The sequence below is a fragment of the Ctenocephalides felis genome, unplaced genomic scaffold (genome assembly GCF_003426905.1).
Source record: "Ctenocephalides felis isolate EL2017-DRISC unplaced genomic scaffold, ASM342690v1 CF-g0.4_SCAFFOLD_00939, whole genome shotgun sequence".
NCBI lineage: Eukaryota > Metazoa > Arthropoda > Insecta > Siphonaptera > Pulicidae > Ctenocephalides > Ctenocephalides felis.
The window spans coordinates 82810-154898 of NW_020537093.1; the positions used below are offsets into that span (position 1 = coordinate 82810).

General features: G+C 29.9%; 1 pseudogene; it reads right to left on the bottom strand.

Moving 5' to 3' along the window:
• Positions 1-27666: 27666 nt before the first annotated feature.
• LOC113365366 lies at positions 27667-29416 on the bottom strand (annotated as a pseudogene).
• Between the last annotated feature and the right edge of the window lie 42673 nt (positions 29417-72089).

Below are 72089 nucleotides of genomic sequence, written 5' to 3' on the forward strand. Positions count from 1 at the left end.
CTACCAACAGAATATCATCAGGTCTCAAAAAAGTTCTGATGCCATGCGCATCTTTTAATATAATTTTCATTATTGTGGCATCATTTTGTGTTGCCAGGTATGGACCTAAAAAGTCAACTATGAAACCATTTGTTGTACAAATTGTAAATGGTTTGCAGAGTGGTACCCGTTTTTGGCCAGAAAAAGACTTTCTTTGATATTCATTATTAACTTCCCGTAGGGCAAGTTATAGTAATCGCAAAAAAATCGAAAATGAAAATTTTTATATATCTTTACGTTTCAGAGGTTTCTGAACATTTTGGCATACCTTAGAAAAAATGGATGTATGTGTGTGTGTGTGTGTGTGTGTATGTGTGTGTGTGTGTGTGTGTGTATGTATGTATGTATGTGTGTGTATGTATGTGCGGAACAAATTTCGTCGACGATTTCAGGAACACGGATCAACCGATTTGAATAATTCAAAACACATTCGATCCGTATTGATAGGAGACGTGCTGATTAGTTTTTGGCAAAGGCAGGTCAAGCCGTTCCGAAGATACGGGGCAAAAAGTTCCGAAAACGGTAACTCAGTTTTTAAGAGAACGGAGCGTCCGATTTTAATAATTCAAAAAACATTTTATTTGTATTGACAAGATGAAGAATCGATACAACTTTCATGAAGGTAGGTCCAGCGGTTTCGGAGATATAGAGGAAAAAGTAAAAAAATGAGCCATTTGGCGGTCAAAAATGATCATTAAACATATGCACATCAAATTATCAGATATTTTATAGAGATTTTAATAATAAGTATACATTTTGTTAACATTCCTATGGGTTCCGTACCAATGCTTATGCGTTAGACAGCGACGCGGCGCTTACGCGCTTTATATTTTGTCCCTATGTAGTTAAAGCAGTACGATTGCTTTGAAAAAAAAGTTCAGATCTTCCACAATATGTCAAAATAAAGAAAAAAAAAAATTAAAAAAAAAATTTTTTTTAAAAAAATTTTTTTTCAAAAAAAACTAATTTTTTGTCCAATTTATAGTTTCTCAAAAATCTTATTTTTTCAAAGTAATTTTTTTTCAAAAATGTTAAAAAAAAAAAATAATTTTTGGTACGGGAAGTTCCAGCAATTTGCCTTAAGGCACGATGCCCTAATTGCCTTAAGACAGAATTCCACTTACAGCTAGTTTATGCTTTTTTCGTGTCGTATATATGTACCATCACATATTAATGCCAGTTGCTCATTAGTTAATCCCAGAATTTTTTGTGCGTTATATGATGTCTCCGATATTAATTGCTCTCTAGTAAAAGACTCTAATCCAAAATTTTGATCTAATATGTCTTTTTCGAATCCAATTAAAATTTGATTATAATAATGAGAGACTTGTCTCTTTGAAATATTAAAAATGCCGGCGATGATTTGATTAGAATTTCCCGTTTTCAATTTGAATAAAAAAATGACTAATGCTTGGAAAACGTTTCGATTATTAGTGTCTTTCTTTGATCTAAGCATTCTACTTATTTCTGCGATTACTTCTAGACTAAATCCTGTTAATATTTTTAATTGTTCAGACGATATAGATAAATTATCTATCTGCTTAAATAATGAAACATTTGTATCTGCCAAAGCATTTAAAAATATTGATATTTCCTTCTGAGGGACGAAGCTAGTGTTTGAATAAATACGTAACTGTCGTATATCTTCTTCATAAAAATTTTTTCCGAAAAAATGCTTATTGCGTGCACGATTTCCAAGCGGAATATAAATTCTGACTTTTACAAATGCGTGAATCCTGGCTTCTAGAGGCATTGTAATTAGGTTGGATCTATTACTGCAAATAGAACAATGTCTATGCGTCGATGCAACTCGATTGAGCCAAAGCTCTACGAATAAATCAGTTTTCGGAGGTATATTACATTCATATTCACTGCAAGAATTACTAACACATCTGTTTTCAGTACTACTATGCGATAAATCATTTATATTGTCTGTGCTTGCTTTTCCTCTATAAGGAATAAGTCTACAAGCGGAACACAAAATATCACCAATTTTAATTATTTTTCCTATTGAACTACTATACAACTGTTCATCATCCTCGGTTAGAATGATTTTCGTTCTATCACGCATTCTGAATAAATATTTATCACAGTTTTTGCAAGTTTTAGACATTATTAGTTCTACTATGTTAACTAAATCTTAACTAACTAAATCACTAAATCAACTAAATCACTAAAATATATTTTATATATATACACTGAAATTAAATTAAATTAAATTGTCACTATACTGTAATTGAGTAATTAAGTAATTAGATAAAACAAAATTAGTTTAAAAAAATCACAAATTTTTACAGAAGCCACATAAAAAATACAAACATAAAAATAATTTTCGAAATAAATTAACTGAGAAGTTTTATGTTATGAAAATTATTATTAGAATACATTCAGTAATAAGTTTTGTAAATTCCTGAAGTACTATATAGAAATTTTCCACATCAAATGACGAATATTTTTGTAAGAATTTTAAATAACAAAAAGCAAAGAATTTCAGATTACCATTTGTCATATTCCTTTTTGTATTGTAGTATTGAGTAGTACTGATAAAGATTTACACAATGTTACAATTATCATTCAAAAAAAGAAAGGTTTCTTGGGTTTGTTGAAAGCACAATGTTTCATTATATCATTATTTTATATGTATACATATAAGTATAAGTAAATAATAAATATTGTCACATTCAAAATTTCTTAGGAATCGTATCGGGCGCATCGAGCGTTGCTTCCGAACGTAATCATTGCACTTTGTAGGGCACTATTAGCGTTACACGCGGGTGTACTTACTTGGGTTTTTTAAATTCTTCAATGTGTTCCACAAAATTAATTTAAACACTATTTTCAGTACTAAAAGAAAAAATAATAAGCTTTCGAATAACGCTAATTAGAAAGTGGTCCAACTAAGCGCACAACCGGAAAACATCAATTGAAAAATTAATTTATATTTTTCAGCTAATAATAATTGATTATTTGACATTGATTGTTCTACATAATGTAGTCTAGGCCAGTGTGAGTAGAATCACGTAAAGAGTTTTTCGATATCTTTTACGGTTACGCCAAAAAGTGAGTTTGAAAGAAGGGGCCACTTTCACACATTTTCAATGATATCTCGGCCATAAGGTGAGGTACAAAGTTGAAAATTTGTATATATTTGTAAAAACTATAAAATGGCATATAAATTATTTAAATACCAGGGTGGGGCCGATTCTATATGCTAATGCGCCCATACCCTTTGGATGCTATACATATTTTTGCATTATGTTCTCCGGAACATTTCATACATCTCTCTTTTCATCTACATTGGTCCTTAACGTGATTGAACCGACAGCATTTGTAGCATTGGACCACTTTCTGTACAAACGGTCGAACCTCACATTTTACCGAATGTATAGCTACCTTATTCGGTAAACTTGTGCCCCTAAACGTTAATTTGACACATTGTGATGAGTAATTTATTGTATTATTATTTTTCGGTCTTAAACTTTAAAATAATTTCTTGTTCTGAGAGATTGGCATCCACATCAAATATTATGCCATGCCTTGCAAGTAGGTATTTCGGGATGTATGCCTTCAGATTAGTTTTTTCTAAAATTTTGTCATCTAGAATTTTGTTCGCCACCCTGGCGCTTTTAAATTCCATCTTCACTTTATTTTTTCCTATAACCAAAACTTCTGTCAAACCAAATTTGAAATATGCCCCTGCATTATGTATGATATTTCCCAAGGCCATCGGGTGTAGTCGGCCTATATTTTTGTCCTTGGATTCAACAAATATAGTGTAAGGGCCCATATCGCAACCTTCAAAACGTATCAAATTATTTAATGGATTAACTCTTTCATCTGATTTATTTTGATCGTTTATATTGTTGTCGTCACTTGTTAGATCTTTTGTTATTTTCATTGTTGTATCACTATTATTTGACGCTAAATTACTGTTTTCCTTTTGTTCTAACGTTTCCCTTTTATTATTATCTGCACTTACATCGTTGATATTATACTTATAATTAACATTAACACTATTCTTAATATTCAAATCACAACTACTAACTGATTCATTTTCTACACTAATTACACTTTCAGTATCACAAAAATCCATGTCACACGATCTATTTAAACAAGTGTTCTTTGCATCTGCTGTTGATTCTCCAATCGCAGAGCGGCAGGTAAAAAGGTTTGGGTCAGGTGGTCGGCCGCACTGACCATCCGACTCGGAAGACATTATGTAATTATTTACGATTATTTATTCGATGTGAATCGCTCGGCTGCTACAATCGAACTGCTGGGGATAGTTAATGGAAATAGTTTTTGCAAAATCTGGTACCAAAACTAGAATTGTTTTATTTTGAGCAGTATTTGCCAATATTGGTAGAAAGGGCATACTCAACAGATTGGTAATTATTTATGATTTTGTATTACTTAAATGTAATTATTAATTAATAATTTGACCTCCCTTCACAAAAAAACCTTAGCATTAAGTGGTTAAGTTTTTCTAATTTCAGATCAAATTAGCGTTGTCCATAAAATAAGCGTTCAAAGTCACTCAGAAGTTGAGTGGTAATGTTCATGATTATATAACGGACATTAATTTGTTTAGGGGAAAATTCTTCAAAAACTTTCACTAAAAGCATTCACTAAACTATAAACTATTCCAACTAAACTATTCCAAAGAAAAACTAAAAGAGTTATGGTTCGTTTATATGTATTTAATGAATGTATAGCATGTTTAAGCCCTTACAAATTTATTACATATAAAATTAAAAATCCAATATAAACTTTCAAAGACAAGCAACTTTAAGCCAAGAATTATGACACTTTTACATTTTACATGAATATAAAGCGACATTTTCAATTCACATATTCCCTAATTATAATTTATAATAAAATAAATTAAAAACCTAATATAAACTTTTATTTATCACCCTCCTCTTTGAAAATGGGAGTTTGTAAATTTACTAAAATGGCACATACATACATAATGTTATCGGCTAAAAATCTAAGATCCTTCGGCATATGATGCAGAATTTTAAAAATGTTCAATCTTTATATAACCCGTTCAACTTTCATGCGCACGCTACCTATAGAAAATGTTTCGATATCTTCTGGCTGAAGTAATCCGTTTTGGGCAAACAGGGGATGAACAAGTACAGCCATATTCCTTAATTTAGCTAATTCTGTTCGAACTGATGAAAATCCTGAATACGAAGCACAATTAGAAACTATATATGTCTTTCTTTACTCATGAATTTACCTTACCCACATCACCTACAAAGGAAATAAAGCCATCCGGAGTGCAACCACTCAGCACCCATGAATAAATAAGATTAATTTACTACTTATGTACTTTCAAAACATTAGTTATAAAGTTGCTGCAACAAAAATTTACACACCTTTAATTAATACATTCTTTTATAATTTGAGTATGTATGGGCTGCATTGTCAATACTAGATGGAGTGTCAGTCTCAATCTCAAAACAATCAAGAATAATTCTGCATTTTGGATACAATTTCTAAAATTGTTTTGGCATATTCCTGTCAATATGCTCTTGGTAGGCCAATGGATAACATATCCACATCCTCTTTGAATCACACTCAACATGTTTTCAAATATCCTGGAAACCGTCCGAGGATTAATCTGAAAAATAGCACTTAGGGCAGCATAACTAATTCCTAACTTTTGTGGGTATCTTCCACATATATTTCCACTTGAATAACTCAAATACTATAATATAATATTATTTATTATATTAGATATATTTACATTGAAATTATAAATTATTATTTTCTTCTTCTGGCTGGCTACTGTCCGTGGTCCCAGGTCAGTAGTTGTTGACTCCTCGAACGGTTGAGGTAAAAGAGGATTTGTCTGTGTTGCGCTATGTCTTAAATACCTTCAGCAACATTGAGTGGGGATGTCTAAAGGTATATCGTGGTGCCATCTGGTGCAATGCAGACAGGTCCCACAAGCAGTGACACAATTGAAGTAGAGGCATAAACTTGTGACGCCAACAGTTGTCAAACCTCTTATTTAGATGGTTCCCACACTTTAATTTCGTTAAACATATTAACAATCTATTTTTTATGTTAATTTTATTATTAGATATTGGACATAACCTGAACAATTAAATAAAAAACTGACAGATCAACACCACAAAGTGATTTACACTCAGCGTCGGTCTTAATGCTGTGAAATCCATTAAAACTCTCTTGTGAATTCCACAAAAATGATGTAGCCTCAGGGCCAACAGACCTATCAGAGCACTTTATCTCAATTCCCCAACCTTTGTGGACCATATTGCGAGTCTCCTTAGCAACATCATTTCCTGTAAACGTGTGACACAAAACTAATTTTGAAGAATACCCACAATGTTGCTCCTTCATCCATCCTTGTATACCAAATATCAGCATGAGATTTATGTTCAACAGCTTCTTCGGTACCTTCCATAGCATCGTCAGACATTTCCTTCAAGCTAGACAATATCTTGTCTTTTATAAGACTCAAACCTACAAACGGATTATTAATAGCAATTTATACATAAAAATGTAATTATTCAAGCAAACATTGATTTACCTTAGTAGAGTCTCCTCTTCAAATTTTGAATTTTCAGTACAAAATTCAATTGATGGTGCATAAGCTGGATGTAAAATCAGGGATGAAGTTTGTCTACCCACTAAATGTAATTCGCAAACAGAATGAGTACATACTTCACTGAATCTATCCAACGAAGCCACTTGTCTCTTCGTGAATTTTCTTTCCGGATTCTAAAAAAATTCACTTTGTTATCAACTTGCTTTCTCCCCTTATTGTACGCGCATGATTTTACGATACAGATACGCACCATTATTATTAGAAATAAAAATAAACTTCGATTATTTGACAATACCTTCTAATCTAACCTTCTTTGACTAGCACAAAGGAATTTGCATAGAAGATATTTTATATAGAAAGGGTTAGTAAAATTTATTAAATAATAAAATTTAGGGAAAAGATGACATAAATGAGAGGCAGATGATTATTAAATTATCATTGGTTATGTATTTTTTAATATCAAAATTAAAAAATTCTGAAATATCATAGAAATATTGAGAATTTTACCATAGTATTGTGGAATTTATTATTATTTAATTTTTGTATGTGAAGTGGCAGTAAGTTAAAAAGTTGAATTCCAAACCTGTCAATTGAGTTAAAAGACGTTGCAAGTTTAAATACTGGTGCTTTAATTGTTAAGTTTTTTGTCTTGTAATGAGAATTCGACATTGAAGACAAATTTAAACGTTCGGGATTATTTTTTATAAACGATAAAGTATTGAGCAAAAATATACTTGAAACGGCAAGGATACTAAGTTGACGAAAAATGTTTTTACAAGAAGATAAAGAACTAATAGGAAAAATTATTCTCAAAGCTCTTCTTTGAAGTTTGAAAATGCGGTTAAGAGATGGAGAGAACCCCCAAAACTGGATCCCATATGCGATGTGCGAGTAAAAATTGGAGTAGTAGTTTGAGAGAAGACAATTTAAACTCACCTTAGATTTAAGGACTTTCAACATAAAGCACATTTTCGTTAAATTAGGTGTCAGTATAGAATCAATGTGATAGTCCCAATTTAAGTTTTTATTCAATTTTATGACTAAAAACCTCGAGAGAGAGAGAGAAGAAAATTTGAAAAGAGTATCGTTTACGTTCAGCGAGTTTATCTCATTATTAATTTTATTATTAGTACGAAATGACATTATTTGGGTTTTATCATTACTGAGTAAAGGATTATTGGATTTAAACCAATTGGAAATTGAAGCCATTACTAAATTTAATTTACTACTTATTTCTTAATAAGTTTGGAAGATCATTTATATATATAAGAAATAATAAAGATCCAAGTATTGAACCTTGAGAGACACCGAGTTTGATATTTAATTTGTCTGATATTATTACCGAACCATCATCATCGCTCAAGTAAACAGACTGAGTCCTGTTTGATAAATAAGATGAAAATAAGTCAAGAGCTAAACTACGCACGCCGTATTTTTCAAGCTTATAGCAAAAGATATCATGGAGATACTATCAAAGGCTATAGACAAGTCATAAAAAATTGTAATGCAAAAGCTACCATCTTCAAAAGAATAGACAATATCATATAATAAAGTGTATATAGAATGGGATGTTGAGCATTTTTGTCGAAATCCAAACTGATTTTTAAATAGAATACCGTTTTTTGTTAAAATATTATTAAGCCGACTATGTAAGATTTTTTCAAAAGTATTTAATAATGAAATTGGTCTTAACTTAAGAGGCTTAACTTTTGATATATTTAAGATGCTTTGGATAGGTGCCTTTATTGATAGCGTTATTAAAGCATATGAGAAAATTATCAATAAATAATGGAAAAAATTGTTTTAAAATGTCAGATGAAATTTTATCTGGTCCTGAAGAATAAGAATGATTAAGAGAAAAAATTGCATGCGACAATTCATCGGATGATTTAGGATATAGATAAAAGTAATTTGAATTATTTTTTATTTTAGAAAAGAATGCATTTGAAATGACCGGATCAATAGTTATATATGAAGTCAAATTAAAAGCTTCATTGACGAAAAAATTATTAAATGCTTTGGCAATTGAAAGCTGATCATAAATTTTCATATTATTAATATTAAGGCATTCCATATTGGTAGAATTTGCTTCAAAGTTAACTTCCGATTTTTTATGAGTGACCACATCGCTTTTTGTTTATTATGAGAAGTGAAAATATATATTTTATGGGCGTGTGTTTTGATGTATTGTATAGTAAAATTCACAATACAAATAGGTCTATTTTTTCCTAGATGAATATATCCTTTACAAAATATATTCCAAAATATTTCCGAACCTATTAAAATATCGATTTTATTGCTTTTATTAAATGTGGGATCCGCTAATTTTACATAATTTGGGATATTTAAAATATTTTTATTGAATGACACCGTCGGCAAATTATTTGTTATATTATTTAAGATAAAGCAGGATAGATGTAATGAAAAATTATTAATGCACGATTTTAAAGTAATTGTTGTTTTTGACTTAATTTCCGTTGAATTTTGATTTATTCCCCGGACTGACATATTTATTGATTGTTTATGTAAACCGAGCTCATTAGCAAATTTCTCCGTTGGAGAAATTGGATTGTGATCCCGAATCTAATAATACTCTACATGCTCTATATCTATTATTGCTATCTAATACGTTAATTACTGCGGTAGATAAGATGATTTGACTTGAATCATTTTCGGTATGACACGAAACATTTTGTGGTGCATTATTAACAGCTGGTAATTGGCTTGAGTCTATATGCAAAAGACTATGATGATTTGAATTACAAAAGGAACAACGATTTAATGAAGTACATTGATTGCTGTTATGATTGTAACGTAAGCAATTCGTGCATAGTTTTAGTTGATTTACTTTGATTACTCTATCTTCTGGAGATAGTGTCCGAAAACCTTGACATTTGAACGGTGAATGAAATGTCTCTTTGCAAATTGGGCAAATATTTTTGTGATTAGTGGAGGTAGCGTAAGACTTTGTATGTTTTGTGTAATTAGGTTTTATATCTTTAAATTTACTGGAGTTTCCGATTCTTGTTTCAGTCGGATTAATTGCTTCTAATATTGTGCAGCGTTGATTTAAAAAATTGCTAAGTTCGGAAAATGTAACTAGTTCAGAGCCTTTATTCATTAACATCTACCACTCTTGATGAGTTTTCTTATCAATTTTAGAAATTACAAGATAATTTAATAACGCGTCCCATTGATCGACGGGTTGTTGTAACATTTTTAGGCATCTTAAATGTTTATTAAACGCGTCTATTAGATTACGAAGGTCTTTTCCTGATTCATTATGCATGGGCGAGTGATCGAATAATTTTTTAATGTGATTGTTTACGATTATTTTCTTATTTTCGAAACGCGTTTTCAGTAAATCCCACGCAATTATATAATTATCGGCAGTTGCCGGTGGAGACTCTATAAGGCTTGCCGCATCTCCTTTTACGCATGATTTTAAATAATAAAATTTTTGAGAATTACCGATGTTACGAACGAATCATAAAATTGTAGCCAATTTAAGTAAGAGCCGTCAAACTGAGGTAAATTGATTTGAGGTAGTTTTATGTTGTTCGAATTATTTGTTATAGTGGTATCATTAGAATTACTATTCGAACTAGTATCTGACTTACTTGATGCTGCCTGACTAAGTTTAAGTAAAGTTGATAAACAATTATTATGTTTTTCAAAACATTCATCTAATTCTATTTCTATTAAATTATTAATTTGACTTTCGTCTTCTAGTAATGCTGTTATACTAATTACGGTATTTTCAAAGATTTCAAACAAAGGCTTCACATCATCGATAAGGCGTTTTATGACTGCAATATTTAAGTCGCAAGCAGGTAGTTCCGACATTTGCCTGCACACTTTTTCGTATTTTGTTAAACGTGTTTCAGTAACTCGCTGTTTCATTTTGAGTTTATTTAATGATTCCATTTTGACACAGATTGAATTAAAAACTCTAAATATTAAATAAGGAAAGATTGATAGGAAGGAATGCTTGACTAACCTGATATACTCGCTGTTTGCTGTGCTCGCTCGTAGGTGTAGCGCCAAAGTTAGAACTTCCTGTCTTGTTTAGAACTTCCACTTTATTTAATTTTTGATTTTAGAATTAATGCTGTAGTTATTTCCTTCGCACTGGTAATCAAATTCGGATCGTTTGGACCAATGTTTTTTGTTGAAGTTGTAAGCTCAAGGACCAGATAGAATTAGTGGCTCTATCGACCGTTTAAAATGTAAATATTGATTAATAACAAATAGATTTACACTTATTTATTTGTAGAATATAATTTACACTGTTTGTATGATAAAGTTTTAGTATTGATATAATATTGGAATATTTGAATGTGGATAGCTTGGCGACCGGGTTAAGACTATTGTGTGCCGCCTTCAGGTACCTAGCAAGGATCCTTCGTAGTTGAATCTTGAGTTGAGAACTGTCCAAACGTCGTTGCAAATGTAAAATTTTCTTAGAAAAATGAGTGCAGCGTTGTCACGTCTAATTTGGCGTGAACAGTGATGATAGTGATCATTGTTTTAAAGAACCTACTAAAATATTGCGGCCCCACGACAAATTGTTTAATTATAAAATTTCACAGTTCGAAATTTGTGAAAAGTCGCTTTGGTGATGTGATGAGTCAAAGTTTAACATTCATCCAAGTTTTGTAAAAAATGGCTGAACCGATTACAAAAATTTAAAAACTATTTGATGACACTCGATAAAGGAGAGATTTGATTAGGTTCGCCTCATCGACCAAGCCGCTTCTCTGGAATAAGGAGAAACATGCAAAAGGTTTCGTCCACGTTTTCGCAAAAGATCCAACTGATTTTGAAAATTGAAAAGCCGCCCAAAAGATTTCTTTTGGTAATCGTGCTGATTAGTTTATTAGTTTTTTTTTGTGATCAAATTAAAAAAAAAAAAGAAATTAAAGACAATTTGAAGTATTATGAATAGTTGTAAAATTGTTATGTTTAGCAAAAAGAAAAATTATAAGTCAATAAATTTGTTATATTATCAAGATTCAATGCTTATTAGAAAAAATTGTTTTGCAAACAAAGCTGAAATAATGTAAAATATATATTTATATATTGTATATTGATTATGTATAACTATTATCTATATATTACATTTTATTATATAATAATTGTAATTTTATGATTAAAAAAATAAAAGTTATCACATAGCCCTAAAATGTTTATTTTGCAAACAGTTATTAATTAAACTGTTTGCACAATGATAAAATAATGCAAAATATATATTTGTAGTGCTGATGGATCACCGTGAGTTCCCAAACCCTATGATCGCATTTACAGTGCACATTTCATTGGAGGAAAAAAATCGGACGAGGTATTGAGTCTTAGCTTCGTTCCGGCAATCTTCCCTGCAATTTATAAAACTCAAAAAGTTAATGAATCTACGATTATGAACAGGTAAAATTTATTTGCCTGTTTAACTACAATAATTGATAATTTAACTACAATAATTGAATATTTTTAGATACAAGCGTTTAATTACCCGTAAAATAAAAAAAGAACACCTCCACCATTAACTTCTGAACTCACTATACAAGAACCAATGGAAGTGATAAATGAATGTGATCCTCCTCCGATTGTATCTCTAAATGTTGACCAAGAGTGTCAAGTTGATTTTTACTCAAGCTCTGATGTCAACTCACAAACATTTATTTGCAACCATTATATAACAAATAATTTGTGTCATGCTGAAACTCAAACAGAAATAGTTGTAGTGTTGTAGATACTAGGCCGATAAAAATGCATGTTAGTAATAAAAAATTTGCGATAATGATAAAAAAACCTTTGCTGATAAGGAAAGTCAAGCAGATAATAAAATCTTCAGGGAATTTTCATCAGCGACAAAAGATCAATAACTCATTGATCTGGCTGGTGTCCCATTCCCAAATGTTGACTTCCTGTTGAACAGATTATATACACCTATGTGTTTATTATCTTAAGTACCTTATTATAAACACAATTACAGTTGACATTTGTCACACAACGTTCAGAGTTTATCTAAAATTAAAATAAAACAATATATTAATTATATAATAATTAGAAATAATTATAATATTATAATTAAATAATTATATAATATAAAAAATTAATTATCTAAAGGTGCATTACGTCTACGGATGTAGCATATGGTTTAGTATGGACTGATGTTTGTCAAATAATTCGAAATTTTATTAAAAAACTTTCAAAGTTTCGTCGATGTTCCTCGACATCAAAAAGTTTTTTACCTTTGGCCATTGTTTCTAGCTGGAACTTTATTTGATGGGTAATGGACTCAAATCCTGTCTTTATAATAATGTCCATGTTTTAAGTTTGACCAAAAATAATAAAAAAAAACTAGTAAACAAAAATAATATTTAATTATTCTATTGAGAAAATATTTTTATCATTATTATAATTTATTTATTAGGGCTATTCCGAGATTTTGACATAATTTTTAAGCAACTTAATCTTATAAATGTTTACTACATTACTTTATTTATTTTATCATACTTACCTGTGTTTTAAGTACGTTCAAGTAAATTTAAAAATTACATTACCTATTCAACTTTCTCTTTCTTGTTGTAACTTATTAATAATATTTCTACATTAACTTTTTTCTTTAAAAACATCTAAAAACACATCCCAACTAGTTCAAACGTGGTACACATTTAGTCTGGCGCTGCAGTCACGCTCGGAGAAAATACGCTTCTTTTATCTATACGATTGTCGTACGTCGCTTTATGGTAGTGTGCCGACACCCTTACATTTGTTCTCCGAGTTACTTCGTTGCTCTTCGTTTAACGTAATTTATGTCGCTCGGCGCTTCGGATGTGTTTCAACATGTCTGTTTTGGGTATTATATTGCTAAGGGTTTTGGATATTAATTCTATTTTGTTTATGTTCAGTGCTTTAATGGACGATGAATGACCTTAATTGGCGATATAATTATTTACAGGCTTATGGTTAGTATTTTAATGAATTAATCATTAAGCTTATTAGATTAATTTCGTTAATAAAGCACATAACTTTGACAGCATTTTATTCTGCATTTGCTTGTGAATTTCATATTCGTTTATGCTCCACATTATTAATTTAATTTTAAACTTATTATTTGTCATATTTATGATTGTTAAGTGAGTACGTACTTCGTTGTTCTACGATATTGTTTCAATTTCAAGGTGAGGTTATGACAAAGCACATGCTAAATATATTTTAACAATTTCTTTTATGTGCATTTCATCTTTTCTTTTTAATTCCATTTAAAATGGAAATCGTTTTTAATACTATTTAAAATCGGAATCCAAACAATAGTTGTTTGGAAAGTAGCTTCGTTGTTTTACCACCTATTTAATTGTATTTTTTTTTTAAACTAACATCATACCTGAGCCCTATAATTATTATATGATTTGAAACTTGTTAAGGTTGTATTAAGGTATGTAAAAAATGCTGATCAATTATGCACAGTTGTTGTTGGATGCTGTCTCTGTAAATATGGAAACAAGCTGCATTGTCCACATATTTTACTGTTTAACTGTAAAAAACATTACAAATGATAAAAATTATCAAATTCAATTGTTCATGACCACTCGAAAGGTCTAGGATTTTATCAAAGCTCAATGAGTATGAGTTTCCCAGGTTCTCATAGAGAGAAACCTGTGTCGTCGCATTAATGTCTGCGATTCACTTCTGAAACGTCCTGAAAATGATTGGTTTTTGAAAAAAATTACCACTAGGAATGAAAAATGGGATGAATACAATATATCTCATGCAATTGCTCATGAAACATTGAAAAAGAACTTTCTCAAACCACATTTACTAAAAACAGTTGATACTTATGTTTGGTGAGATTTTAAGTCATGTCTGTTTTCAGTTATTTCAAGATAGCATAACGGTTAATTCAGATGCCTGCTGTGATCAGCTGAATAAACTATAGGATATACTTCACGAAAAATGAACTATATGATATGACTTCAACTTCTATATCGTGAATGGGACACAATGCCACACCCATCGTATTCTCCAGACATGTCATAATCGGACTATTTGTTTCTGTTACTAAAATAATTATTAGACTGTAAAACCTTTGCTTCAAATGAAGGGGTCCAGAAGCACCTTTATCAGTTCTTTGTTAATAACAACCAAAAAATTTGATCCTGGAATTACACTACTTCTAGAAATTTGAATGAAGATGTCTGAGTTACATGGCCAATACATAATTTAATACAGTATTTCTTTATTACACAAAAATGACTTGTTATAAAATCTATAAAAACTGAAACTACTTTTGGAACAACCTAATATCTTTATTTTTTATGTGAAATATTATAATAATTTTTATTTTTAGGTGTCGGTGAAGAAATACTATTCAACATGAGGAATTTTTTACATAACATAATCATCCTATATTTAAGAGCATTTTGAGGTAACTTGAATAAGGGATCGAATTCAGTAAGTTCTGGCATGTTTTTTATTACAATAATTAAATATGTTGTAATCTATAAAACATTTTAAGACACATTTTGTCAGTAGTTGGCAAAAAATATTGATAAAACTTGGTGATCTGATATCATTTTATTATTTATATAGTTTCTATCTTAAATGGTTTTGTTTACTTATGCTGGCTTGTTCAATTTTCAAATTTCATCACTGCATTTATCACTCATTTTAATATCCCTTTTTTTTAATACCAGTCAAAGTGACTGGTCTTTAACAGAACATGTTTATTGTGGCTTAAGTTGAAAAAAACTAATTACATTTGTTAAATAAATTTATAGATATTATCATATAATAAAACACATGATTTCTCATAGTTTTTATAGTTGTTTAGTGGTGCAATACTAAACAAGTTTTCAGTATCTTACTCTTGTTTGTGCATAAAGTTCCTTCTAACAAAGTATTTTTAGATTTAAATTTGAATGCTAGAGGAGCACTTATACGAGAATGATTGCTTTGTAAAAGTCGTACATATATTTTGTATCTACATCAGATGCCAGCCAACCAAGCTATTCATAATTGGAACATTTAAAATTATATGATTTGTTGATAATTTTTTGTCACTAGTATAGTATGTACAGAGTTATTATCGTCTTAATTATGTTTATAAAATTTTTGTGAAAGTATAAAAAAGACTGGTAAACAATGTTTTTGGTAAAATAATAAAATACTCACTTCATTCAAATTTGATGGCATTTTGAAAAATGGTCAAGGATTATTATATAGTAAGGTTGACCATATTTTTTTAAATTGTTAAAAGGTGTGTGAAAGCGGGGGCGTGTGGGGGGGGGGTCTGTTAATGAACTAAAAACTTACATGCACATTTTTGCGGTTCAAATTTTCGAGTTAAAATATATTTAAAGAAATATTGGCAATCAACACAGTTTTAAAAATTTAGTTCAAACACCTAAAACCGGGACAAATGTTACTTTTAGGAAAAACCGGAACGCCAGGCGGAAAACCGGGACTGCAAAGCGAATTGTTGTCGGTTCTTTTATTTATTGCTGCCTCATTGTGTAATGATATTAGGCATCTTTTTTAAATCTTCTTTTAAATAAGTTACTTTCGAAATGTAGGATCGTGGGATTGAAAAAATTTATGTTATGTTTGAGGTCATTAATGTAATTGTCAGCATTTTATATTGGTTTTTGCTTTTGGAATTGTTTTTATGTTGTGATATTCTTTTGTGTAAGTGGGAAAAGTTCTTTTATATATGCTAGATAAACGTTACCGATAAAATTATTGTTGTTTAGAAATTTTAATAGGGAAAGAAGAATTCATACTATTCAGAACTTTGAGTCTATTGGTAGTGATGGAGTTAATGACATGAGGAGGATATGAATTGTTTATGAAAGTCGTGCGAATTCGGGATAAATTGGAAGGCCAAAATTGATTATTTGAGAGATAGATGGGGTGTTTGATTAAATTGATAATAGTACCTATCTTCATACTAGAGGGGTGGTAAGAATGAAAGCTTAAATACCTGCCTGACCAAGGAGGTTTTTGGTACCAATTAGTAATAATCCGATTGTCTGTAGTTTTTATAATTTTCACGTCCAGGAAGCTAATAGAATTGTCTTGTTTCTTTTCGGAGGTGAAGGAAAGGTGCTCGTTAAACCGAGTTAAAACTGTGAAGTAAAAGTTCAATATTTTCAGTGGAAACGTAAGTTGGAATGTCATCAACGTATCTGTAATAAAACTGAAGATCTAAATTGTAGGAAAAAGTCCGCGAGTGCTGGAAATATGGAAGAGCCTGTAGGTGTGCCAAAGGTTTGAAGGTAAAACTGGTCGTTGAATTCGAAATAAGTATTAGAAACTATAAATTTAATTGAATCGAGAAACCAATGCAGTGATAACGTTGTATGACATGAGATTTTGTCCCATTTAGTAGTGATAGCACCTAAAATTAATTGTAAGGGAACGTTGGTGAATAAGGAAACTACGTCAAGACTAACTAAGGAATTATTAGGTATTGTGGAATCGCGGAGATTATTGACCAATTCGAAGAAGTATTTTTACGAAAAAGCGAGACTTGACAGTGACTAACAAAAGTATATTGTTGATATTTAGCGAATTTTGAATGAGGAGAGTTCAGGTCAGCAACGACATGTCTAAAAGGAATGTTATGTTCATGTATTCAGGGAAGGCAGTAGAGTTTGTAGTAGAGGACCTAGGGGTGAAGGTTTTTAATTGTAAGTGAAATTTGCTGTTTAATTTGTTTGTTTGAAACTAAGTTGTTCACATATTTGTGAAAGACACTGTTAATGCAATCGGTGAAATCAGAATTAATGTTTTTTTTTGGCCTGAAATTAACTACGGGACTAGGTACTTAGTTTAATCTAACATAACTGAAATCTTCTCCTTCTCGGCCTTTGTTATTGAAATGTTAGTATTTTCTTGCGTCTCTGAAAATCTTCATGTCTCTGAGAATGTCTGTATCATCGAATTTCTTTTGCGTTAAAGGATTTGATAAACGAGAGAATTTTTTTAAGAGAAAAGTGGGACAGGTATTAGTTTTGATTTCAAGCTTTTTAATATTATGTAGACTTGATTCTAATCTGCTAAGTACTATACTATAAAAGATAAAGACGTGGTAATAAATAAAATAAATAATAACATTAACCAAAACACAATTTAAGATATAAGATGATTTATTTGCTGGATGTGGTCTCCTTGAAGTACAAAATGGAACAGGACGTACATAAACAAAATAAGCCTAATCGCATAGTCATACATACTTCACTCGGTATTACAAAGATAAGACCCGCGCGAAATTTGAATACACAAATACTTTTGTCCATATTCCCGGGCGATGCAAAGCATCCAAAATTTTACATTATTAACATTAATTAGGAATATTACATTAACATTTATCAAAATTGTAACTTAACCTAAAATACATAACATAAATGAATAATTTGATCGTAATCTCAATTTGATACACATATTTTCGAAGAGTGGACTGTATAAAAATAATAATAGTAATTCAATAATAATCATTTTAAAGTATATATCATAATTGAGTAAAATCTATTCTAACATTCTAAAAAATACTTTATTTAAATTCAATTTTATAAGATGAATTTCATATATTATTCTATCGGAAGAGGTACAATTTTAGTTAAATATTTTTATTCTAAATATTGATTTAACCATGTTTCCAAAATTGATCACGCATGATCGTAATCTGTTTATAAAATTTTAATTTATTTGCACTCCAATTTGGATTGTATAGTTCTGGTACAGGAGTCATTTATATCACCTATTAAAAATGACTGGGGGATAAATATGACGCATCTGTGCTGTCATCCGACATACTTAATAAAGGACGTGAATTCAATACTGCCTCGACCTGTGCAAGTAATGTAACATATTCCTCGTAAGTTTAACAACCCAATCACTCTATGCAAATATGATTTCATTATTTTTATCGACCCCTCCCATAAACCGCCAAAGTGTAGAGCATAGGTAGGTGTAAATTGCCAAATAAAAACTAATTGTGTAATGGCTGAACTTAAAGGTTTTAATTTAGAATATAAGTTCTGATCAGTTCCGAAGTCATCCATAATACTTCCGAAACTCTCTTGTTGTTGTACGCGCAAAATAATGTTTTTTAAAGAATTATGAATTTCATTCATAGTTAAATATTTTAAATATTCTCTATTAGACTTGGACTTTGGCAACCATCTTAAAATACAAGCAGCTACTCTAACTAGCGTGGAAATTTGGAAAAACGCGTGTAAAATAAACTAGAATCATTTTTGTTAGAAATAGCAAAAACTTTAATATCTGGTATGTTTTCAGTATTTTCTATTAATTTATTTGAACAACAATTAGAATTCAGCGATAACCAACTTGGTCCGTTCCACCACAAACAATTTTGCAACTCACTTGCTGATATACCTCGTGAGACAATATCAGCCGGGTTGTCTTCGCTAGATACATGTCTCCAAATACATTTTGGAGAGTTTTCAATAACTTCGGCTACATGGTTACTTACAAACATTTTTTAATTGACTTGGGTCAATTTTGATCCAAGCCAACGCGATAGTATAATCGCTCCATAAAAACGAATTATTAAATTTGATATCGACATTAGTATATACATATTTATATAATTTAGATAATAAAGGCGCAGCGAACAGTTCAAGACGCGGTAATGTAATATTCTTAACTGGTGCTACCCTAGATTTAGCGCATAATAAATTGATAGAAGTAGTTTTATTAGAGTAAAAAATTTTAATATATATACATACGCCATATGCAGATAGAGATGCGTTTGCAAACCTGTGGCATTCTATCTCAGAAATAGGTAAATGTTTCAAAATGCATCGCAGTATAGAAATATTTTTTAAACTTGGTAACAATTCCTGCACTAACATTTTCCCACAATTGTAATAGGAGCTATTAACCCTAATGGATCAAATATTTGTGCAATTGTGGCCAACATTACTCTTTCGTAATATTGGTTTCTGATAAGTTGGACAGAGAAGAAATTTTAAAATTATCATTCATAAGATCTAAAATCAAGCCTAAAGTTTTAATTAAATTTTTGTCATCCATAAAAAATGAATTTAAGGTTTTCCGTTTGAAGCTGGTATCTTATTTTAAAATAAACTTATTATTGCTATTAAAGTTAACCGTCTTCATAGGCACTTTGTCACAAACATTTTCTAACACATTTGTTCGTTGTTCATAAATTTAAAAATTTCAGATATTGTAGGTAATGTTTTTGTAGATTTAGCTAAATGCCATGCTACTTTAATATTATAATCTAACCTTTTGTTTAACAACAATAAAAGAATTAAATCCCAATGCTTTGCTTCCTCGAACATAGCAATGAGTGATTGGTAATGAAATCTATTAATATTTAAAAATTGTTTCAATGAATCGTGTGTACTTTTATTTATATGAGGAATAGAATCTATAGCACCTGAGTGATTATTAATAATCAAAAATTTTATTATTATAAGTTTCAAAAGGTAAATCATAAGCGACCTTATGGTTATCGTTAGTCAAACTTAATGAAGAAATGAAATTAGAAGCTGGTGGAGTTAACGCTCCTTTCAAATAATGTAGTTTCTGAACCGGGCTTAATTTATCATTATTATGTATTGGTGATTCATAAATATCTTTTAAAGGAATGCCATTGACTAGTGTCACCGTTAAATCTAGGTAGAGAGATTACTGGCAATTTTACATCTAACGTTGCTTCACTCTTTAGCCCTGTTCAACTTTTACAACAAACTTACTTATATGTTGTTCCAACGAAGCTAATAGTGATAAGCTGAGATCATAAAATTTGTCATATTCTATTGTGAATTCTCCTGGACTATGCCTTTCCAATACACCATATAATAGGTCAAGTTTCTCCATGCATTCATTAACTTTGTTTTCCTTACACTAAATTCAGAAAATTAGTTACATTACTTGCACCAGTCATAAATTTTGAATGCGTTCAATATGCTTTTTAACAATGGCAAATTGTAATAAAACTCTATTGATATCAGTCATTTTAAATAATGGGTAATATAATGACTTTACAAAGTGGAACTGTACACTTTGATAAAATGTATACGATATATCCTTACGATAACAAAATTTTAAGTAATGGGTAATATAATGACTTTAAAAGTGGAATTGTACACTTCAAAGCAATTTATACAATATATCTTCACGATAACAAAATTTTAAGTAATGGGTAATATAATGACTTTAAAAGTGGAATTGTACACTTCAAAGCAATTTATACAATATATCTTTACGATAACAAAATTTTAAGTAATGGTTAATATAATGACTTTAAAAGTGGAATTGTACACTTCAAAGCAATTTATACAATATATCTTTACGATAACAAAATTTTAAAGGTAATAATTTGAACAATAGTAATGTACAAAATATGAAAGAACATATAAAAATGAGTATAAATATATAAAGTTTAGACTCAGCAACAGGTTGTTACTTGAATACCTCGCTCTACCTCGTGTGCTGTCCAGAGAATTCCTGTGTATTGTCCAAAAAAAATTCCTGTGTATGGTCCAAAATTCCAGTAAAACTTATCGTTCCTGAATTAATTTGTCCTCAGCAATGTATCCCGAGATATACAGCGTAGTAGTAACTCCAGATAGAGGTTATGTGTCAAATGGCTTGGCGGCGTGGTATAGCTTGTATAGTAAAGGAATAACTTGCCAAATCCAACTCCAATTACACGAAAATGCTGTTCCCGATCATGAATTAAGCAGTGTTTTTAATATTCACCTAACTTGAATCCAAGAATGTATATTTCCAGTTGTTGACCCACGTGTACAGCATAAACAAAACTTGTATGTGTATTTTTGGTTATGGTACTACTAAATATGCACTGATTTTAAATATCCGTGAGATGGACCAATTTTATGGTAATAAATAAAATAAATAATAACATTAACCAAAACACAATTTAAAATATAATAAGATTTATTTGCTGGATGTGGTCTCCTTGAAGTACAAAATGGAACAGGACGTACATAAACAAAATAAGCCTAATCGCATAGTCATAGCATACTTCACTCGGTATTACAAAGATAAGACCCGCGCGAAATTTGAATACACAAATACTTTTGTCCAAGACGATAAAATTAAAGTTATGACAATTGTTTGGAATGGCAAAATTTGGGCCTAGCACAAAAATATAGAGTAGTCTCTCTGAAATATGAATTTTAGATTTTTTAACCATTTATTGATACGTGTTTCGTTTAAGGTGATTTTTGACGAGTTAATTTTAGATTCGTAAAGTTTGTTGAATTCTTTAATATATGGAAGAGTTAAATAATTAAGTTTTCAAATGTTAAACATGCATTTCATAAAATCGTCTTTATATCAGCTTCCCAAATACTATCACAATGTGGTGGTTTGCAGAAATAAAATGCTAATTGATCATGTAGTGGATCATAATTTTGATATGATAGTTTTCATCGTTAAGTGATATATAGTCCAAGAGCCCGTGGGCGGATGACAGTATGTATTTTACGACACCTGAGATTTTTTGCATCGATTCCTCTATACCTATCCTACATGAGATGGGGACTGACTAAGCCCAAAGTGGCGGACACAGCTACTGCGCAACTGGTAATGGTACCTTTTTTTCGCCCATATCCGAACCATTTTACGACGGTTGCCGTTTCGAAAATTTGAAAATTAAATATTATTACTATCGTAAAATACCAATGCCAGACGATTATCTCGCGGTTAACATGGTGGCAGACGACTTTGAAAATGCAAAAAAAATTTTTTAACTTCCCGAAGGAGAAGTTTATGTTTTCATCAAAAAATCCGATTCGCTAATTTTATGTTTTCTCGACGTTTCAAGCCATTCTGAATCGAATGAGACCAAATTTGGAAAAAGTATGTGTGTGTGTGTGTGTGTGTGTGTGTGTGTGTGTATGTGTGGTGTGTGGTGTGTGTGAACAGATTTTTTGCCGTAAATCGACGTTTTCTCCAAAACGGTTGGACCGATTTCAAAAATTTAAAAGCCATTTGATGTATCTCGATGAGGACTATCGTCTCTGAGTTTTGTGCGGCGATCGGCCCGGCCGTTTCTTTGTAAATTGCAGAAAAGTGGAAAATTTTTCGTCCACGTTTTAGCCCGCAATTCTGAATCGATTCTGAAAATTCAAAAACCGTTCGATAGATATTGGTTGGGAATCGTGCTGATTAGTTTTTGGTAAAGATCGGCCGGGCCGTTTTCTTGTAATAAAGTTTTTAAAAAAAAAAATTTGACGATTTTTATGATTATTTTTTTGACGATAGATACCATAGTTTTCTAGGTCATACTAAAATATTACGGCCCTACGACAACTGGTTCAGCTTTAAAAATTCGTCAAAGTTTGCAAAAATCAGTATGGTCTTTTTGGCATTTGTCAAAATTAGACTTTTGATCGACGTTTTCTCAAAAACGCCTGAACCGATTTTGGAAATTTAAAAGCCATTTGATGTATTTCGGTGAGAACTATCGTTTGTCAGTTTTGTGCAACGATCTGCCAAGCCGTTTCTTTGTAATTTGAAAAAAAGTGTTGAACTTTTCGTCCACATTTAAGCTCATTCTACCGAACCGATTTTAAAAAATCAAAAACTGTTCGAAAGATATTAGTTGGGAATGATGCTGATTAATTTTAGGTGAAAATCTACCGAGCCGTTTTCTTGTAATTAACTGTTGAAAAAAAGTGTTAAATTTTCGTCCACATTTAAGCTCATCCTACCGAACCGATTTTGAAAAATCAAAAACTGTTCGAAAGATATCATTTGAGAATGATGCTGATTAATTTTATGTGAAAATCTACCGAGCCGTTTTCTTGTAATTAAATGTTGAAAAAAAGTGTTAAACTTTCGTCCACATTTAAGCTCATCCTACCGAACCGATTTTGAAAAATCAAAAACTGTTCGAAAGATATCATTTGGGAATGGTACTGATTAATTTTAGGTGAAAATCTACCGAGCCGTTTTCTTGTTATTAAATGTTGAAAAAAAGTGTTAAATTTTCGTCCACATTTGAGCTCATCTACCGAACCGATTTTGAAAAATCAAAAACTGTTCGAAAGATATCATTTGGGAATGGTACTGATTAATTTTAGGTGAAAATCTACCGAGCCGTTTTCTTGTAATTAAATGTTGAAAAAAAGTGTTAAATTTTCGTCCACATTTGAGCTCATCCTACCGAACCGACTTTGAAAAATCAAAAACTGTTCGAAAGATATCATTTGGGAATGATGCTGATTAATTTTATGTGAAAATCTACCGAGCCGTTTTCTTGTAATTAACTGTTGAAAAAAGTGTTAAATTTTCGTCCACATTTAAGCTCATCCTACCGAACCGATTTTGAAAAATCAAAAACTGTTCGAAAGATATCATTTGGGAATGATGCTGATTAATTTTATGTGAAAATCTACCGAGCCATTTTCTTGTAATTAACTGTTGAAAAAAAGTGTTAAATTTTCGTCCACATTTAAGCTCATCCTACCGAACCGATTTTGAAAAATCAAAAACTGTTCGAAAGATATCATTTGGGAATGATGCTGATTAATTTTATGTGAAAATCTACCGAGCCGTTTTCTTGTAATTAAATGTTGAAAAAAAGTGTTAAACTTTCGTCCACATTTAAGCTCATCCTACCGAACCGATTTTGAAAAATCAAAAACTGTTCGAAAGATATCATTTGGGAATGGTACTGATTAATTTTAGGTGAAAATCTACCGAGCCGTTTTCTTGTAATTAACTGTTGAAAAAAAAATTTAAGCCGTTTTTCATGGAACTTTTTTTGGCGATATACATCATGGTCTTATAGAACTTACTGTAATATTACGGCCTTACAACAAGTAGTTTAATTTTAAAAATTCGTCAAACTTTGCTAAAATTATTATCGTTTTTTTTTAAAGTAGGATTGATGAAGTATATTATTTACACATTTTTTTGATCAAGTCGATTATTTACACATATCGGGAAGTTCATGTAATTTGCCTCAAGGCTAAATACCAAACCAACTAGTTTTTGAATGTATTTTATGATGTCTGCCATTTACATATTTTATTCCTTATAGTATCAAAACCTTGTATTTATCACGTCAAACGTGTACCTGGTGTACCAACATCAACAGAGTTAAAAAACTCTGTTACCATCTGGCCTAATAGTATGCATAAATCTTCATCTTTTATACCGATATAAGCAATTTTCTCATAATGATAATAGAAATTAATATTTGTTAGTTTATATGTGGCATTTAATAATGTTGATGAGCGGAAAAAAGATTTTTTACGCTAAATTCGTACAGATTAAAGTATACAAACGATAGCAACAATTATTGTAATATTTATTCCATTTTTTTATTTTACAATCGTCTTTATCAAACATCTTCAGTTGAATTTTCAAATAATTTTTATTTTACAATTGACTTATTATTTTATAGAATCTGATTCAGCGGATGATGAGGAATCATCAAAAGCGAGATATGGCTCCGAGATTATAATAAAGAATGTATACATATATATATATATATATATATATATATATATATATATATTTAATATTGTATAACTTTATTTTTATACAACATTTTGAAATTAGATTAAAATAAATAAAAAAAATAGAATAAATATTACAATAATTGTTGTTTTCGTTTGTATACTTTAATCTTTACGAATTTAGCGTAAAAAATCTTGTTTCCGCTCATCAACATTATTAAATGTCACATATAAACTAACAAATATTAATTTCTATTATCATTATGAAAGAATTGCTTATATCGGTATAAAACATGGAGATTTATGCATACTATCAAGCCAGATGGTAGCTGAGTTTTTTAACTCTGCTGATGTTGGTACACCAGGTACACGTCTGCCGTGATAAATATAAGATTTTGATACTATAAGGAATAAAATGTGTAAATGGCAGACATCACAAAATACATAAAAAAAAAATTCTGCATTTTCAAAATCGTCTGCCACCATGTTAACCGCGCGATAATCGTCTGCCATTGGTATTTTACGATAGTAATAATATTATATTTTCAAATTTTCGAAACGGCAACCGTCGTAAAATGGTTCGGATATGGGCGAAAAAAAGGTACCTTTACCAGCTGCGCAGTAGCTGTGTCCGCCACTTTGGGCTTAGTCAGTCCCCATCTCATGTAGGATAGGTATAGAGGAATCGATGCACAAAATCTCAGGTGTCGTAAAATACATACTGTCATCCGCCCACGGGCTCTTGGTCTAATAGGTTTTTAATTTCGGACGGCGCTCCCACAAAGTTAATGCCGTTGTCTGAATAAATATTCGTAGGTTTTCCACGACCGTCTCAATGTAGCTAAAAAGCATTTACAAGTCAAATCAGACACAAGCTCCAAATGAACAGCTCGCATACTAAAGCATGCAAATTGGCATATATATCCATTGATTTTTTATAGCCTTCAGTGGGACGATGTCCGAGAAATCGGACCTTCAAAGTCTACCTCACAATTAGTGAATAGCAATTGCAGAGTTCTACGGTTTTTTGTAAATAAGACCAATACACTGATTGGCCAATATGTATCCCTGAGCGCATTCAATAAATGCTGAGCTCCACAATGAAGAGATTTAATATGTTTATATCGAAAGGTTGATCGAACTTTTTAAATTATTTTTACTATTTATCTTACTTTTACTATTTATCAGTTGACTCGCAAATCGCTGGGAAATTAATTAATATTTGATTAACATTAATAATGACAGGCTTTTGTTTTGTTGACATAATTAGACAATCTATATTCGCACATATTTGACTTATTCTAAACTTATCCTAGACTCACAGTGCCACCAGTGTCCAAACCTGTCACATCACACTCTAATTACATAATAAGTAATAATCTACTTTCGGTTTGGGGACAGCTTCCAATGCGCTGCCGCCCATAACATCTTTTAGCTTACATTATTACTTATTTAGTCTATAAAACATTTAGCGCACCAGACCGCGCTCATCCCTTCGACATATTATTTAAGAAATACTTGGCTAGATTTTCAAAATTCCAAACAAACCTCTTATCTCTGTAAATTAAAATTTTGGCAAAAATTATCTACAGGATCATCAAGATGAATATCATCTGGCAATTCAAAGCTATGAAACCTTCGGCATTCATTATCAATCATTTGAATTTGACTTGATAATCGCGACTGTTTACTCATTTAATGGTAGCAAACTTGCTGTAGTCATTACCGTTTTACCATTCAATGTTTCAGCAGGATCAATTACTGATAAATTTTTAAATATCGTATCATTAAAATCAAATCGTTTTCTTATTTCTTCACATCCTCGAATTATAAAATGCAATTTTTTTTGTAAAAGAGAATGTTTCGAAAAGTCTGCTTTGTTGAAATGTTTGAAAACTTTTACTCCAACATAGTAATCATGTCGATGGATCAATATAATATATAGGTGTTCTATTTATGTACTTATTATCCATATATGTTTTTAATAGATCTAAATATGTCAAACTAATTTTCTTACGAACTGACAAAATAATTGGCTTTTCAGATTGGAACAACCTATTTAAATTGGTAAAGTTTGTTAAAATCCACAATAAAAAATTATAGTATAGTAAAAATTATTATTGGATTTCGGAAGTATTGAAGTATTCTTGCAACTTCAGATTCCGTCACTATAATCCTTCTTTTTTTCATTAATTTTCCTGCAGCCCTCTTCATAGTTTAATTGATTGAAATATCACTGCTCGAAGTGATAAAACTAGCGGGTCTGAGCAGGTTATAAAATTTTGTTGTTTTAAATCCAAAATGGATTGAGTTCCTTTATATCATAGGTTCCCAAACTCATTTGTATCGTGGACCCCTTGCAATGCTTTTGGATGTGGTATGGACCCCCTACTTACCTATTGCTTGTTTTATATAAATTTGTTAATGTATTGATAAGTTTTTTTAAGTGCATTTTTTAAGTAAAAATGCATTCTACGTTTATACATTTATTAATTAAAATCTAAATAACATAATAAAATATCAAAATAAAGAAACCAATAAATTAATGTTCTAATGAGAAGAATGTACTTCATGTTTTAATAATAAATTGTCAACATTTGGCGACAATGTGGAAAGATGTAATCTTAAATCTCCCCGCTTAATAATATCTAGTCTATTTCTCTTTTTTGTTAGTAGATTAGTGACAGCGCTAAACCACTTTTCTACTAAATATGATGACGGAAATGAAATTAAAAAGTTTCTTGCGATATTCCATAGTATGGGATAAGCGACGGGTATGCTTTTTTGCAGCCAGAATTTGTGATATCCTTTTTGAAATTCAATCTTAAGCTCCTCATTGGTACTTAATTCGGCCAATTCTCTTGCATCATAACATTTGTTTCTTCTATCTCACCATGTGGATTAGTTATCCACGGTGGTATTACTAATGTCAAAATGTCTTCAAATCTGGTTTTATAATCAGAATAAAGGGCATTTAAATGTTCAACATAGGTTGAAACGTCCTCTTCCTGATACTTTGTCTGTGATAAATTAGGAAACTGTGAAAATTCTCCTCGTCCAATGTTTTGCTTCATTAGCTTCATTTTTGATAGGAATGGTGCTAAAATCGATTTAGTTTTAATCAAAGTTAAACTGTCGCCTTGCAATTGCAATTAACCGCATTAAATTTAGCAAATAAATCTGTCAAGTACGCGATGTCTGGTTTACATTTTATCAGACTGTCTTTTAAAAATTTATGTTTAGAATCCAGAAATTCTAAGACAGTCTCAAAAAGCGCAAAAAATCTTGTCAGACATAAACCTTTCGATAGCCAGCGTACTTCTTTATGAAGAAGTAATTGATGAAAGTGTTGATCATTTTCATCACATAACTTGGCAAATAAACGCGAATTCAAGGCGCTGCTTCGGATTCGGTTGACTGCATCAATAACTACTTGCAGAGATTTATGCAGTCTAAGAAACAAATTTTTAGCGACTAAATGCTGGCGATGAATTATGCAATGTACTGCTAATACTCCTGACACATTTTGTTTTAAATGTGCGATAAAACCACGATGTCGTCCAACCATGGTGCACCATCTGTAGCAACCGATATTATATTTGTTAAGGGAATTTCTTTTTCAATAAAATAGTTCTTCATAACATGAAATATGGTTTCGCCTTTAATGTCAGTTGTTAAAGCTATTGCGAAAAGCAATTCGTCGTAAATTTTTTCATTCATTATAAAACGAACATATACTAATAGTAATGCCTCATTACCAGGTAAAGTTGACTCGTCCAGTTGAATGGAGAAATGTGTCCTTTGCAAATAATTACACAAGAAGTTTTCAATATCAGAACCCATTTCTTCAATACGTTTTTCAACAGTATTGTTGCTTAAGGGAATTCTTTTAATGATGTCAGAAGCAGGTTTGTGTAAAACGGTTTTCAAAACCTTTTCAACGGCTGGTAAAATTCACTTCTCTGCGATAGTATGCGGTTTTCCAGATTTCGCTATCATTGTATGATGCTCGCAAACCATCGTCATTTCTTTGTGACGTTGAAGCAAACATTCTGTCTAATGTAGACCTCTTTTGAAAATTATCTTTGAGTGTTTGAAAATATTGCAAACTTTCATCTGATTTTTCAGGATGACATTTTTTCAACTGAAATTGCAACTTAGATGGTTTCATAGAGTCATAGCCCAAAACTTTGTTACACAATAAACACATAGGCAACTGGCTGTTAGAAGGTGATGAAATAAAACCAAACTTCATATAATCAACGCTGTACTGTCTACATTTCTTTTTAGGATCGGACATGGCGTCAGTCAGCTGTGGGCAAAATTTATTTATTTGAGTAAGTTATAAAGTCTAGCTGTTTCTTAATAAAGCAAAGTCAAATTTAAATCGCATTAAATTAAAATCTTGTGGCAGACATAAACAAACCGCCAACATACATAAATGTGATCGAGTAAAGTATTTTATTCAAATTTGAATTTTAACTTTAAAAATGCTGTAACGAAATATTCTTTTATAATATGTTAAATTATATAATTTCTATATGAATTGAGAATTATGTACTAGGCAAAGTCGTATTATCCAAAATTCCTTAAAACGAACACTCCGCATCAAAGTTTCCCAAAGAAGAGGTTTATTGTTTTCTCAATACATCATGTTTTCTCACATACATATATTTTCCAATTTGCTGTCAAACGATTCTGAATGACTTGAAACATGTCTAATACTATTTATCATGATATATATAATATATGCATATATATAAATATGCATTATATATTTTAGTATATTTATTTAAACCACGTACTTCATCGCCTTACCAAATATCATTAAACACATGTAGATGTTTTTTTGAACAATCAATTGCGAAGAAACGGCTAATATGTCTCGAATAGTATACGAACTTTCTAAAGCAGATAAGAATTTATGGCTAAAACGCTGCCAAAAATTTTTCTACTTTTTTGTTGATTTCAGTGAAATGGCTCAGCTGATCGTATTAAAAACTAACCATCAATAGTGCTTACCAAGTTTCATCGAATGGTTTTTGATTTTTTGAAATCCGTCCAGTCGTTTTTGAGAAACGTCAATGAAAGGTTTAATATTAATATCAAAAAACGCTACACATATTTTCAAACTTTGATGCAATTTAAAAATTAAGCGATTTTTTCTAGAGCCGTAATATTCTGGTATATTTTATAAGACTATGATATCTATTGTCAGAAAATGTTTCATTGAACTCGTGAAAAAAATTTTGTTCGACAATTACGAGAAAATGGTCCAGTCTATCTTTGCAAAATCGATTTTTTAAAATGTTGACAAAAGGTCATGAATTGACTCACACACACAGCAATACATACACACATATACTTTTCCCAAATTTCGGTTCAAAATGACTTGAAACGTCGAGAAAACATATCATAAGCAAATCAGATTTTGTTGCGAAGACAAACTTCTGCTTCGGGAAGTCAATAAGTGAGAGTGCGCTTTGGAAATATTTGAAAATAACACGTTTCTTAACTATTGAGCATTTGTTCTGATTTTGTCGGAAAAAAATTATAATCCAAATAATTTTATAATCTAATCTAATGTATTAATTCGCTTGATTTTAATGTTAAAATACGAATAAAATCTTACAATTGGCATAATTTATACATCTTTGCAAACTATCAGTACAAAACTAAAATTAATAAAAAATAGTAAAATAATACTTACTTTTCTCTGGTACTCGAACAAAATAACACAAATTCACTAAACTTTCTATCAAGAACCAACAGTATATATTTATATGTAATTATTTTAAGGTATAAGTTGTGTCTGTTAAACAAAAGTTGCTAGACTGATTTTCAGATTTAAACTTGAAAAATTCTAAACATAAAAAAGTAAAAACTATAAATATTAAACTCCGCCCTTCCGCATTATTGCAAATACGTTGCCAAAATTTCGGAATTTCCTGCCATTACAAGGGATTACCATGCTTATGGCGGTAATAAAAATAAGTATTATGATTATCTGCAAATGAAAATATTATTATTATACACTTAGCAACTTCCCATAGGATTAAGACGGATGAACAAAATTATCTAAACTATTGTAAAATGAGATATGTAACTTCATATTGTAAGCATTTGTTTACATCGAATTTTTACTGCACGCGTATGTGCAGCAATATCGTCTTGTCAGTGGCGTCGGAACCGTGTGGGCTGTGTGGGCTTGAGCCCACCCATGAATTTTGATGGGGGGGCTCAGCCCACCCATCAATTTGGGCTAATTTCTCTAAAAAAAAAACGAGCCCACTGCCTGTCTATCAAAAAAAAAAAAAAAAAAAACGAGCCCACCCATCAAAAATTTGGTTCCGACGCCACTGCGTCTTGTATATTGTTGTGTTCAAAGTATTTACAAGTTGATTTTTTTTTCACAACTTATTCATATTTATATGCATATTTCAATATTTTTTTTTACTTTTTAAGTTTCTTGAAATTATTTCATATGCCTTTATATTATAAGATTATATAACATAAGTGAAATAATTTTAACAAGGTGTATTGAGATCCATTGTCGTGGACCACTATTTTTGTGTCGTGGACCCCCATTTTCATGTCGTGGACCCCCAAATTTTATTTTCGTTACCGTGGACCCCCTGAAAGTTGCCATGGACCCCTGGGGGTCCATGTGGACCACTTTGGGAATCACTGTTCTATATATATAAAGTCTCAAGGCCAATCGCTTAGTGTTTGCGGGATTAATTTCAAACATATTATTTAGAAAATCATTGTTTTTCATTGGGCAGTTATACGTTGCCTGTTCACGAGTTGGAAAACCATCCGCTTTGTTTTTGTTAACGTCATACCAAAAAACAAAAAATGTGGTTTACCAAAGAGCACTTCAATGAAACGGATAATTTGCGGATTCACTTTCATTTACTTAGAGAAGTTCAACTAAAAACACTTCATTGTTGTAATCGAGATAAATTCATTATTGTTGTGTAACAAAATCAAATTTTTCCTTTTCAAATATAAAACAAACAAAAAATTTCTTCATCTATCTCACGAAACCATCTGGTGGCGAAACGGAGTTCGTCGGGTTTGCTAGTTTATATATAAAAACGTTAGTAAACGGGCCGCTAGTGTTACTAGAAACTTAAAATATCAACTCTTTTGAAATGTATGATTTCCATTGTCATCAGTTATTTCGTCAGGAAGGAAAACCCGACTTATTTTTATATGTATAGGAGATAAAACTACAAACAAGCTACTTACTACAATGTAATCATAATTAAATAATATTCACTCTAAATTATAAATTATAGTGAATTATATATATATATATATATATATATATATATTTTGAAATATGTGAGTTTGGTGTTGATATATATTTTGATGAGTTATTTAGAATCGGGCAGTAACACCAAGTAAAGAAAAAAAACTAAAGTAGTTTTTAAATACTTTATTTATCCATACGTTTCGGTCTTCATCGAGACCGTCATTCAGTGGAAAACTAAAAGATTTTATATGATGTAGGAGGTAATAATATAAAGTTATAACTTATATATAAGTACTTACAGAATTAATTATACAAAAATACACTACACTATTACACTGTGATAAACCAGGCTATTAATAATTGGAACATTTAAACTAATTAATTTTTTAGACAATGTTTGCTTACATTCTAGTGTGTACCAATTGACTAACGTCTAAAAACTGAATGAATTGTGTTTACAATTTTTTTGAGAAAGTGTAAGAAAGACCGGCAGACATATGTTTTTTGTAAAATAATAAAATAAGAAAAATACACGCTTCATTCAGATATGGTGGTGTTTTTGAAAATAGTCGAGAGTTATTTTATAGTCATTGCAAAGCGAATTGTTGTCAGTTCTAAATTTATGGCTGTATCCTTGTGTAAAGATATTAAGCAACCTTCGCTAAATCGTCTTTTAAATAAATTATTTTCGAAATGTAGGATCGTGGGATTGGAAAAATCAATGCTATGTTTGAGTTCATTGATATGATCTGTTAATTGTGTTTTATACTGATTTTTATTTTTTGAATTGTTTTTGTGTTGAGATGTTCTTTTGTGTAGGTTCTGACTAGTTTCACCTATGTAGACGCAATTACAATCTAGACAATTAAGCTTGTAAACTAGATTACTTAAGATTCTTGGGTTAAATTTTGATTTTAATTTTGTAAAAAGAGTTGAAAAAGTATTTTCGGAAGTACAAACTACTCTAATATTATTTTTATTGAAAAGTTTTCTCCACGGGTAATATAATTCTTTGATGAAAGGTAAACTTATAGTTCCGACATAGTTTTCAAGGTTTGGGTTATTAATTAAATTATTGTGACGGTTTTGGAGATATAAGATTCTATTTTTTGTTATGGATTAGATGAGGTGTTGTGGGTAGGAGTTTTTGGTTAGGATTTGTGAAATGAGAGAGAGATTCTTTCTTAAAAATTTACTGTGTGATAATAATAATGCGTGGTCAATTAAGTTTATGATTGTGCCTATTTTGATAGAGAGGGGGTGGTAAGAGTGGTAATTAAGATAACGGCCTGAGTATGTTGGTTTGTGATACCAATCAGTTATTATATTATTATTTTCGCGAAAGAGTTGTACATCTAGGAAACTGATAGATTTATTATTTTCTAATTCATAAGTGAATTGTAGATGTTGGTTGTGGGCATTAAAAGAATTTACCAGAGTTGTTGTGTCACTGTTTGGGATGCATGTTATGATGTCATCAACATATCGATAGTGAAAAATTTGTTTATTGTAGGAATTTAAAATTGCGTATTCTATGTGTTGAAGGGCTATTTCAGCTAAAGATGGGGAGGCTGGAGATCCCATTGGTGTACCAAATGTTTGGAAGTAGAATTTACTATCGAACTCAAAATATGTGTTAGAAATTAAAAATTTAATTGTTTCTCGAAACCAGTGTAGGGAAATTGTGGTGTGCCATTTTTTAGTTATGGCTTCAAGGATAAGGTCTAATGGAACGTTTGTAAACAATGATACTACGTCTAAACTAATTAAAACGTTATCATTTGGAACTGTAATTTGTTTAAGTTTTTAGACAAACTCGAAAGAATTTTTTATGTGAAATGGGGATTGTTTAGTGACAGGAGTTATGGAATTGTTTATATATCTTGATAATTTATAAATTTATTTTTTTTCTTTACTTGGTGTTACTGCCCGATTCTAAATAACTCATCAATATATATATATATATATATATATATATATTTATAAAATTATAAATAATAATTACTATTTATTTATTGAACGTAATCGAACATCATCTGTCAAAAACGTTTGACATTTACGGATTAGCAACCGTCCATTGTTTTATTTAGATTGCGCTTCTACAAAAAATTTCAAATTAAAAATAAAAAGTTTCTGCGCGGATTTGAAATAAATTCTCATCTTTTGGACTTTCTCTGGATTGGCACGAATTTTTCAAGACTAAGACTGGCCAAATCGGTTTAGCCGTTTTCGAGTTTTACTTAGACATTTGAAAGAGAGCTTCATTTTTATATAAAAGATATAATAAAAGAAATATTATGTATGTATATGTCATAATATAAAGAAATTTGTTTGCCTTTGTTTTCTAATTTTATTTTTATGTTTGATTAGTTGTAAGATTTCAAGTGGAATATTTTGCTTAGAATTATTTTCAACTAAAGGAATCGATGCGGAGATTGCATTTTGTATATTTGTGGTTAGGTTTATAACAGCTGTGTCAATGTCAGTTGTTGTGTCAAGCGATTGTTTGATAGAAATATTTTTGTTTAGTATTTATCTGAGTTTATGCCAATTTGCTAGTTTGTAGTCGATATACTTTATGTGTGTTTGCGCATGAATTGAAGTGTTTCCAGTTGCTATATTTAGTATAACTGGATTGTGGTCGGAGTTGGTGGATTCTATTGCCTTTAGTGCAGATATGTTTTGTATATTGAGTGTTATTGATAAGTCTATTATGCTAGGAGTATGCTGAGGTATATTCGGGTAATGTGTGGGCGTATGAGGAAAATGAAGCTGTAATTCTTCTAAATTATTGAAAACATAGTTGTTTAGTTTAATGCCATTTGTGTTTTTATTGCTGCATCTCCAAGTTGGTAGTCTGGCATAAAAATTGCCCGCCACTCTAGTATGCGGTCGTATGTTAGCCAGTGAATCCAAATTAGATTTGCACAGTTTATTATTTAGAAATTATGCTGAAACAACCGCGATCTGTTGTCTACCGTAGGTTACTGTAATCGCTGTTGCTTCAGCATGTTTGAGGTTATTGGTTTTTATGTACTCATGTTTAATTGATGTTCTTATGATTAAAACGGCGCCGCGACCGCCATTTTCTGTTATGTCTTTTTTCTGTATACAATAAAATTGGGAATAAACAATTTAGTTTTTGGCTTAAGTAATGTTTCAGAAATAAGGGCTATATCAATTTTGTAGTTTTTTAAAAGTGTTTTAAATTTATCCGCATTGGAGAGAAGCCCCCTTACGTTCCAATAAAGAATATTAATTGTATTTGACATTTATTTACTATTTGGAAAGTGTTCAATTAAAATGTTGTCAATATCGTTTTTATTGGCTGTTTTTTGCAGGATTTTTGCAAGATTCAATAATCTGTTAAATGATGCGTAATGTTTGCAGCGTTGTCATGGCAATAGTTGACACTTTGTCTTCAGTGCTCCAAACCCACGAGAGTGTAGTCAACATTATTTTTAAATTTTCTGAAGTATGCTTTTGAAAAATTCTGACACAAGAAAGTTTGCCGATTTTTCGAGCAATACACCCTTGATGTTAAGGGTGATTGTGTTGTAGACCACTGTTGGCACATTCTATTGCAGTTTCACCACGTTCTTCAGATTTTTATATTGTTCAATTTTCCGTCTCTGGACTTCGGCTATATTCGCAGAGCTTCCTACGATTTGGGCATCCAGTATAACTGCCTTCACACCCTGTGTCGCGATCAAATTTGGTTTTCGAGTGCCTTCAGGTGTTTTGAAGGTTGGCTCTAAATCTACACGAGAGTATGATTTCTCTAGCGCTTTTTTCACGTAGTTACTTACCGCATTGTGTCTCTCGATTCGCTGGTGGTGGCTTCGATGACAAGTTTGCAGGATGTGGTCTAACGTCTCTGGGGTTTTATATCCTGCTCTACAGTTCCTATCTTCCGTTCTTCTCTTGGTTGTAAAGGATCGCGTTGACATTGCATTAACCTGTCAAGAACTTATTGCCTTCGGTCACCCATCGCTGATGTGACGGGACTTAGGACGATTTAACCAATGGGAACCCGTCCACTTACTGTTGACTGTTGACTTGACGTTGTTATTATCCAATAATTTTTTGTCGCACTTATCTATCTCCAGTTGGTAGAAACAGGACTCACCTCAGTTCAACTTAACCAGTCTGTTCTTTCTCCTAAGAGGAACTATCCACCTTAATGACGGGAAGGATAGGCCCCCATCTTTACTATTTGCGTAAAAGTATGCATTAGTAACATCGTTAGGTAGGCGCAACCATGAACGTACTGCTTTTCTGACTGCACCATCGAGACACTTCAGAAACCTTAGTTTGGCATTGCCTAATGTTAATTGATGCAGTAAATTAATAATACCAACGGTTCTTAACGCAAATAACCGTTGTTGTGGTTTCAATGGTGCTCTGGTTAATTTCTCAATCGTTGACCGGAGTTTTGCTTTAAGATCCCCAATGTTGGCAGAAGAGAGTGAATGCTTGTGATAGGTTGTAGTATTCAGCGTGTTGATTAACGCAGCATGTTCTATTGATTCTAAGGCTTTGGCGACATCTATAGAAGCTAAAAATAAAGGCTTGTTGTTATGCCCATGGTGCCGTAAGAGGTGATTTAGCGATAGTGTATTGTGTGCACATCCGTCAACTGGTTGGAACGCTTTCCGCCGACTATCAATATGAACCTCACTAAGCAAACGCCTAGCCAACACTTTATCAAATGTTCTAGTTAAAACCGATGAAACAGTAATGGGTTTGTAATCACCAGAATGTTTAGCGTTATCTTTCTTCGGAATCAGTCGTATAAGAATCCATCATTCTATCCGGAATCCGACCCATGAGAAGTAATAAATTCAGCAAGTTAAGCAGAATGTCAGTTGACATAGACTTTAGCAGTCTGGCTGTTATACCATCTGGCCCAGGAGCCGTGTTTGTGTCTGGAGGTGCTTGGACATCTGGTGATGTATCGGCTGAGTTTCTAAATACGTTAGACTAAAACTGCACCATTACGTCAGGTGCTGGGGGGGGGGTCGAGGTAGCTCTTCAGTCTAGATATACACTTGCTTGGGTCATTTTTGAAAATGTTTTAAATATATATGAAAATATATTTTTTATGAGTATGTTTTGTTATCATTTCACATATTAAAATTTCAGATTTATTGTAACAATATTATATATAAATTTATCTTAGAATTAAACCTAAGGATTTGGATTTATTTAGAGTTGAACCTAGGGGTAAATTTTCATGCTACACTCGTCTCGCCTCTGTAGCAGGAGCGAAAAATTAAAATTAAAATAATCGAAAAGCGGTCCAGTTTGCTATCTATTTATACTTGTTTATCTATGTTCAGAAACGCATCAAAGAAGGCCACGTGCCATTTTCAAGATGTTTATATAATTTCTTTGAATTTTTGACTTAGACCTTTATAATTAACACTAAATGAATTCCATATAATGTTGAAATTACAACCACTATCTAATGGTTCATTTTTGACAATTTCGTAAAAATTACATTGAATACATTTAGTTTAAACTAATGTGGTATGAAATAACTGATACTCATTTGTTTTTAAATTTGACTTAGACCACTTTCATAATTATGGGTACATATATTCCGTTTCGTTCATCCCTAATTTATTTAAAATATCGTCGTAACTCATATATTTATTCTCCCTATAAAACTTATTCATTCAATCGCGAATGACTTTATACGTTTTTGGTGACTTTTCGTTTTTACTTAATGGCTCTAATATCACAGTCCTACTCATAACAGGATATGGAATATGAAAACGATATTCCTTGTTACGCTGTCCTTTATAACATTTCCTTCCGTGTTTATGTATTTGCAGTTTAGAATAAATATTATCTGAATCATTTTTAAATGTTATTTAGCCATAATAATATATGCTCATGCGGGCTGCCCCGCTGTTGGAACTGGACTCATTCGTAGCTGTTTATCACCATAAATTCACCGAAAATACTGTTTTGTTGCCGCAATAGCCAGATAATTAACCTTGTAGTCAAAATATGTAGCACACGTAACGGAGTCATTTCTTACCAGGGTTGTTTTAGTATTATAATATGTATTTTATTAACGTTTTCAATAATTCAGGTCATTGGGATTCCGCAGCAGATAACGTCAAAAAGAAAGTGGGCCGGCCCAACTGACGAATCATAGCTAATAACTTTCTTTTTTTATCTTTCCAAAAGGCTGGCAAAGATCTTATGTTTTTCAAAAACCTGTAACCGTCATCAAATTTAACTAAATCGTTTACAAAATTAGAATCCATAACATCGGATGCTTTAATTTGTTTATCCGCATTTTTAGTAGATCGTCTTAAACATATATTTATATTTGCCATACAAGAAAGCTCGAGGCTTTTTTGCCATGAATAAAACGCGCGTTGGTATACATGATCTCCGATCAAAACGTCTGACTTCTGACCGTGCGCGATCTTTAAAAGATATATTAGGTACTTTAAAAGAATATCCACCAAATATTTTTGGAAAGCATAATTCATCTAAGTTTTCAATTTTATGCCAAGGCAATGTATATTTGTTCTGACCCGGAGCAATTACGCTTATCATTGAAGAATGTTCATTCACTATATCGGCATTATTATCAATAAGTAATATCTCGTCATTATTAATTTGGCTAAAATCAATTGATGGAATTTGTTCAACTTCGGAATCTGTTAGTGAATTAGGAAACAGAGTTAACATCGTTATGAGTTGATTCAGTTGACTCATCTTCGACAGGATCTTCATCATCTACAATAAAATCAATATTTTCAAGCTCGTTTTCGTAAATATTTTTGATCTACCTGCACGTTATAGTTTAGATATAAGATAAATCTGGGAAAGATTTTCTGCTCTAAACTCAATGAACTTTAATTGCAGCTGTGCAAATGGATCACAATTTTCACCATTCGATAAACGATTATATATATATTTTCTCGATACTTAATTAAATACTATTTTCTTATTTTTCATTTAATTCATTTTATAAGCGACTTTATCGGTACGTATCCTCCTAATTCGATTGATATTCTTTAATTTTTTAATTTTACTATAGTGCGAGATATTACGATTTATTCTCATGCGCTTGATATTTTTAACGTTCTCGCTTGATTTATATCTACTATTTAGTCGTAATAATCTATTTCGTAAAATATTATGCTTGCGCTCTTTCGATTTATACCTATGATCTTGACGAAGTTCTCTATTACGTTCAATATTTTTATTACTTTCTAATTGCTTATATGTATCATCTTGACTGAGTTTTCTAATAAGTTCAATATTTTTAATATTTTCTATTTGTTTATATAGTCTGATGAATTTCATTCGTAACTCATTTCTTCTTCGTTCTTGAAAAACGTTACCCGTACATCTTCGTAACATGTATTCAGCTATTCTCAAACCCTCATTGCCTTTTTTTCATTATTTTTATAGTTTCCATCATTTTTTCTCTGAATAGCCATTCGTTCCCTATTTTTTCACTTTCCACTTGGGAGAAATTTTTATCAACATACCTTAAAGGTAACACGAGTATTCTATTCTTTGCCATTGAAGACTTTATCGCCACGTAATGGCTTCATTTTAGATATTTGACACCTTCAACTTCTAATTTTCTATTTTTCGCAATTTCTTGCTGTTTACATTTAGTTTTAACGTTCTTTTTTCTGTCTATTTCAAAATTGTAAAACCACTAATGTAGACGTAGAATTTTACATCGAAACGTATGGAGAAATAAAGATGTTTTAAAATTTTTTACTTTTATTTTTACTTTAATTATCTTTACTTTTGCTATTTACTTATTTATTTTTACTTGATGTTAAGCCCTTCAAGAAATCAATCTACAGATAACACAAAAATCTTTTTATCGGTCATCTATGCAGATAATGAATAGAAAGAAAACTAAGATATATTTCTTAAAATAAATTTATTAGATCCATACGTTTCGAGTCTCAATTTGAGTGGCAACAAATCACACAATTAATTAATACACAAGACACAAATAGAAACTTGTCAGGAGATTATTACTTCGTAACAAAGCATGTTAGTGAAAAAATAAATTAATATGAGTTATACTTCAAAAAAGAATCAAACAAACAATAATAAATTCGAACATCATATCTTGCAGAAGAACAATAATTAATTAGTACACTCCTTAAATAAATACTCCAATTATAGATATATCACAGCAACAATTACAGCAATACAAAACTGTGATTAAATATCAAAAACATACAAATGTTTTTATCAGCAGCGCGATTCTCGTTTCAAAACAGAACTGTATGCAATTATTTAATCTATAATGTTCGAGTTTTATGAGAGTAACAATTAAAATTCTTAAGTGAAATGCAATTTTTGAGGAGGCGACAAACCATGTACCCAAAATGTTAAATTATACATTTTTATATAAAAGAAAAGAAGAATGAAAACACAACCTGAAATATATTAACTAGTAAAATTTATTCAAATATTAAATTTAAATAATACTGTATATTGCATTTCGATTTAATAGTTTTGCATGGCGGTCCACCACATAAAAAGCATAACTTGAGTTGTTTTAGTAAATCGAGAAAATGGTTTGCGAGCGACAAATGTTTTACTCGTTTAAATAGTTTAATTTTATGTGCTACTATATGATCGTATTGATTTTTATATGTTCATGAGTTTCTTGTTGAGCGAAAATAAATCTAATAATGTGTTCTTAAATTAGTTCAAGTACAATTTGCCAAAGTGTTCAAATTATGTATTGTATAAGTAATCGTAATCGTCGGTAGTTTTCTCGAATTACGATTTTTGTTTCAAGTTGTGTTGTAGTCTTTGAATATATAAAATTGTTAAAAAGCATGGGATTTGAAACAAAATTTTATTTGTTGAATGCAAACAAATTTGAAAATAATATTACTAACAGGAGAAGTTATGCTGAAACAAATTATAAACACTGTTATTAATTATACTTCTGCGGTATAAAAAATAGATACAATACTGCAATATCAAATTGCGATTTTATTGCAATTAGATAAAAAACAATTACGTATTCCTGGAAATTACACAATTTATATATTTAATCTATTCAATTGTTTGAGAGTAGTAAGCAAAATGATCCATATTTATTATAAGGACACATTTATTTCAAAATGAAAGACAGTATGAATATGGTAGAAAGTTAATGGTACACAGTTTTACTTCCATATAAAATAATACGAAAAATAAAATGCCATGGATGGAAAAACATTCATTCAAATATGTACATAATACGAGAATGTAGAGCATATTGCAAGGTGTTTTCTGCACAATTTGAATATAGATTATAATTGATTTATATATCAAATGAGATGTAATCAGAATCTTTGTGTCTGAAGTTCATTAGAATTTTGTTGGACTATTTGTTCATGAGTACCCATTCAGCTGTGACGATATAAAGAAAAATCTTGATTTGTAATGATCATTTTGATAGCAATGATCAATTTGTAATGATCATTAAGCAAATAAGCTTAGATGTGCCCGACTATTTGACACATCTCTTTTATATGTAATCTTTGTAAGCCTTCATTACAGTTCAAGATATTTAGAGGATCTCTTTATCCTTGTGATTATGAAAATAGTTTTCAATCAAATAGGAAGACACCGCTCTGTGTTTGTCATATTCACTAGGCGTCGTGCACATGTCTAGAATTTCAGGCGGGTTCTTATTGTGATTAATATATTTTTCATTGAACATCAGAGATTGTTCACCTTCTTAAATCAATACAATATATCAAATGAAAAGGTTTCTGAGGTATGTGAAAAAAGTGTCATTACAATTAATAGTAGTATACCAAACGCATTAATTGACCTTCCATCACCTCCATATATAATCAATCGGAAGGATATTTTTAATTTGTACGGACTTCTTAACAAGAAGTCAAGATACAAGACTTCTTTGTATGGATCAAATATAATGTATTGTCGACGAAGATATTTCAATACTTTCAGAAATTATTCAAGGTAGTGAAGTTGGATTTGTCCAATTCAATTGTAATGATGACAAAATTTTTGGACCTTCCTGACTTGCCTGATATCTGGTACAAGTTATTTTCAATCCTCAACAAAATACTCATTTGTATAATATAAATCGCCAAATTTGTGAAATTAAATTAACTTCGAAGGAAATTGAGAATATCATGCAGCATAGATATTAGAGAAAAAGTAATATTGAATAAAATCAATTTGTAATCACTCGACAATTAATAGTTGGAAGATAATTACTGATGCAATAAATTATATTTAACGAATTTTAAATATTCAATGAGCAACACAATGTAACGCGTAAGTTATATAAGTATTTTCTTTCTTTTTTACCAATATTTATAAATCGAAAACTACCAATACACGAATACTAATCAACAATACATACAAATAAATATTACAATTTAAATAATTCAATGGTAATTTTAATGTAATATTATATAATTAGTCATTATAGTTCTTTTGTTATTTTGTCTGTTTATGAATATAATTAACAAATGTAACGTCACATAAGATTTATTTTTGCCCATACATGATACTGCACTTCGCGAAAGTGAAAAAGTTTGACTTTTTATGTCGTTGCTTGTCTTATATAAACTCTAGTCGAATACATTAATTTTTATCTAAGCGATATATAAATTTTAGAAAAAGTAACATCCACGTGCACGTTACGATGACTTTATAAGCTATTTCACAAGTTTCTGTAAATTAAATACATATTTCAGATTATGTTTATGGTACAAAAAGCTTCAAGGTTTTAATGAAAAGCAATGCAAAGCAAAACCAATTTTTTATTGGACGTTTTGGATATACGTTTTGTCTCCTGCCTCAATAATTGTTTCATAAGATGTTTAAATTGTTACGACGCTTTTTTTCGTGGTATTGCTAGTAATCCTAATGCACATGCACTATTCTAAAATTCTTGCAGCTCATGATTGACCAGGTGTGGTGAGTTAGTGTTCAGGTAGATTTTTTCTTTGGTACATTGGAATTTTCATTGCGATCATCTTGGCTCTCGATTTCATCATAAGTTTGCTAATCGCTTTCAGATTGCAGCTAATTTAGAAAAACAGTATAGATTTTTTTTATATATATGTATATATATATATATATATATATATATATATATATATATACATTACTTGTATTGCATGTGTTAAGAATTCATAAAGTATATTATTACGAGTGTAACATGAACTATTTTTTATAAGGGTCGTCGTCTAGACTAGTGTGTCGCCGGACTATGTTAGACTAGGTGGTCTAATGTCATTCACAGTTCAAGTGCTAGATGCATTTGTAATATAAGATATTTTTATTTTTGATGTTAGTTATATGTCTGGACCGTCTATATCGGCGTCGGTAATTTTATTTATGGGTGCAAATGCCTTCAGATCATTTCAAGGAATCATCTACTAAGTCCAAGAAATCATCCCCCGTAAATGTACAAATTAATGTAATCCGCCTCTTACAGGCGGGTCTAATATTATTAATATTATTTTTTACTATTTTTGTAGTCAGTATAAGAGCTCAGCATAGAAAGACTAACTATCTGATGCCCTTATATTCAATATATTCTTTTTTATATAATAAACATACTAATATTAAAAGTCGCATTTTATTTATTTAATCACCGATCACACCAGCAGTTCCATTATAGAACAAATTAAAAGTGTAGTGGTTAGAATAAGTAAACGACAACACCCTGTTAGACGTGGAAGTAATTTTTTAAGCTTCGCGCCTCAACAGTATGTATTTTCATATCTCTGTCAGGCAGAGGTGCCTGGTATGAGAGATTATGAAAAACAGTTTTCATATTTTATATATACATTTCATTTGACTATTTCATTAATATAATATCTAATCTAATTAAAATATCTTTATATATAACTCTTCAGTCTTCTTTGTCTTCAATTTCCTTATAGTATTTTTTTATTTTTGTTTTAAATTTATCGTCATCATTGGTCATCTTAATATCGTCCTAAGTATTTTATGCTTTCCACTTCTTCTATTTCTCTATTATTTACTTTAATATTTAGTTTAGTGTCCTCGGTATTTTTTCTATGTTTGAAATATATGTATTTTGTTTTATCAATGTTGATTGTTAGTTTATTTTCAGTTAGTCTTTCGGTGTATATTTTCGTATCTGTGTTTATATCTTCGAGTCCTTTTTTATCCTTATCTGCATATACTATGACAGTATCGTCTGCAAATAATATGTATCTTCCCTTTAATTTTGCGTCTTTAAGGTTATTGGTGTATAATAGATATAATAAAGGTCCTAATACAGAACCTTGTGGGACTCCACAGGTTATTCTACATCTTCCACTTGTGAAATTTCCCACATTCATCCTTACTACCCTTTCCATGAGGAATCTTTGATAATGCTGTAAGAAAAACCCTCTACACCCAAATCTATTAGTTTATTGAGTACTGATGGTATTAGTCAAATCTATTAGGGCACCTTGTGTATTTGATGAAGGGAGGAAACCATATTGATGTTTATCTATTTTTTGAATGAACAAATTTAGTAATCTTTCTTTAATTATTTTTTCATATATTTTCGAAAATGTATTAGTTATTGTTATGGGTCTGTAATTATTTGGATCTGTTTTGTTTCCTGTTTTAAAAATTGGTTTTATTGTAGCTGTTTTGAGGCACGATGGAAAAGTACCTCTTTTTATGCAGTTGTTGATTAAAAAAGTGAGTAGAGGAGCTATTTGATAAATTATTTTTTTATAATTTTGCTGTTATTGCTTGCTGTATATTAAGAAAAAACATTGATCATCATATCATAGATAGACCGAAGGAAAGTAATATTCATATAAAATAATATACAAAAAATGCAAAAAAATATTGTTTATTCACTAAGTTAGACTTTGTTTTTTGTTTGACAGTATTTGTATATTTGGCTTAAGCTTTGTAACACACAGTTTTAATTGATCTTTTAAATGTGCATTTGTAATTTGCGTTCTTAAATTTGTTTTTTTTTTAACATGAGAGAAAATGTCTCGCGTTTTGCTAAATTCGGTTCGGTAATTCCGAACCTGGGAAGTAAACAGTGACCTTGTTCTCGAAGGCATGGAGATTCAACAGTATTTTTTAAATATTTAGATGGAATTGTTTATAGATTTCTTGCTGTATAATCTCCAAGTAAAGTGGCATTTTGCTGTTTATTGTTTAGAGTGCATTGCTTGCCGTAGTACGGCATGCCTTATTATTTAATACAGTTCTTTCCTGGTCATCTCTGGAGATTCCTTTGATCACTAGCGCGAAGTCATCTGCATATGCAACATAACGTCCATGCAGAAGTTTTATGCAGCACGTCCAATTATTGATCCCTGTTGACTTCTGCGTTTTCCTCTTAACTATTTTGGTGTTGCCTGTTGCCTGTTGCATAAGAATTTCTCATTTTAAAGTAGTCCTTAACTACATTTTCCTTGAGGCTGCTCAATTTGGCCTGCTATGGCGGGCCACCATAGTTATCAAAGGTTTATACACATATTCATTTCTATATACTTTGCGTGGATGCGCTCTACTAATATTTTCTCTAAGACCTTACCCATCACTGCAGAAGGGCAGTGGTATATTACCAATGATGGTATATTACCAATGATAACAAAAATCCCTTTGATATGTCTCTGTAATTTTTTATCCATCCGAATATATTTAGCAAGTTTTTGATGTCCCAAATGCGTCTTCCAGTAGTAAACAACCACATGACCATCATTGTTAACTGTTGATACAATTCGAGAGGGACATGCTTTCCCAATCTTTCTACTATTGAAAATCTTTGACAATCTGCCTGTGCGTTCTCGACAACGTATATGATCTATTATAGTTATAATACAGAATTGTACTCCCATCGCTCATTTTGTATCCTGCAGTATCCTTAACATAGCTAGATATACTGTTTTGTTCCATTTCATCTTTCCATATGTGAAAATCTGTAGACAAGTATGATACTATAAAAAACTGTATTGACGATATCCATAAATAATTATGTACAAACCATAAAACATCGAAAACCCCTTCGATAGAAAAAAATATTGCGCTCCCCTAATTTTTCTAACAATTTAATTTAAATATACTTAACTAAAATTATGCCAAATAATACACAATATTTTGAAAAAATGTACATACAAACATAATTATTTATTATAAGAAAAAATAATTTGAAATTTAATGAAAACAAATAATAGAATAATAATTAACAGAATATTAAAAAAAATTAATGCGACGGTTGAGCTTGTTTTTTAGAAATTCATCATATTTCTCAATGACAAATGGATTTCTAATCCATTCTTATTTGGACATATCTAGATCTTTAAAGTAATGCGAAAATTTTGTCCTCAGAGTAGTCATATGATTGATAAGATCTTTCCTTACTTCTATTTCATCAGTAACAGAAGTAATTTTAAAGGTGGGAAACATCCCTAGTAGCAATGAATCTGATCTGAATATGATTTTTATGTAAGCTAAATATGATTTTCAAATATTGAGCCCATATGATTTTGTTAACATTCGGTCATATTCCGCTGAGATTCGTAATGAGGGACGAATGCGGGAATATGATATTTAGCTTATACGATTTGCTTAACATTTTTCCATATTACGCTCATATTCCGAATGAAAGGAGAATATGTGGAAATAATATTTATACCATATTGAAAAATTTATATAAACCATATTCAAAATTATTGACCCTATATTCTGAAATATTAAATATTATTCAATTAATATTGAACAAACACCATTAATAAAAAAAATTGTATTCTGAATAAATATATACAATTTTTAAATGGACAATATATTGAATTTCATCAATTTTATTACAATTTTCAAATCATTTTTCATGATTATAGGATATATAATATTTAAAATATATTTAGTATCTATAATATAACATTTTGTGCCATAATTAATTTTATTATAGTCTACTCTACATGTTATTTTCCATGATTATAGGATATAAAGTATTAAAAATATATTTAATATTTATGATATGACTTTTCGTGCCATAATTAATGTTTGTTTATGTATAAGTACTAATCATTTGAGATATTAAGAGTTCACTTGTCTGTTCACTTGATTTTCCATGTCAGTGAGGTTATAACAAATTATTATTTCATATTATACACCAATAATTCTGTTATTCACTACAATTTCACACACCAAGTTTCGTTTTTAATTTCACAAAATAATATTTTATCCACACATTAACTTTTATTAATTTTATCACAGTTTACACACTATTATTATTGTTTATTACTTGAAGATTTAACAAATTTTTCGAACAACGCTTCGAGAACTTTCTCCTGCAGTACCATGTGCAGTGAAGACGCGTTTCTATGAGTGTGTGTTTGTCGAATTTCGCACACTGATGATTAACGTGCGGTTCCATCAAATATTTATATTTAATACAATAAAAATATGAGTTAGTGAGCGTATATATATATATATATATATATATATATAAATATATGTATATATATATATATATATATATATATATCTATATCTATATATATATAAATCTCGTGTCACGATGTTGGTTCGCGATGGACGCCCAAACTACTAGACCGATTTTAAATTTTAATGGCTCATCGTGTGCATATATATCCAACTTAGGTTATAGGAAATTTTGAAAAGTAAATTTGAAATATAAATATATAATTTTTATAAATTTCTAAAAATTTTGACAGAAAATGACCAAAAAAAAAAACAAAACACTAAAATGACAAATGTCAAAATTAAAGGAAATTTGGATATATAATTTTTGAAAAAAAAAATTGACATTTCAAAAAATAAAATTCAAAAACATGTACATATATAGAAATATCCAACATTTATATCAAAATTTGATGAAATGCTACATACAAAATCACTGATTATAGTTTTAAATCTAATTAAAAATCAATGCTTAAAAATTTAAATAAATGTTGACATGAAAAAAAAATAAATGTCATCTGTCAATATTTATGAAAATAATTATATAAATAGATTTATGATTTAGATTTAATTGATTAGCTTACCAAATTATTTCGGAAACCAAAACTTCATTAAAACCTTATAGATTAGAGATCACAATAAAAAAGCGGCACTTGAATTTAAAAATAATCATAACCAAAATTTTGACATGTCACAAAAAAAGAATGTTTAACGAGTTACTTCAATAAGACGCAAATAAATTAATTAATACAAGTTATGTTACAGAAAATATTGCCTAACAAATTATAGATACAAAACAATATTGTAAAATAAATATTTTCAAAAAATTTTGACAGAAAATGGCCAAAAAAAAACAAAACACTAAAATGACAAATGTCATAATTTATGGAAAATTTGAGAGAAAAAAGATTTATGATTTTTGAAAAACAAAAATTGACAGTTCAGAAAATATAATTCAAAAACATGTACATATATAGATATATCCAACATTTATATCCAAATTAGATGAAATGCTATATTCAAAATTACAATTTATAGTTTTAAATCTAATTAAAAGTCAATGTTTATAAATTTGAATAAATGTTGACATGAAAATCGTCAAATGTCATTTGTCAAAATTTATGAAAATAATTATATAAATAGATTTACAATTTATATTTATTTGATTAGCTTACCAAATTATTTCGGATACCAAAACTTCATCAAAACCTTATAGATCAGAGATCACAATAAAAAAGCGACATATTGAATTTAAAATTAATCATAAACAAAAATTTGACATTTCACAAAAAAAATGTTTAACGACTTCAATAAGAAACAAATAAATTAATTATTCCAAGTTATATTGCCGAAGAAATTATAGATACAGCACAATATTGTAAAATAAATATCATAGATTAATTTTCGACCAAAAAGGAAATATTTTGACATTTACAAATATACTGCATATTGAATATATGAAATTGACATTCACTATTTTTCAATTAAATGAAAATGTAAAAAATCAAATATTTATATAAAAAATTGTATATTCAGATGAAGATACTGATTTGTTAATTTAGACTGAAACCTGATTTATTCATTAATTTTAAAAAAAATTGGCATAAACAAAATTAAAATAAACAAAACACCTGCATCATGCGTTGGAATTAATTATCGAAGTGTAAAGAAATTTGTGTAATTAAAATAAAATATCATTATTATATGAGTTGAGATAAATATTGATTGCCATCGCAAACGTTAATCATACAGAAAATTGTAACCTCTTAAATGGAATAGTACAATCTGAAGGTATCATTGCAATCTGACAAAAATACACTAGACAAACTAAATATTATATCATATTATATTAAATTTCGATCCAAAAGAAAATATTTTGACAGTTACAATTAATTTGAAATGAAATGCAAATGTCAAAAATCAGATCTTTATGTAAAAAAATATTTATTTCCACAATATTCCCGTGTTGAATTTGCACTTTTTTATGAATTTAACAAGCATATAATATATTCATTGATCACTTAAAATAATTATTAATTTATAATAAATAAATATTGGCGTATTTGACATGACAAAAGTATAATAAACAAAACGCTATGATGCGAGTGAATTAATTTTTGAAGTATGAAATGTCAAATAATTTTGAAAATTATAACAAGTTTTTTACTATTTGTCAGAAAGAATATATTTTATTACAAATTCATAAGCATATCAAGCACCAAAGTAATAAATACTATTTATAAAATGACATATTATTTATAGACAATATGATTTTAATGCATATTTTAATTATATGTTTTATATAAATATCAAATAAATATATTTATGTTTCACTTGATTTTAATGAAAATAATTCAATGCCAAAATAAAAAGTATACATCTAAAATTATAGTCTAAATATTACAATTTTGATAAATAATCATCCATTATTTTACAGTACAAAAATTGATAAAAAATTAATAAAAGTGCCAAAAATCAAACATTTTATAGATTTGGACTCGGATTTCTCAGAACTTTATCCATGTTAGATTCAGGGATAGTATGAATATCAATTTGCAGTCGAAAATTTAGATGATAAGTGATTATAACATTATAGATCACAATAAAAAGCGACATATTGAATTTAACATTAATCATAAACAAAATTCTGACAGTTCAAAAAAATGAATTTTTAACGACTTCAATAAGATACAAATAAATTAATTATTCCAAGTTATGTTATGGGCAATATTGGCAATCAAATTATAGATATAAATTATATCATATTATATTAAATTTCGAACCAAAAAGGAAATATTTTGGCATTTAAAAATTTAGTGCATATTGGATATATGAAATTGACATTCAATATTTTTAAATTAAATGCAAAAGTAAAAAATCTGATATTTATATAAAAATTATATATTTAGATAATGGTACTGCGATGATTCAGACTAAAATCTAATTTATTCATTGATTAAAAATATTTCACTATTTGACATAAATAAAATTAAAATAAACAAAGCACTATGATGCGTTCGAATTAATTATCAAAATGTAAAGAAATTCGTGTAATAAAAATATAACATTATTATTAATATATCATGCATATTATAAGAACTTTTGCAATGCGGAAAAATATTTTTGATGGCAAAACAGCGTTTGCCGGGTCAGCTAGTATATATATATATATATTATTTATTTATTTAATTATTTATTTATGCGGAAATAGATATCAGACAGTACATCTTTCAAGACATTTTTCCAGCGTTTTTAATGACAGCCAGTTTTCACGTTCCTTCAAAAACGTAATCTATAAATTATTAGTGTTTATATATATATATATATATATATATATATATATATATATCTTCATTGTTTATATATTATATACTATATAATAAGCGGCGACGTTTTTATGCTAGGCTAGTGAGTCAAAAATCAGAGTCGCAATCTGTCGAACTTTACGATATGGAATAGTTTAAAAAATTTATAAATTTAATAATTTTGGTTAATAAATCGTTACCGAATTTGTATATATAACTGATGTACACTTAACGGTATATATTTGGCCATAACTGATCGCAGCTGGAGAGTAGTTGAAAGGGACAGAACATATGCGTTGCAACTTGCAAGACGGATTCGCAGCCCCTTGGGCACGCATACATGGACAAATATATTGTATACTAGCTAACCCGGCAAACGTTGTTTTGCCATAAAAAATATGCCATTTCATACTTCAAAAATTAATTCACTCGCATCATAGTTTTTTGTTTATTATACTTTTGTCATGCCATATATGTCAATAAAATTTTCTTTTAAATATTATTTGTTTGTTAACAAAATTGATAATTATTTTAAGTCATCAATGAATAATTATATAATTGTTAAATTCATAAGTTTGGCTAAATCAACACAGGAATATTGTGGAAATAAATATTTTTTTGCATAAAGATCTGATTTTTGACATTTGCATTTTATTTCAAATTAATTATAACTGTCAAAATATTTTCTTTTCGGTCAAAATTTAATATAATCTTCTATATATATAAAAATAAGTCGGGTTTTCCTTCCTGATCAAATTTTTCCTTTTCAAATATAAAATAAACAAAAAATTTCTTCATCTTTCTCACCATCATCTGGTGGCGAAACGGAGTTCGTCGGGTTTGCTAGTATGATATAATATTTAGTTTGTCTAGTTTGTTCTTGTCAGATTTCAATGATACCCTCAGATTGTACTATTCCCTTTAAGAGGTTACAATTTCCTGTAAGATTAGCATTTGCGATGACAATCAAAATATATCTTAACTGATATATTAATAATAATATTATATTTTCATTACACAAATTTCTTTACACTCCGATAAATAATTTCAATGCACTATAGTGTTTTGTTTATTTTAATTTTGTTTATGTCAATTTTTTTAAATTAAAGAATAAATTAAATTTTAGCCTAAATCAACGCAGTATCTTTATCTAAATATACAATTTTTTATATAAATATTTGATTTTTTACATTTGCATTTAATTGAAAAATAGTGAATGTCAATTTCATATATCCAATATGCACTTATAAATGTCAAAATATTTCCTTCTTGGTCCAAAATTAATATAATATGATAATATTTATTTTATAATAATGTTTTGTATCTATAATTTGCTTGGCAATATTGCCTATAACATAACTTGGAATAATTAATTTATTTGCTTCTTATTGGAGTAAGTCGTTAAACATTTTTTTGTGAAATGTCAAAATTTTGTTTATGATTTTTAATGATATTTAAAACTATAAACAGTGATTTTGAGTAGCATTTCATCAAATTTGGATTTAAATGTTGGATATTTCTATATATGTACATGTTTTTGAATTTTATTTTTTGAAATGTCAAATTTTTTTTCCAAAAATTATATATCGAAATTTCCTTAAATTTTGACATTTGTCATTTCAGTTTTTTGTTTTTTTTTTTTTGGTCATTTTCTGTCAGAATTTTTAGAAATTTATAAAAATTATATATTTACTAGCTGACCCGGCAAACGTTGTTTTGCTAAGTTAGGTATTTCTAAGCAACTTCTACAGAATAAAAAAAAGAATACTTTATTTTAGGAGTGTAAGGATGTATAGTTTGAATGGTACCGACAATGAGGTATTATAAACACAATAAACTTCAAAGTCTACTTGTATAATAATAAATTATATAATTCAAAATAACAATATTCGTTTGACCATATTTTGTTAATACAATCAAACTGGAAGTTTTATACACTTTCTATAAAAATATGGTATAAAAATCCAAGTCTTTTTTAATCTTTAGCCGTGGTCAATGTTCAGTTGGTCATTTGTGCCCCACACAGATGTAAGTTTTTAAAGTGTTGAATCTCACTCAAAATTAATATTACATTTTATAAAACAATTAAATAGTTAAAATTTATGTTAAGGTCTCGTGAACTAAATCACAGTGCTCACAACCCAAAAAACTAACAACAAAAGGAAATACTTTTGTTATGGATTTTCAAAGATTACCGTTTATCTCCTGATAGCAAAGTCATAAGAATCAAGGTTATAACTGGTTATACATCTTTTCCCCTCTACTTTCAAATATTGTTGTTGAACAATGCTAAACTTTACTGGTTTTTAAGATATTGGTGGTGAATCTTATTAACCCCATATCTTCATATATTACTATCCATTCTTCGATAAATTCATAGAAAATTTTTCCAGTTTATTCTTCAAAATTAGTGGAAAATAACCATTAGTGAATTATTTTACATTGCATTATCCAATGATTGTTGAAGTTCTTCATCTTTTTCAATTTGTAGAGTGATTCAATAAAACATGAACGATACCGGACTGTGTCTAAAATGCATAGATTTTGACATATCTATGGAAAGGAATACCTTCAGGATTGTACTCATTTTTCTGCTATACTTGTTCTAGCACCCGAACTGTCCATACATTTAATTGAATGCGAGCATTATAATCAATTTTCAAAATATTTTATTCCAGAGAACTTGTAATTATGTGCATTGACATTTTTACAGATGTGTGTTCCAAAGTTATATTATCAACCGAATCTTCTTATTTAAGTAGTGGTCAGTTATATCTGGGAATAAGTTATTCGACAAAATGTCCCCTTTGATCGATTCCAAATTTAGGTTTTTAATTTAAATAATCTAAATAAAATAATAATATAATCTAGAAAATATTTTATAAATACTAATGAATATAAAATTATGCAACTAAGACTGAGCCCAATCCGTACAGCCAATTAAACGTTTTACTACGAATTGTTATATAGCTATATAAAATGGACATTTCTTCTTTATGAATTTGATTGAACATATGTACATTTTCAACATGAGTACATATTGTGATAAATTTTAATGTGCTTATTTTGATTTCCCTTTTTTGCAATCGTGTATTCAAATTAGTGGCATCTTTGTTATCACCATGACTTGTATGTAGTATGCTCGGGAAGCTTTATGAATATGATTTCTAAAATTACTATCTGTGTTATAATCCAATTTTCTTATTCATATCGCTGTCTATTACAACTTGCAATAAGTGATTAGACAGAAATGTCTATGGTGTCCCCTTCGATGAATTCCAAATTAAGGATCTCAATTTGAATAACCTAAATGCAATAATAATATAATTCATAAAATGTTTTGGTAACACATTATTCACAATTGTAATGAAAAATTTGTATTGTAAATAGATTGTACTGTAAATATTTGTAATGATTACTTCCATATCTAATTAAACTGTACTTATGTTGATGTCATATGTCATAGTGCGATCTTCATAAGCAATTTTCTAACAACTTTTTTCCGAAGATCTTGTACTTGTATGTACACATAATTGAGAGTTTTATGAATATGATTTCTAAAATTACTATCTGTGTTATAATCCAATTTTCTTATTCATATCGCTGTCTATGGTGTCCCCTTCGATGAATTCCAATTTTAGGATCTCAATTTGAATAACCTATATGCAATAATAATATAATTCAGAAAATGTTATGGTAACACATTATTCACATTAAACCAATAAGTACTTGCACAGCACAGCGTTTGAAACAAATTTATTTATTTATTTTTTCATGAGCCAGCCTTAATCAATCAATAATAATAGTATTATTTCAAGCTGTTGATAAAAGAATACAAATAGGCAGTGAGCAAACACTTGAGAATTAAATAAAAACCTCATATAAAATCAAAATAAGCATTCTTATTAACATTTAAAAATATATAAATAATTAAATTTTAAAATTAAAAGAATAACACATAATCTGTTTTAAATTGTCAAAACCTTTTGACATATGAGTATGCGATACATCTGTCATTTGAATAACATTGTGTGGGAAGCCATTTTGAATCAAGTGCTGTTTACCAAAAATTTTCAAAATAAATATGTAAAGTTTCTACGCGGATTTGAAATATTATCTCACCTTTTGGACAATCTCTGGATTGGCACGAATTTTTCAAGACTAAGACTGGCCAAATCCATTTAGCCGTTTTCGAGTTTTATTCGGACATTTGAAAGACAGCTCCATTTTTATATATAAGATAATAGGCAAAGGAGACTTGTGTGGATATAGGCGACCCAATATAAACATTCAAAAGATTATTATCGACAATATTTTGTCAAGCCCAAATTTATTTTTATATAATTACTTTCGATAATAATAATTTAAATATAACTGCAGCTAATATTGTATTTAATAATAATATTTGTATTATATTGTTACTGTTTTAATTTTTATCAATGGCAAAACATATTTTATAATATTGCATTTGAACATAACTTTATATATATATATATATATATATATATATATATATAGCAATACAAGAAAAAACATATTCCACATTCGTTCTTTATTAGCAAAATCTTAAATGATTTGTATGTGAATAATTCTATATTCTAAATCCTACAATATTAGTACTCTCATACACAGCTTATATTTAGCAATGTGAATAAACCATGTAAAACTCATATTCAGTTTCTCATATAAATACCACATTCAGCAATATCGAAAAATCATATGTAAAACATATCATATATCGCTCATATTCGTTCCACATTTAGCAATATGGAAAATTCATGTGAATCTAATATGAATCGTCTCATATTCAGGTCATAGTAATCGCACGTTGTGAACGTGGGCTCAACATTATTTAACATAAGCTACACTTCAAATATTTAGCTTGCATTAAAATCATCTCCAGCTCAGATGTATTTCTACTGGGGATGTCAAAGTTATTAGTTTTCATCCTAGCTATCCACAGTTTTAATTTTTTCATAAAAGCCGTAATCTTGTCTTTCTGAACAAATCATGAATTTGAGATCTTTGCATTGATTTAGTTAAATCGCATAGTCTTTGAAAAATATCAACTAGAAATTCAGTCAAACACATGTAATTTTATACGCAAAATGTTTAACGCAAACAATACTATTTATATTTAATAAAAATAAATTTTGAGAATCTCACAAATATACATTGCTTTCTAAACTTTCCACCAATAACTTTCCATCAATTAAAAATTGGCAACATAAAGTTACATAATATTTATTAATTTATTTAGCAGATAATAATATATAATCTTCAAGTGGACTCACATAGAAACGCCGGTATAAACCGATGCATTCAAATATTACATTATAATCATAGAACAATGTTTTTTGCACTGTTTCAAATAAAAATTATTTGAATACTTGTAGTATTTAGAAAAAACTATATTATTTGTAATAATATAGAAAGAAAAGTATAGAAATATATAGAAAGTAAAGAAAAAGCTAAAAATACTACTAAAATAATTTAAAATTATTTTCAAAATACAATACTGTTTATCACTGCTATATGTAATTTATTCAACTTTTCGATGCAAACTGAGTCATTGTTTATTAAATAGCCTGTGTCTCACAGAGTATGTTTGTCCACTGAGGTGGACAGCCGTCTCCAAAGTGTTAAAATAAGATTCTACAGCAGCATTCGAATGCTAATGTGATCTCTCATTGCCGAGCATCAACCCAGACCACAGTGGCAAATTTGGGATATACTACGATAATTAGAAAACCCGTACAGTAAAAATGGTTTTGATAACTTTCGCCATGCTCTCTTCAGTTTTGCACATGATGTCGAGAAATTCCTTATAAAATCGACTGCTTTGTAAAATATTTTGACTCGAATTAGGCTCTTCTATTATTTTCAAATCAGTGTTGACTAAAATAGTTTTTTTCCATTTGTCTTTAATTTGAGCAATTACTATAATAATAACAATAACAATAATACTAGCTGTCTAATATGCACGCAATATGAGCAAACATTTTTCGAGCATAGTTCAAATCTCTAGATTGTTCGCCTAAAAGTATATAATTGATTTTACGGCGAATATAATTAAATCTCGGTTGCCGTTAGCAAATTTTTTAGCATGATACGATAGTCTCTTCGTAAAATGGCTACAATTATAATGTTTTCTTTATATATTTTTGTTAAGGAGGTGGAGGCATTCATATTATTTTTGAAAAATTTGAGTCTATTATTAGTGAGACTTTATGAGAAGGGGAGGATATGAGATAACAAAACATTTCACAAAATTGAGACAAAATTTTATATAATAAATATAAAACTCTTTAAGTCGAATAGAACATAAGAAAACATTTTGAGTTAGTTTATTGTGCATTGTGCCATACCTATAAATATTTGTTCGATGTCATCGATTATGTACAAATAAAATTGTCAGTGATTGTAAAATAAATTGTTGTTGCGATTATAAAATTAATGCGTTCGTTTAGATAAGACTTGTTGATGACATAAGATCTATCAAATTTTATAGTCTTTGTAGAAGATTCTGTTGCCTACTTTCCAATATAATACCCTCGATCTTCAATGGAATTGCTCGGTGCAATTCTACATTTGTGAATGATTTTAGTAGTTTGTCTAAATGTTCGGGTATTATGTACATATATTGTTCAGTGGGTTCAGGAAGAGGACCCTTCAAAGTTTGTCAGCTTTTCAAGGACTTTGAAAGCTGCTTCAGAATCGAAGTCCCGCTTATTTCTCTTTCTACGTTTAACTGGTGTTTCTTGTTCATGTGGAGATGTTGGTGTATCATCCACTTCGGTAAATGTGGTAATATCATAATCGACCTTTATGGGATATTCCATTTCAGACGATATACATGTACATTCTGTGGCATTGCTCTAAAAAATAGCATTAATTTTGTATTCTAAAATGAAGTAAAAAATATGCACTTCAACTTCAACATTAAGCTCATTTAATTTATTATCAATTGTTAAATATTCTGCTATTAGTAGTAAGTGCACTTACCGAACTCTGTGATTCCTGAAGCTGAACCAAAGGTTCAAAAGAGTTTCGACTTTTCCGCGGGGTCAAAAATGTCTCCAGAAACTGTAAACTATTGAAATACGTATATGTAAGGCTTGGTTTATAAACCTGAAAGTAGTTTTTAAAGTTTAGTTAGGTATTTATTCTTTTATTAAATGTAATTATTAACTAAATATATAAACTAAAGAATAATAATACGTTATCAGTTCCAATACCACTCTTCAATGACTGTTTCACTTTACAATTTTTAATATTGAACTGATTTCTCAAATTCTTAATTTTTTTCTGGCCCTCGCCGCAGAACTATTTACCCTTATCTTTGAAACCTTTTGAAACACCCGTTCCAACGCATCTCTTCGAAGATGCTTGTTGTGGTATACCGGCAAGTTACAGGCATATAAGCAAACCACTCCCTTAAAAACATCAATTAATAATTCAATTTGTTCTTTAGTCCACTTCTCCATTTTTCCTTGTATGACACACACGTACCGAGATTTATTACAATGATACAGTGTTATTTTTTCTAAAGAAGGATTTTTTGTTCTTTCCAACCAAATTGAGAACATCTATAACATTCAAAAACATATTTATTTGCTACCAAAGTTTGGTTATTATATTAATGTTTTCGTAAATTATCATTTCTCGCCGGGAATACGTGCATTTTAGCATTATTTTGTGTTTTCCTGCACCTATTACAATGATACGGTGTTATTTTCTTTAAAGGATTTTTGGTTCTTTCCAACCAAATTGAGAACATCTATAACATTCGAAAACATATTTATTCGGTACCAAAAATTTAGTTATTATTGTTATATCGATGGAGGTAATTTTGATATTTTGAAACACAAGTTTCATAAATTTATTGCAGAATAGAGATATTATTATACAGAATTTCATCAAAGATAATTATAAGGTTATGTGTTTCATTTGACGTTCAGAGCGAGAATGTGCCTTGTGTTTCGTTGTAAAGGTCCTCTGTCCAGCCGGAAATATATAGTCCATAGAATGCAGAGTGGAACTCGAGAGATGTAGAGTCCATAGAGTAATATATGTGACGTTAAATAGGTAAGAGTATCGGCGCATAACACACCTTTCTCCTTCAGGAGATTATAGTTCATTACCAAATTTAGACATTTTTACAATAAATTATGAACTATAATCGAAAAACATAATATAGAAACAAAATACATAGTAAAAGAAAAGAACAATTTCACAAAGGACATAGAAATGACACATAGAAAAATGGAAATCAATAATATGTTAATACAATGAAAATGATCAAGAAAATGATATTTATGAATTAAAACAACACTTAAGACTAACTATTCCAAAAACAATCCTTAAAACTAGTACAATGTAGAAATGAAAATTAGTATAAAATCAATTAACAATAGAAATAAGAAAGAAAATAGAATTAAAATTAACGCATATAAGAATAGAAAATAATATACATTTTAAATAGAATTATAATCATTGTATAAAAGGTTTTATCCTGTTTACATGAACTTTCAAATATTTCTTTCCACAAGGCAGAGTATAATTAACAAACGAGGAAAGAAGATATTTTTGTTATAAAAAACTGAAATTTTGTTATATAATTATAAAAATGGGAACCAATATAATATTTATTAAATTCAGTGTGAGTTAGGAAATGGGTAAACATAGGTTTCATGGATATTGAAATATTATTGAAAATTGAATTATCTCGACACAAAATTATAAAAACGTAGAATATTAAATTTATAGAAAAAAGTGGAATTATTACTACTTTAATTAATTTCTCTAAAAGAACAATTTAATGTTTCAATATTTATGCTAAAATAGAATAATAAAAATATGAAAAATTGTTCAAAAGCAAAATTACAATTGCGAATGAAATGAGTATATTTATCTTGGCTAGAGCCATCAAATGAATTAATCATTTCTCTAACTTCCTTGAGTTTTGAAGCCATGGTTGATGAGGGTATCGAGGTAGATGGAATGGAAGAAGTCGAAGTCGAAAATCTTGTTCTTCGAATAGAAGGAATTGGTAAAATATTAACCCTATTGAAAACTGAGTCTACTAGTGATTGGTTACCTGATTCTGAGACTAATCGTAGAACAATATTCAAAAATTGACTCGTAGAATAATTTTTCAAAATTGGACTCATTGGATCTGCTAATGATTCTCTGATTTGTATACTCGAAGCTCTGTCGGTTCACTTTGTTGTACATTCAATATATTAACCTACACATTTAAGATGAGATTAATAAAATTGTTTAAATGGGATTTTAAGAACTATAGTAATAATTAAAAATAATTATGAACAGTGTGGTTAATTGGAAATAGTAATATAGTATAATGATTTAGTAGATATAGTGTAACGAAATAGTAAAATATAGTATAATGAAATGGTAAAATATAGTAATTTTATACTATATCACAATAAAGTTCTATAAATTTTTAGTTATGGTATAATAGTATTAAAAATTTTAATAATGAAAGAAAATGGTAATTAGAATATAGTAAAATTAGAATTTGTTTTGAATATGGTAATTATTGATTTTGAATTAATTAATTATATTAGAAAACAAGATATGGAAATACTTAAAATAGTATAATATAGTAAAATATAGTATAATGATAAAATATAATTGCAATTAGTGTGATTAATTTGGAAATAGTAGAAATAGTAATTGAAATGGAATATAGAACATGTAGTAAAATATCACACACCAGTTACAATTAAATTTTACTAATTAAAACATTATTTAATATGGAAAGTTTGATATAGAAAATTATGGAAATAACATGGACATTTATATTATGATAAATATATAATGAAATAGAATGTCTAAAATTTGGTAATGACCGTACATGTCAGATCAGCGATCATGAAACCGCAAGTGACGCGATCCGAGTTCATCCCAAGTCTGGAATGAAAAGAAAAATTAGATACGTTCAGTTGAGACCAACTGAAACATTTTAGATAATCAATGCATGTTTTCAGAATATGATGCACAATTTAATATCTTCGTTTTGGGCACCGTTGGAAGATCAAGAATAATAAATACAATGTCGACAGTTGCTGATAGAAAATACACTTGAATCAATCCTGTCCGTCAATGTGCGTCAAATTCTAATGTGGATCTGCAAAAAGGAAGAAGCGCCGTATCAAAAAAGAAATATACTAATAAATGAATTTGAATAAAAGATATTTTATATAGAAAGGGTTAGTAAAATTTATTAAATAATAAAATTTAGTGGAAAGATGACATGAATGAGTGGGAGATGATTACTAAATTATCATTGGTTAGCAAAGTATTGTTTAATATCAAAACTAACAAATTCTGAAATATCATAGAAATATTGACCTTTTAAGAATTTTACTATAGTATTGTTGAATTTATGATTATTTAGTTTTCGTATGTGAAGTGGTAGAAAGTTAAAAAGTTGAATTCCAAATCCGTCAATTGAGTTAAAAGACGTTGCAAGTTTAAATACTGGTGCTTTAATAGTTAAGTTTCTTGTTTTGTAATGAGAATTCGACATTGAAGACAAATTGAAATGTTGGGGATTATTTTTTATAAACGATAAAGTAATGAGCAAAAATATACTGGGAACGGTAAGGATACTATGTTCACGAAAAATGTTTTTACAAGAAGATAAAGAACTAATAGAAAAAATTATTCTCAAAGCTCTTTTTTGAAGTTTAAAAATGCGGTTAAGAGATGGAGAGAACCCCCAAAACTGGATTCCATATGCGATGTGTGAGTAAAAATTGGAATAGTAAATTGAGAAGAGACAATTTAAACTAAACTTAGATTTCAGAACTCTTAAAATAAAACACGTTTTCGTTAAATTAGGTGTTAGTATATAATCAATGTGGTAGTCCCAATTTAAGTTTTTATGCAATTGTATGCCTAAAAACTTCGAGAGAGAAGAAAATTTGAAAATAGTATCATTTCCGTTCAGCGAGCTTATCTCATTATTAATTTTATTAACAGTACGAAATGACATTATTTGGGTTTTATCATTATTGAGTAAAAGATTATTGGATTTAAACCAACTGGAAATTGAAGCCATTACTGAATTTAATTTGTTACTTATTTCTTCCAAAGAATTTACCTTAACAATAATACTAGTGTCATCAGCAAAAAGAATTAATTTACTTACACATCTGAACAATTTGAAAGATCATTTATATAATATATAATAAATCATAAAGGTCCAAGTATTGAACCTTGAGGGACACCGAGTTTGATATTTAATTTGTCTGATAATATTACCGAACCATCATCATCGCTCAAGTAAACAGACTGAGTCCTGTTTGATAAATAAGATGAAAATAAGTCAAGAGCAAAACCTTGCACGCCGTATTTTTCAAGCTTATTACAAAGGATATCATAGGATATACTATCAAAGGCTTTGGACAAGTCACAAAAAAATATAATGCAAAAGCTACTATCTTCAAAAGAATGAACAATAACATGTAGTAAAGTGTATATAGAATGGGATGTTGAGCATTTTTGTCGAAATCCAAACTGATTTTTAAATAGAATACCGTTTTTTGTTAAAAAATTATTAAGGCGACTATGTAAGATTTTTTCAAAAATTTTATCAAAAGTATTTAATAATGAAATTGGGCTGTAATTATTTATTAAATCAGTGGCCCCTTTCTTATAAAGAGGCTTAACTTTTGAATGTTTAAGATGATTTGGATAGGTGTCTTTATCGATAGCGTTATTAAAGCATATGAGAAGTTTATCAATAAATAATGGAAAAAATCGTTTTAAAATGTCGGATGAAATTTCATCTGGTCCTGAGGAATAAGAATTATTAAGAGAAAAAATTGCACGCGACAATTCCTCGGAGGATATAGGATATAGATAAAAGGAATTTGAATTAGTTTTTATTTTAGAAAAGATTGCATTTGAAATGACCGGATCAATAGTTATATTTGAAGTCAAATTAAAAGCTTCATTAACGAAAAATTATTAAATGCGTTAGCAATTGATAGCTGATCATAAATTTTTATATTATTATTATTAAGGCATGTAATATTGGTAGAATTTGCTTTAAAGTTAACTTCCGATTGACCACTTCGCTTTTTGTTTATTACGAGAAGTGAAAATAATATTATCATTGTACTTAATTTTTTTGAAAATTTCTCTATATTTCAAAAAATAAATCATAAAACTAAAATTACTATTATGTTTGGATTCACGTTCTAAACGCAATAATGTATTATATGAAATACATAGGCCTTGAGAGTACCACGTTTGAGTTTTATTAATGTTCATTTTATGTTTTGACATAGGGAAAGCAGTGTTGAAATTATGTAAAGAAGAATTTATAAATGTATCAAATGTAAGATCATTGGAGTGGATCCAACATATTCCAAGTCTCTTTTTCTAGTAGTTCCTTGAAAAATAATTTATTTTTTATATTAAATTTTCTTTTATACCGATACGCATGAGAAGTAGAATTAGTAGTATTAGGCAAGGAGAGCGAAATTCCATAATGGTCAGAAAGACCGGTATTAATTACACAAGAATTTACCGTAGATATATTTGTGAAAAAATCATCAATACAATATGAGGAGGAGTTAGTTAGTACTACACAAAACGTGCTATGAGAAAAATGGGTTTTGATGGCACAAAATTCAAAGACTTTTTCTATAGGCAATATATTAGTTTTGATACTTTTACATTTCAATTTTGTTGAAGCAAAGATGCAAACACCGCCGTGTTTGAAGACATTCCGGGCAAAGAAGGAGCATAAATTATAACCATTTAATTTGATTAATAAAAATTTAGAGTCGGTTAACCAATGTTCAGTCAAGCATAAAAAATTTGGTTTATATTTAGTCAGAACTATATCAAGTTTGTTTAATTTGTTAGGTAAATTTTGTATGTTCTGACAGAGAATAAAGGAATTAACGTCATCAGCGAAAGCGAAAGGATTTGGAGTTACCGGAATTTATCAGAGGCAGCACATCTCTTGCGAGAATACGACGAAGCTTCTGTTTGGCACTGGAAATAAAATGAAGGCCGTGCCTGGTGTAGTCAGTTCTGTTAACGTACCTATTGATATCGAAGACCCTAACATTATTGAATTTACCACAACCAAAGTCACGGAAAATGCAACGATTGACGTTGAAAATTTTGCAATTCAGAGATAATCGTCATATCGATAAGGAATTGTAACAATACAAAGATTTGTCTTGCTACATGAATGACGGGCTATCTCTAATGCATCCCGAATAGCATAATTAGATTTAGTGTCATTCGTTCCAGCCAATATAACAACATGATTACGAGCGCTAAAATTCGCAACTACACCCGAGATATCAGCAACCACGCTAGAGAATCCCGCACCGGGTTTGACCACTCTAAGCAAACTGAATTTGGTACCTAACAAACCTCTTAAGAACTCGGACCAAGATCTGCCGTGGCTGTCAGACAAAATCAGTAGTTTAGGAGTGGCCTGGGGAGAGGAGGAAGAAGGAAGTGTGGGAGACGCTTTGGCCGGTTGACTTGTACTATTAACTGCTTGGGGTGATGCCTTTAACTCAGATTGCACCTTTGAATTTTTGCCATTCAACTTGGAATTGGCTATTGCTAACTCTTTCGTTAACCTGGCAATAATTCTGTCTTTCTCGCCAAGCTCTGCTTTCAGTGAATTTTTACATTCACGTAAACACAAACACTCGGCGCAGACAACGGTGCTGTCCAAATTAAATGCATCATCAAAAACAGTTTCATCTGTTGAAATATTACTCACCATTTGACTTCTGGTATTGACCATCTTGACTATAAAGGGCGTAGGTAAAAACTTGTATGGGCAGGTAGTAGAAATCGTCCGTTCGAGTGATTTTACAACACAATGGAATTAAATGCACCAGGTATATTATATTTCTTACGAGGTAATAGAGTAACTTATTTCAAAATTAAAATTGAAAAGAAATTGAGAATAATAAATATGAAAAATATATATAAGAGACTTGTTTACTCTTTCGACGTCGGCGGCGGACTGAGAGATTGTTTGCATTTGTCCACATTTTTTGGATCTAACAAACTGACTGCTTCAACAATACATGCTTTTCATTTCAATATCACTAAATGGTTTGCCCCGTTTTCCAAGTATATGTGCTATTCTATACGTAACAGAAACTGCAGCGGAATTTTGATTTACAAAGGCACTAAAATATGCCTGCTGATGATGCTTCTCATTGTTTAACTATCGAAGTGCATCTTTTTGTGATTCACCTTCTAAAGCGAAATTTTATGAGTCAAATAATATTCATTTGCAGTCTTTGCAGCTTTTTCAAGTATTTAACAGTGTATTGCACAACAGCACATCATTTTATCTTTCTCAGTAGTAAAGAAAAAATCTAACGCGCGTTCTACATTAAATATTCTGTTTTTATCACCTATCTTTCTTTTCTCACAATTTGATATGGTGGATAAATAAAAACTAATATTAAATAAATTGCAACAGGGTAGCATTGCGAGATGCAAGTCAGAAGGAGATGCAGCCAATAAATATCGATGTTAACATATTGTCTCCTAACATGTGGTTTATGTTTATTTAACATGTGGCTGCAACCCTCATGCGTTATACTCGAATACAACATCGAGCTTCATTTTGCCATTTGCTGCTTCTATAAATTGGCATTGATGATGATTTGCAATGGTCAGCATGCATACTGGTCTTTTGTCTTTTATTAAAATTTATTTCGCTGCGATTTTCCAGAGCCAACAATTCACCACGTTTTTGTTTTTGTTTTGCTTGGAGTGGTAAATTCTTTCTGTTAATTTTCACTGTACAACACATAAATGTAATATTATCTAAAAGAAGTTTACCTAAAGCAACACTAGCGTAAAATCTACCGATGAAAAGAGTGCGCCCCTCAAATAACATACCGTTCAGCAATCTTATTACCACATCTTGAGAGTGGCATTTTTCAATCATCGTTCCTTTTTTCCGGCATATATTTCGATATTATGCGTATATCCTTCGGGTAAACATAATTTATATAATTTTATGCCATATTTGTGCCGCTTTCCTGGGATGTATTGACGGAAACCTAGACGTCCTCTTCAAGGAACCATGCTCTCATCGATAACAATTTTTGACCAGGTCTAACGGAACTTTTGAATGTATGAACAATGGCATCTACAATTTTACGAATTTTGTATAATCGGTCTGGAGTGCCTGTTTCATTATCAGAAAAATGTAAAAACTTGAGTATGTCTAAAAAACGATCACGTTTCATTGCATTTTTTATTCTAGTGTTTGCGTACTTGTCGTTTTAATACCAGTACAAACGAATTTCTGGTAACTGCACGATACCCATGATAAGTAATATGTCTATGAAATTGTCATTTCATCTCGTGTAACATACTTCCAAGGCTGCCGATGCATTCTGTTGCAAGATGATGAATTAGTTAGACATTGTGTGGCATACTTAATCGTTTCTTCAATAATTATATTTAATATGTAATCCGAAAAAAAGTTTTTATAAAGCACATGCGTCATCGCAGTCAATACTTTCATGTAAAAATTTCTCCTTTTCCGAATATTCAATTAGTTATCAGTAAAACAATCATCCACCTCACTATTTACACAAAAATCTTATTCATCTGAAGATGAAGAAAGTATCCGTAATCTTGAAGCCCATTTTCTACTCATATTTACATATTCATCACAGTCACTCATTATGCTGATATTTTTAGACATACGAAAATAAAAACCGCAACCAAAACTATGTACACTACTTGTAATAATGATTGTTGAAGCAAAATTTAGGCATTAAAATATTATTATGAATAATGTTGATTCATAAAGAAATTTATAAAATGAGTCAGCTGCAAAATTATTCCATCTAACAACAATGCATATATTCGAAAATACCGGTCAGTCTAACCGCATTTTTACAGTAAGCTTTATAATTCTACATTTTATAAAATAAAAGGTTCAAATATCAGCAAAGTTAAATACTTATAATGAAACGGGTTCATAGAGTTATTTAGTTCATCATCAATCTCATCTAAAGAAATAATCCTGATCGTGAGCACATATGCGGCGCCTATGCAAATCTGAACGTGCAAGAAAATGCACACCGCCCGATAAAGCATATCGTTCTTTTTGTGGCCGTCCCGTAAGAAAGTATGCAAAAATCGGCCCGGCGTGAACGTGTTAAAGTCTGTGTTTCAAACTAGCATCTGACGTCATGTTACAATATGACTTTGGCAAAGGGTAAATGGAGAACATGCTTTTATAGAAAATTCTCTTACGTACCCGTTTCTTTGTAGTACAAAATATCAAAATAACCGCTTCCTTTATTGTCATCCGCACTGTATTTGTCAATCTTATCTTCGAATGTATGGTAGAACAGCTTTACTTTTAATATTTCAAACATCTTGGATATTTGTGAAAGATGCTCTCTGTGGTAAATTTCCACAGTATCTGTAGACGCCCGGCGCAATGTTTTATTCTATGTTCTATTCTATCTGCAATCGTTTATTCTATGATTTTCACCACATTTTAAACATATGAAAGGTCTGTTACAGTAGGCCTTAGTATGACTATTCAATTGGCAACGAATGCATTGCACTATGTTGCTGGATTTACGCGGGGTTCTACCCTGATTATATGATTTAATATTTTATAAACGTTGTAGATATTTTTATTATTTCTACTGGTCTCTAGGGCCACAAAAAATATGTTCAGGGGCTCTTTGGTTAATCTATGTCTTATGTTGAGAATATTTCTCACAACATGACCCTGTTTTAGTAGTTCTGATTTTATCAGATCCGTATCTGTAGAAAAATGAACATTTTTGAGTACTACCCTGTATGCCTTTTCTTCTTTTAGTTGATAAGTGTGATTTGTTCGTTTTAAATACTTTGAGAGTTCACGAAATCTCAAATCAATCAATTTTAAATGTATTGTTGGCGAGGCTTCGCAGATAGTATTGATTTGGCGGAACAATTTTGTTAAATGTGTTTAACATGTCAGCGGAATTCCATCCACACTTGAATAAGAGTTTTATTATTACTATTTTCTAGTCTGCCGAAAATTACTTGGAAAAATTGACGTGTGTAGTACATTTTTCAAGTTTGAATAATTCCTTGATCCAAAGGTTGTATTAATGACGTGCAGTTAGGAGAAAGGATGACAATTTTTACATTTGGATGTTCCAGCTGTATATTGTGGCAACCAGCGTTGTCAAGAAGCAATATATTTTTGAAATGCAATTTTTTTTCCACCATATAGATTTCCACAACCGGGATAAAACAATTATAAAACCAATCCCTTAATAAATCTTGAGTCATACAGGCTTTCTTATTTGGTCGGCAGAATAGAGGCAATCGTGCCTCATCAATGCTTTTAGTGCACGGGGAGTTGAAGAACAATCTATTATCATCGGTTTTATAATTATGTCTCCTTATAGATTGCCGCACAGATGAAGAGTGATTCGTTGTATGGAAAGTTTAAACCCCTGAGCACGCCTTTGGTTTTTGGAAGTAAAAGTCCTTGATGGTATTTTTTGCAATACAAAGCCATCTCATCAGCATTGAATATCTGCTCAGGTGAATAACCTCGATCATTAATAACTCTAGCAGGTTCCAGCTTAAAATTTTCGGCAGCCTCTGAATCTGCTGATGCCAGTTCTTCTTGAAATTTTATATTATGCAAGGCATACCGTTTTTTAAGTTTATCATAAAAACTTTCAATCTTTGTATTACTCGTTCTACATGTGCACACTAGCTACAGAGTACTTTTCAATAATGTCTCCTAGCGAAAGTAATCCATTTTGAACAAAGGCGGAATGAACAAGTTGCCATATTTCTTAATTTGTCTAATTCAATCCGTATTGTTGGAAATCCAATTAAAAACTTCATATGTCTCTTTTTACTTCTTTGATGCAATCTCGCCATGGACTCAGGCTTGCCGTTAATTGAAAATAATGATCAATACTTCTTGCATGTGCTTAAGTTAATCTGAATGCAAGAACGTTGAGCATTTCTGTTTTTACAGGTAGATAAACCAAAGCCACACAAATAATTACATTATTATTATCTTGTATATAAAAATGGAGCTCTCGATCAAATGATTCGGTAAAAGTCTTGACAAATTCGTGCCAATCCAGAGATGGTCGGAAAGGTGAAATATTATTTCAAAATCGCGTAGAAACTTTACATTTTTAATTTGAAAATTTTTGTAGAAGCGTAATTTGAATAAAACAATGGACGGTGGCTAATGCGTGAAATGTCAAATGTTTTTAACAGATGATGTTCAATTACGTTTAATAGGATGTTTACGTAAAATATCAACTTTTTTGAAATGTTACTATAAAAATGCACTTTTTAACATATTTTTTTCAAACACGGTGCTTGGAAAGCTCTCATTTGTATAATTATATACTCATTGGCAGTGCTGGATTACAGTAGGGGCAGTCGGGGCTACTGCCCAGGGCGGCAAATTTTCGGGGCGGCAAATTTGGATAGTGAGAAAAAATTCTATACCATATAATTTTTTTAAACATTTTTATTTCAAGAAATATAATTAATAATATATTATACAAATGCAATGCAATTTGGCAATTTGGCTAATATAAGGTCGTATGAGTTGAAAGTTTTTAAGAAAATATGTTCTTCAGATCTCGAGCCCTTTTAAGACGACGAATTTGTGCCACTTCCAAGCTTATAGCGCAAAAAAACAATTAAATTAGTGAAGCATGGCATTGTGCCTTACGGCAAGTTACTGAAACTTTCCGTTACTGAAATACATTTTAAAAAAAAAGCTTTAAAATTTTTTGAAAAATGATGAAATTGATTTAAAAACCTTTTTTTTTGTAATTATTACTTTATTATTAAATTTATTAAAATTAAATTTTATTTGAATTATTCGATTCCTATTGATGCGAGACGAGCTGATTGTTTATTGGCCAAGGCAGGTCCCAAAAATAATAATTCAGTTTTTGAAAAATGGAACGTCCAATATTTTAAAAGAAATTTATATGTATAGACAAAACGGGACTGATTAATTTGTTGGGTCAGGTCTAGCGGTTTCAATGATCCAATAAACTTTGAAAAAAAAACATTTGGCGGTCAAAGTGATCATTAAAAACATATGCACATCAAATTATCATATATTTTAATAATAAGTATAAATTTTGTTTACATTTACTATTGATCTGTATCATTATTTATTCGTGTTCTGCGAGGCGACGCATACGCGCTTCTTTATTTTTGTCCCTACGCAGCTAAAGCAGGGCGATCGCTTAAAAAAACGTTTTTTTTTTATTTTAATTTTTTTGTACGGGAAGTTCCAACAATTTGCCTTAAGGCACGATGCCAAGCCCACTAGTTTAGTATATAATGCGTAATAAATTTACTGCAACCAATAATAATTTTAATTTTAGAAAAAATGATTATAAAACTATTTTACATAAAAATTCAGGGATGGGGCGGCATTTTTGTCAGTGCCCGGGCGCCAATTTTCTAAATCCGGCCCTGCTCATTGGTATTTATAAAATATTTTCTAGGTTATATTATTTATTTGTTATTTAAATTCAGAACCTAAATTTAGTATCTATCAATCAAATGGACATTTTGTCGAATAACATTTTCCCAAATTTTACCAAAGTATTTTTTTTCCGTTAGTAGTTTTTAGCATTAGTTAAAAATGTAATAATTTTATAAAATATCTTAAAAATTATAATAAGGCTTTTTTACCACCTGCCCGTTTCAAGTTACTCCGCCTATAGGGTAAAAAGGTCTAGATAACAAATTTTTGAAAGACATCAGAAAAGCACATTTCTACAATGATGAAGTAGAAGTCAGTTTACTGAACGTAGTCTGATAATTGTTCGTTTGATATGTCTTATTTGTTGTGATATAATTGTTATGGTTTTCACAATATAGTTTATATTTGCTCAAAGTCAAATTGGACCTTTGTGTCTCGCCTACTACTAATACTTTTATTATTAAATTACTTTAATTCATCGAATTTACTTGAAACTTTTCAAAAAGCAGGTCAAAGAAGAAATGCTTAATTCATTTTCATTTTGTAAATTTTGTATAAGTTCAATCAGTAGTATTATTTACAATTATACACAAAATCCAGAATCCTAAAAGTATTTGAAAAACTTGAAAAACTTGATAAGTCGAAAGACCAAAAAAGATTTGGATGGATTATACTATGTTTTCTATAGAAAGTGTATAAATTTTCCAGTTTGATTGTATTGACAAAATATAGACAAACTAATGGGGTTTATTGTTTTCATAATACCCCATTGTATAAAGCATTCAAACAACACATACTTATACACTTAAAGTATTAATATTTTTGATTCTCTAGAAATTGTTTAGAATATACCTTACTTAGCAAAACAACGTTTGCCGGGTCAGCTAGTTAATAATAAAACAGTTTTGGTGTCAGGTTTTGAGAAAACTCTCCGTTCTTGTATATAGTGATTCCTAAAATTATAGTTTGTTTAATTGCAAGCAATATATTTATTACCCAAAGGTGTCTAATTAAATAAATCACATTCATAGCGCCCGCACTTTCATCCACTGTGGATTTAGTCAGCGTTTCAGTAAAATATATTTTACATACAAAATGCGCAAATGAAAAAAGCAAAAAAAAAACTAATCCGACACAGTACGAAATATATGTAGATTTTTTAATCAGCAACCCACAATTTACATAGCCAATTGAAATTCTTAATGATACATTAAAAAATAAATTATACAGTCAATAAATTTTATTTTCTATTCCTTTATACTCGTATATATACATATATATATACATACATATATATATATATATGATAAAATTGTTTCTTGGGCATCCATCCAATAATTAAAAAACAGTTTTAATGCAAAATTTTTAATTAAGAGAACATACGTTTCGGGTCCAGATTTGACCC